This window comes from Carassius auratus, unplaced genomic scaffold, assembly GCF_003368295.1.
Source record: "Carassius auratus strain Wakin unplaced genomic scaffold, ASM336829v1 scaf_tig00009552, whole genome shotgun sequence".
NCBI classification, from domain to species: Eukaryota; Metazoa; Chordata; class Actinopteri; order Cypriniformes; family Cyprinidae; genus Carassius; species Carassius auratus.
The window spans coordinates 16,189-88,277 of record NW_020524041.1 but is presented as its reverse complement, the minus strand read 5'-3'; the positions used below and the strand labels follow the sequence as shown (position 1 = coordinate 88,277).

At 36.3% G+C, this 72,089-nt stretch overlaps 3 protein-coding genes and 1 non-coding gene across 7 annotated transcripts in view; all 4 read right to left on the bottom strand.

Moving 5' to 3' along the window:
• Positions 1 to 12,210, bottom strand: part of LOC113072581 (ras-associating and dilute domain-containing protein) — a 21,229-nt gene extending 9,019 nt beyond the window's left edge. Inside the window, exons 1-8 of one of the 2 annotated variants that reach the window (XM_026245573.1) lie at positions 12,086 to 12,210; positions 11,680 to 12,009; positions 9,091 to 9,656; positions 5,111 to 5,230; positions 3,602 to 3,879; positions 2,531 to 3,208; positions 688 to 725; positions 373 to 530 (exon numbers count right to left, since the gene is read on the bottom strand). In XM_026245573.1, the coding sequence (XP_026101358.1) occupies positions 373 to 530; positions 688 to 725; positions 2,531 to 3,208; positions 3,602 to 3,879; positions 5,111 to 5,230; positions 9,091 to 9,625 (1,807 nt within the window). In that variant the 5' untranslated portion in view covers positions 9,626 to 9,656; positions 11,680 to 12,009; positions 12,086 to 12,210. The remainder of the gene's footprint in view (positions 1 to 372; positions 531 to 687; positions 726 to 2,530; positions 3,209 to 3,601; positions 3,880 to 5,110; positions 5,231 to 9,090; positions 9,657 to 11,679; positions 12,010 to 12,085) is intronic. The other variant, XM_026245574.1, reaches the window with a different exon arrangement.
• Positions 12,211 to 15,962: 3,752 nt separating this feature from the next.
• On the bottom strand, positions 15,963 to 33,887 carry LOC113072580 (monocyte to macrophage differentiation factor 2-like). Of its 3 annotated transcripts, XM_026245572.1 has the most exons (11): positions 33,760 to 33,887; positions 33,375 to 33,513; positions 32,697 to 32,847; positions 31,852 to 32,510; positions 22,335 to 22,416; positions 20,432 to 20,592; positions 20,143 to 20,217; positions 19,428 to 19,529; positions 18,721 to 18,790; positions 18,446 to 18,635; positions 15,963 to 18,292 (listed from the first exon to the last, which is right to left on the bottom strand). In XM_026245572.1, exons 4-11 carry the CDS (start codon positions 31,863 to 31,865, stop codon positions 18,285 to 18,287), a joined length of 702 nt encoding a protein of 233 aa, XP_026101357.1. In that variant the 5' UTR covers positions 31,866 to 32,510; positions 32,697 to 32,847; positions 33,375 to 33,513; positions 33,760 to 33,887; the 3' UTR covers positions 15,963 to 18,284. The 3 variants fall into 3 exon arrangements, with proteins under 3 accessions (XP_026101357.1, XP_026101356.1, XP_026101354.1); XM_026245571.1 differs by lacking the exon at positions 32,697 to 32,847 and adding an exon at positions 32,894 to 32,982 and having other exon boundaries at positions 15,963 to 18,635; XM_026245569.1 differs by having other exon boundaries at positions 15,963 to 18,635.
• Positions 33,204 to 33,288, bottom strand: LOC113072584 (small nucleolar RNA SNORD60). Its single transcript, XR_003280314.1, has one exon. It is a non-coding gene; the product is annotated as a small nucleolar RNA SNORD60 (small nucleolar RNA).
• Positions 33,888 to 40,064: 6,177 nt separating the features above from the next.
• On the bottom strand, positions 40,065 to 64,842 carry LOC113072583 (caskin-1-like; the record flags this gene model as incomplete). Its single annotated transcript, XM_026245582.1, has 21 exons — positions 40,065 to 43,201; positions 43,316 to 44,135; positions 44,453 to 45,083; positions 45,362 to 46,284; positions 47,173 to 47,311; positions 48,510 to 48,611; positions 48,918 to 49,028; positions 49,758 to 49,867; positions 50,246 to 50,327; positions 50,464 to 50,663; positions 52,925 to 53,026; positions 54,133 to 54,372; positions 57,461 to 57,575; positions 58,094 to 58,188; positions 58,280 to 58,388; positions 59,028 to 59,136; positions 60,757 to 60,878; positions 62,105 to 62,200; positions 62,287 to 62,432; positions 62,756 to 62,853; positions 64,791 to 64,842. Coding segments are annotated over 21 exons (4,499 nt in total), but the record flags the coding sequence as incomplete, so codon positions are not given.
• Positions 64,843 to 72,089: the final 7,247 nt, after the last annotated feature.

Sequence of the window (72,089 nt, the reverse complement as noted above, 5' to 3'; positions counted from 1 at the left end):
TTGAATGATTTCTGAAGGATCATGAGACAGGATTAATGTTTCTAAAAACTCAGCTTTGAAATCACAGGAATAAATTACATTTTAAAATATATTCAAATTGAAAATTATATTGAATAGTAAAAATATTTCACAATAATACTGATTTTGCTGTATTTTGGATCAAATAAATGCAGGTTTGGTGAGCAGAAGAGTATTCTTCAAAAAACATAAAAAACGTATTGTTCAAAAACTGGTGTATATATATCTCGAAGTAGTGGTGAGCCACATAGACCAAAAAATGCCAGGCCGATTTATTGTCCCAGTCCAGTCCTGTCCGGCCCCATAGACCCAGTTTTCAATCTGTTCTTTACAAGTGCAGAGTGTGTTTCATACCTTTATCATCCATGAGCTCAATAGTCTGCATGTACGCAGGAGACTTCTGCTGAATGAAATACAGTATTTCGATGGCATTGGACATCCAGAAGAAAATGAACTGGAGATCAGGTACTAGGTCTGAGATGTTGAGCAGAGAGAGCGAGGCAGGATCTTGACTGTAAAACCACACAAAAACACACATTCACTGGTTTGATTCAGTGGCAATGGCTTCAGAATTAGTGACCGCCTGACCTTCAGCACCACATGACCTTAAAGTGTCCCATGTTCAAAGTGCACACATGTGAGTATTATAAGATGGAACATGATACTCACTGCTGAGCTTGCTTCTGTGCCAACTCCTTTGTCTTCTCCTGTGAGACACAGACATGGACGGCAATTAATGTCATATGATTTTTAATAGCTTCATGTGAGAGGTATAATACCTTGGTATCGTTTCTAAGTTTTCAGACTTTTCCTTCTTGCTCTTTTCTTTGAATGGTTAATAATATTGTGGCTGACAGTTGACCTTCTAAAACTGGATTTTAATAATTCATGAGTTTAAAGACAGTCATTGAATGCTTCAGGATGGTTTCATTGGGACTAGATTAAAGGGACATTCACAGATTACATGATTCAGATAATTATGTGGCGTTTAAATCAACAAAGGAAAATGCATTTGTCAACAAAGACAAAAGAATAAATGAGGTGACTGACAGTACTGACAATGTTCCCTCTAAGCTGTGCGCACGCTGCCACACAAAAGAAATAATGTGCCACGCACACGCAAAAATGAGTTGGGAAAGCCATTTGATTACATTTGATTCAAGGCTGTATTTATTTGATCAAAAAATATAGAAAGAAAAAAAAATTAATATTGCGTACTATTAGGCTATTGCAATTTCTAACATTGGTTTCTTATTTTAATATAGCTTCTTTAAAATACAATGTATTCCTGGTGAAGCAAAGCAGAATTTTCAGCATCAATACTCCTGTCTTCAGTGTCACATGATCCTTTAGAAATCATTCTAATATTCTGATTTATTATCAGTGTTGAAACTGTTGTGCTGGTTAATATATATATATATATATATATATATTATTGTGCTGCTTTGATTTTTAATAAAAAGTTAAAAAGAACAGCATTTATTAAAAATAAAAATCTTTTCTAACAAAATAAGTCTTTACTATCACAAAAAAAGTGCTGACCCCAAAACTTTTGAGTAAAAAAAAAAAATAATAATAATATATATATATATATATATATATATATATATCGGGAAAACCTGTACATCATTTAGTTACATCAATGGTCTAATCAGATATAAATAACACATTACAGTTAAATTTATATATTTTTGTGTTTCTCTTTTCAGGTGTGGTATAAAGATTGTTTATGCTCAGGCGACCGAAATGTCCACCCAATACAAAGTTTTGCTCAACAAGAAAAAAAATATCGGGAACATTGAGTACTCAGAGCAGAAAATCAATCAGTGGGTCATCTGGGATTTATCAGGTAAAATTTAAATGGATACTAATGTTAAAATTAAATTAATAATAACAGTATTATTTAATTTAATAATTTAATTACTAGAGTTTTTAAAGATTCATTTTAAGTGGGATGATGAATAGAAAAAAAATGGTGCACAATAAAGATGCACAATATATTGCTACAATTTTGGATAATTAAATTATTGTTATCGATTGGTATTAGATATTTATAGTTCTATATTGCATTCCCTCCTTTTAGTAAATTGTGGCTATGTACAATTGTGGCTATATTGAATTAAATGAAACCAATCAATACAACATTTACTAATTAGTAACATGATTTGCTACAACAAAGAAGAAAAAAAAATGAATAAGTCATGAGAAATAATTCTTAATTCTTGGCCACAATTAAATTAAAACACAGGAACCAGATTTTTTAAATCGTGGCCACAATAAATATATTTTTGTCTGCATGTCAAATGTAATGCTTCATGTCAGAATGATAAATATCCGATACCAACCGATAATATCCAATATGGTACCAAAATATTGTGCATCCCTTCTTTTCAGTGAAGTATTCCTAAAATTAACTTGTTTTTATTTGTCTCTGCACATTAAATTGGAACAGAAGTATTTAAATGTGGAAAAAAAATAACACAAACACATTTAAGTTGATCTGAGTACTAACCCATGCTATTGTCTGAATCCTCTTGGCAATTTTCAGCAATAGTTTACCAAAGCTGCCAGGTGGAAATGTATGAGCTGAGTGTTTGATGCATAGACAAAGCAAATACGCTGGTGTCAGCTTGTGGTCATCTCCACTCGGCTCAATAAGTGTCAGCACCCGGTTCACCAGTGCATCCTCGTGAGCCCACTCAAATTCCAGCAGGAGCTTTCGTTTCTGTGCACCTCGCACTGGTGCCTTAGAGCTGCGCCGAGATGCCACTGGTTCATGTAAAGCGGCGCCACACATACGACATGCCTCTCCTTTCTCAGGCACACCAGCTGACTCACTATCGCATATTCGTGCCAGCGCTCGGAGTCGAGTGAGAGTTTGGGCAGGAAGTGGTTTCGCACTTAGTGGATCTTTGTATAGGAAGATGTAATGAGCACCAAAGGACAGCAAATCCCCATGACGTAGTGGAGTGGGCCGCTCAATACGCGTGAAGTTAACCAGTACACTGCCATGGGCGACAGGCTCCAAAAGTAACCGCTGGTCTGAGGAAGAGCGCCGTTGCGATGCACGACGTATTCGGCAGTGAAGTGGAAGCACATCCGGAGACGACAGGCAGATATTTGGCCGAGCTGATGCTGTTTCCTGACCAACTGTGTGTTGCTCTCGATTCAAAAGGTAAACAAGACAATCCTGTCAAATAAAAGCAAAGCAAATACACTAACTGAAAAACACACACACACTAGAAATACAATATATGAGAAATCTTAAAATAATCAGACTAAAAACAACTTAAAAACAAATTCCTACATGACACATCAAATCGAAATTTACCAATGTATTTATTATTATATGATGTTTTATATATTATTATTATATTATTATATATTGACATAGTATATATGCACTCAAAAGTTTGTAATGGGGCCTTTTTCTTTTTTACTCTTTATGCTCACTGAGGCTGCATTTCTTTGATCAAAAATACAGTAAAAGCTGTAATATTGTAAAAACAGTATTACAATATAAAATACCTGTTTTCTATTTTATTATATTTTAAAATGTATATTTTATGATTTTTGCCTGTACCTGTTGGTTGTACCCTTGAAGGAGCAGCAAGTGTGGTGATTGGTAGAGTGAATGTTTAACTCCTCCCCCATCACGTTCTTTACGGGTCTCTGCATCTCGTGCGGAGCGTGCTCTGATTGGCCCTGGGAGGGTGGAGTAATACCGTTTAGGTTCCTCACCAGGCAGATCCAAGTTAAGGCTGGTTTCACTGAGGCTGCGGCAAAATGAGGAGCCGTGCTGGAGTGTCATTGTACCTTTAGCACGGTTTCTTTGCAACTTCCTCGCTTGAGCATTGATATCTGTTGGGGAGAGAAATCCACTTAGGTAATTGTGACTTATTGTCATCTGCCACATTCTAACCTTAAAGTGTTTAATTGAACAGACAATTTTAGCAAAAGAAAAATGACTTAGAATTGATTGTTATATACATACATGTATATACAGTATATATAAAAACAGAACTGGAAATATCATAAAATACATTTAACCTTCATTTGTGCTGTCTCTTAATAAGGTTCCAGTGATCTTAAATCATGACAATACAGCAAAAAATAAAACATGCAAGTATAGTTGAAGCATTGGAGGACAACAATGCACAAAAAAAGGGTACATGGAGGTGAAATGCAAATCATAATAAAGATTTACATTTCAGTAACCTCAAGCAACCTCATTTTGAACAAAGCTATTGTATGACATGGAATATTGTGCATAAGTCATATTGAATTTTTTTCGGATAGTTATGGTGCTTTTTAGTAATATCTGAGTTTGCCATTCAATGTTAAATTAAATAAAATGTATTTATGCTTTTAGCAGATGCTATTATCCAAAGCTACTTACAGTGCATTCAGGCTAACATTTTTTACCAAACATGTTGAAAAAAAAAAAGAAAAAATATATATTTTTGGATGAACTAGATCTTTCATATGGCCTTGACAATAAAAAAAAAAAAAAAAAAAAAAAAAATTTGTCCCCGACTAAATTCTGTGTATTTACATATATATTTATTTCATTTATGCATTTAGAAAATGTTCAAGTGAACTGAAGCCTGAACTAATAGCTGGGGAAAAAATCAGCTTTTCCATCACAGGAATAAATTACATTTTAAAAATATATTCCAATAGCAAACAGTTCTTTTAAATTGTAATAACTTTTTACAACATTATTGTTTTTTTCTGCATTATTGAGCAAATAAATTCAGCCTCTGTGAATATAAGAGACTTCTTTAAAAAAAATACACATCTGCATTTAAGGGGAATTCAAGGAGGAGTGGAAAGCAGCAATGCAATCAAATACATACATTAGAGGCGTGATAAAGTCAGGCTAATACTCTTACCTTATAGGGACATGCAATGATGGATAATGACTAATAATTGTAAAAGGGGAAGTAAATGGTGGTATAATGCTGGGTATAGGAAGTCAACACTTGACTGGTGCATGGAGCAATACAGTAAATAATGGGTTTGCAAAGTAATGGTATTGTATATGGGGGTGAGGCTGGTGGTTGACACCATATCTGAGGACAGTCCCCACCTTTTACAATAGTTGTACAGGGCTGTATCAAACGCCAGCCCCGGGGGGAGCTCCGATGGCATCTACCATGCCCGCTTCTACTCAAGGTTGAAGATAGCACAGGGGAGTTTGTGTGGGTCCCTGGGCATGGGCAAACACCACAGCAAATATAATTAAGAAACAAAACCATGAATATACACACATAATTCTATTCATTCACTCAAGTAAGCAAATTATGCCATCACGTCTATATTTTCTTGTGATGCATAGCCACATAGATGTTGATTCTGTGCTCATATTTAACACCATCTATACTCTTAAAATTAAAGGTTCTTTGTTGGCATTTATAATACCGAGAAGAACCTTTAAACAACCATGGAATACTACCAGTGCACAAAAGCTTCTTCATTGTGGAAAAAGTTTCTTTAAATAAATGTTCTTCAAAATGTTTTTCACACTAGAATAAAAAAGGTTCTTTTATGGGTCTTCATGCAGACATAACTGCTAATCCAAGCCTGTTATAAAATGTGCATGTGTTGGTAAATACCTCAACACTATCCATGAAGCCCCCAGTAGCATCTGTTACTGAGTAATGTGTGTGTGTGTGTGTGTGTGTGCAGATGGTGGTGGTGACTTGCAAATGTAATCCCCCAACCCTTCTTCATCTTTACGCATCTGTGACCTTCATAAACCCTTGATCTAAATTCTTCCACCTTCTTAGCCATTACTGCCCTTTTGATTGACTGTGAAAATCACTAGACACAATCATTTATGCGAATAGTCCCAGTGTGAAGACCAATAGTGTCTCTTCCCAGGAAGAAACAGCAGGACACTAAGCCAAGTTTAAGAAGACCGCTTTAAACAAGCTTAAGGACTAAGATCCCCCAATAAGCCTGTGACATTTTCATTAATTAAAATGCAGACAACAACTACAACAAATGTGCATATCCAACATGCACCCCTTGAGAGATTATGCACTTAATAAAACAGTAGCAATCTTACGATAATTGAATAAGATTCCCAAGATTCTATGATGCATTAATTGAGCAGATGATTTTTCCAACAAGATTAACTTGAGCTTCTTGTTACACAAACTTGAATTAGACCTAACCAGGTATAGAGTTTAGCCACGAAGATACACATATACATAGGCCTTAAAGGGCTAATTCATTTTTGAAGAGAGGGGTTTTTAATAAAAGTTCAGTGTCTATGCAGTAAATAGGCACTTTTTAAAACTAATCCTATATCACCAGTAAAAACAGAGAAACAGGCTGTGGTGAATGAAGATAGTTAAACTTCAACTCCCATAATGCACTTAATAATAATAAGAATATTAAATTCCAATTGAGGACATATCCAAAGTAAGGTTTTGTCAAATTTAGAACACTTCTGGGGACAAATTTGTGCTGAAGTCCAACTACAAGAAACCAACACACACACATGCATTCTCTCCATCCAACCAGGAAGAAAAGCAGTTCAACCTGAGGATAAATTATTCTGAGTAATGTGCCTGCTAATATTGATTTAACTGTGTTTTGGCTCAATGGCCACCCTGTTGAATTTGTAATTTAGTACAACAGCATCCAGGCACAAACAGAAAGATAGAAAGAAATAGAGGGGGGGGGGGGGGTTGCAGTGTTATGACTAGTCTGCAATAAAAGAGAACAAGTAATACAGTGAAACTGAGACCTCAATCCAATCATGCATTTGTCTCTGGCACCTGCTCTGACATCTGTGTGTCAGCATTAGTGAACCTGAGGTGCCCTGAATGTCAAAAAACTATTAAGATGTAGTGGCAGTTATCATAGCATCTATGCTGCGGTGTTGATAGTAGTGATACTTTCAACACAACTTTTAATGACGTGAAAGCAGATTTTAAGCTTCTGTTTTGCTAATGTGATTAACCGAATGTTATAAAACCTTATTCTAATTCAAAACATGCAGTATTACTTCATTTTTATTTAAATCTTAATAATGTGATCTGTCTGGGAGCTAAAAAAATATCTTAATACTGATCACAACAGTTATGGTTATACTGCATCATTCCAACAACTTTGGAACCTAATACTTGAAAATAATTATTAGAATGACACTCAGGTGTCAAATCCAACAAACCCCAATCTAAGCAAGAGGCGTCTACTGACGTAATTTAAAAATATGATGGTGACTAAAGAGCATCTTAAAACATTAGCGTAATTTATAGAGATGCCTTTCTTTCTTTCTTTTTCTTTTGGATTTGTGTAGGCAGTTTTTACTACAAATGCAGGCATTTTAATGTTAATTTATGATCATAATTGGCACAAAAACGCTAAATATGCTTGGAACCATCTTGTACTGTACATGTAATCATGGTGTGTGTAATTAACTGGAAAATATTATGGGGTGCAGCAAAATATCCAATAATATTGAACTATTGGAGCTGGCAAAGTTGGGCGCTAGACATAGACGGTAATGTTTTCTCTTGGTTCTAAATAAATGCGACTTATAGTCAAGTGCGACTTATATATGTTTTTTTCCTCGTCATGACGTATTTTTGGACAGATGCGACTTACACTCAGGTGTGACTTATAGTCCGAAAAAATACGGTAATCCATCTGCAGTGCATATGCAGTTTGAGTGCGTTACGTATGTTGTGCAGAAGCAGCACAGAATCATTGTGCTTTCACACAGGACATGTTTGCAGTCCGCTACTGATCCGCGGCTGTTTAAGCCACAAAACACAACATTTGTCCATTACTTTGATATCAAATCATGTAAAAAAAAAAAAAAAAAAAACTATTCAAAAAGCTTTTTCAGCATTGTGATACTGTTTCATCACAGTACAGTTACAATCTTTCATATAAATATTTAAATTCAAATATAAACAATGTATTGCTCATGTATTTGACTGCTAGGTTTTTATGATAAGTTGCTGAAACAAGCTGCAACACTTTTTAACACAAAATTAGCCTATTTTTCTTGTTAGGATATCACAGACATTTAAAATTAAAACTCACCCCTGACAGGAACAGTCGACTCTCGTGCCTTTTGCATTTAAATCTTTATTACATGCAATCCAACGGGTCTTAAATAACTTTGTTATAATGTTGCCTTGTTTCTCTAAAGTTGTTATTTTTCTTGTTTTAAATCTAGCCAAAACCCATGTGTTGCGTGTGAAACACAGTAGGCTTTAATTAGTATACATTTATTGTGAAATGACTGCATTTCCGTGTCAATCCTTGTTCATTTTTACCGCGAACAATGCACTTTAATTCACTTTAATTCAGCGCGTGCAGCACAGCAAAAATGGACTCGGTACATAAACGATTGCTGCACTGCTGCAGACTCACTGCTCCTGGAACGCATTGAAGGATCGCAATCGCATGCAGTGTGAACGCTGGAATCCGTTAACATGGGTGCGTAAAAAAATACGCAACGTATACGCACTGCAGACGGAGTATGTGTGAAACGGGCGTTAATGCTGACACCTGTCGTATGAGAAGACGCAGCGCTCGCAGCAACTCAGAGGAGAGCTGTGTTCATCAGAGAAAGTTAACATTATTTTACTAGTCATAGAATGGGAAACGTTATATATTAACCTGAAATCACCGGTTTTCTGTGTTCATATATTTAAGTAAAGGGTGATTGTTTTAATAAGTACCGCATTTTCTTTACTCGTCTTATTTTTGTATTTGCAATTAGTACGGCATGTGCGTAGTAACACTATTTCTTTGTTTAAATCTACATTTATATACATTAAACAAATTAAAAAATAATTTGACAATTTGTCTTGTTCCAGTTATTGTAATATACTGTAATGTTTTTCATTCAGATGTCTCTAGAAAGTTTAATACTAAAAGAAAATTACAGGGGGAAAAAATTACATAATGGACAATGTGTTTTAACTCCTTTTTTCCCTTGCTATATTGGATTTTCCTGTTTCACTTAATTTGGAAATACAATCACACATCAAGAACGTCCTCTGCTGAGCATGTTTCTCAATGAATGTATTTGTGCATTACCTGCAGTGACTGTGTCCTTCTCTTTTGCTGCCAGTTCCTCAACCTCGGCTCTTCTTCTGAGCTCAAAACGGCGTGAATAACCCTCCTTTGGCTTCCAGAGGTCCTGCAAGAGGAGGGGTTTCTCGTTGTTCCCTAGTGCCCGAAGGCACTCAGTCCGCCACCGTCGATCTGGGCCCTCAAACCGTCCAATCACGTCACATAACACATAGCTACAGGCTGAGACCTTGTTTAGAGAATAGCGATCCAGCGCCTCTTTGATCAGCTCTTGGGCACTGGAACGAGGTGTGGCAAGAACGCTTTTGTAGTTAGCGCCAGCACTGATTTCATCACCAAATATCTTCAGCACACCTGGTGCAGATGATTGGGTGGAAAGCTCAGCTGGATCATCCCGTACCTGCTCAGGTAGGTCGGTAACAGAACGACGATCCCGATAACTCAGTGTCCGATAGAGAACCTGTGTAAAAGTGCGACTTTGACGCTTCAGACGGTTCTTGGATGGCAGAGACATGCTGGCAGATGAGGAACCGTAGAACATGGTGCCGGAACTTGCATTGGTTAAAAAACTCCTAGAACAGAGAAAACAACAAATTGTAACAACTGGACACAAAGAACTGAGTTCTAAACCTAATTTAAAAATGTATATAAGAAATATTTATTTTAATATATAAATACACATAAATTATGTATTTAATATTATTTATTAAATATTAATATATTTCAAATATAAAATAATATATAAAATAGCCTATTTTAATATATGAAGAAAACTGCAATAAAGTACAGTATCATGTAATTTCAACACTATAACCTTGCAGTGAGGGGAACCTGGCAGTACTGTACAACCAGAGATAAAGATGAATTTAAAGGGGGGGTGAAATGCTCGTTTTCACTCAATATCCTGTTAATCTTGAGTACCTATAGAGTAGTACTGCATCCTTCATAACTCCAAAAAGTATTTAGTTTTATTATATTCATAAGAGAAAGATAGTCTGTACCGATTTTTCCCGGAAAAACACGAGCGCCTGGAGGCGTGACGTGTGGGCGGAGCTAAAGAATCACGAGCGCCAGTTGCGTTGAGAGCGTTTGGAAGCTGTGGATTGGGATTGCATCATCCTTAAGAAATAAACGCTACGCAAATCCGTCGTCAAACTGGGCTTTGTTTGTAAAACAAACATTTTAGAAATGCAGGGAACAAACACGAACACTTGCACAACTCTGTTGATGCTCTGTAAAAATAAACTCCATCCACTGGTCCCTTAATGCTGTTTCTTCTTTGGTAATCTGTGCAGGGTTGTTTTGCCCTGGCAACCAAAAACACACTCCTTTTGTGACATTTCGCGACGCTCTCGCTCTGATCAGTGATCGTCTGTGCACAGCCTCTCTCTGCTCTGCTATATGGGAGCGCGCTCTCTTCCGGCAAACGTGCCCATAGGACCCATATAAGGAAATTCCGCTCCATCTAACGTCACACAGAGCCATACTCGAAAAAAACTTTCCGAAACTTGTGACAAACCGGAAGGAGTATTTTTGGAACAGAAATACTCCTTCAAATGTACAACTTAATTTTTGAAACTTTGTCCATGTTTAGCATGGGAATCCAACTCTTTAACAGTGTAAAAAACTCAGTATGCATGAAATAGCATTTCACCCACCCTTTAATATACACACAGCAAGAGTCAGAAAGACAGACAGAAATATACAGGATGGGCAAGGCTGAATTTTTGTGTAAAGCAAACAGGGATGTTGCCAAGCATAATGATGGAAAATACAGCTTGATGGAAACTATGAGGAATAGTTCTGGCCAGCTATAATACAATCATTCACAATATTCAATAATCCACTAAAGAACAATAGCATTTACATTACATTAGAAAAAGTAAAACAGCTCATTGCATGATTATTAGAGACAGACGGATGGATGGATGGATGGATGGATGGATAGATAGATAGATAGATAGATAGATAGATAGATAGATAGATAGATAGATAGATAGATAGATAGATAGATAGATAGATAGATAGATAGATAGACTGCAGATATGAGTGTCTCCAATGCTGCAGACATGAGAAACACCTTCTAACACACACACACACACACACACACACTGACAGAGAGAGAGAGAGAGAGAGAGAGAGAGAGACTGCATCAGCTAAAATCTTCACTTCTCGACAGTCTGAGCGAAGACCATCTGCTCGTGCGTGAAAACACTTTACCTAACGCTGGGGAAGCCAATTCACAAACTGCACGTTGACATGCTGCCTCTTATTTAAATAATCCTCTGTCCACAGGTACTGCACAGGCTACATCTGAAGAATTAATGTGTTCCCTTTTTGCATTCTCCTGTTATGCACACAATGATTTAAACAAACCGTTTTATGATTCTTAAAGGTACAGGACATTAAATGTGAATGGATAATTTAACATTCATCCACATTGTGTACTATAGCCTACTGTAGCTAATGTAACTGCGCGTGCATAAGATCGGTTAGTTTTTAAAAGACGTACGTTAGACTACGAAAAAAAGTTTCATTTTTTGTTCTTGAAAATATAGAAAAACATCAAACTCAAGGTTGCAGACTATTTCTTACCTGTCAAGCTCGTTCTATTCGCCGTTTGCGGAAGAAACTCTCATTGGAAGGCATTAAATTTTGAAGTAGCGCGTCAGGCTACTGCGGGTCTCCACTAGCAACGGCGCGAGCCAACAAAGGCACCTGCTCGCGAGTCCTAATCCGCTTGTGCGTCTTAACGGGGCTCCGCCAGCCAGTCTCAGAGCTCTGATCCTTCACAAGCCGCTCGCTTGACTCCTATTATTGACATTTGCCAGCATTTCGTATTGTTCGTGTTAAATTAGCTCTCCGGGCCGGTGGGATACAGTTTAGGTCCGCCCAGTCACTGTCATGGAATGCGACAATGTCTACCTGTACAGTAATACTGAGGTGTCAAACATGTATCCGTAAAGAGAAATATGTTTTTAGTATGTTCGGAATGATTTACCTGCTGGTTTTGTGTTTCGCCGCTATTCTTGGGCAGTCGTTGGAGCTGTTTATCCCTTTCCCCCTTCTACACTATAGTCTGCATGCTTCGGCGTCTGCATTCACTGAGCCGACTGCAGACGGAAAAAGCCGAACCGAGAACTTCAAGCTCTCGGGTATTGTGACACTTGCAATCAATGCAATGTAATAGATTTTTAGGTATAAACCATACCGGTATGGGACAAACATGCAGTTTGTTGAACCGGCCGTAATGTTTGTCAACTTTGATGTCGATCAAGAAAAATCTGGAAAACGTGTCGTGAATTTAGATACGACAGTAGGTAAGCTACAACACACTACACGAAAGTACTGCGCATCTTTCCGTCAAAGCCTCGTTTTCATTCGCGAGAATAACACTTTTGTGACTACCGGCCAACTATAACTATTTTAAAATAAACGTGTTTTAAATATAAGCCTACTACTGGCCAAAATTAATTCAGTGTTGATGTGACCAACATGCTCTTGAGGGGCCCTTGTGAAAAAGAAGTGCGCTTAATTGTATATAATGTAGGCCTAGGCTACACTTGTAGTGCACTACGAATCTTAAAAGTAGGCAATATATTTAAAAATCTACTTGCATACAATATTACTGAAACAAAAAAGGCCACATAATTGAAGAGAGTGCACAAACTTAAGTACTCTTTAAAAAGTGCAGTTTATTATAATGTTATATTTTTTGTGTTACCTTTTAAATCATTGCTTTAATGATATTTATTTTGTGTGTGTGTTTTAAAGAAGTACACTTATTCTGATGTGTTCACTAACATACTAAAGCTAGTTTTATTTAATATTATAATATTATTTAATACTAATAAAACTGCAACTTCATCTACAAATCTATAATTACAAATATATTTAAATACATAACATACAAGTTTCATTAATGATGGTATATATTTCCGTATATACATTTGGAAGTACATTTTACCATACTTAAAAAAATAAAATAATTGTGAGATAACAGAATTCTGAAATTACATGTAAAGATGTAAATGGGTCAAAACAGCACTCTTAAGTGCAATTAATTGCATAGGCTAATATGAATGCAAACTACAATTTATTTAGTTTTTTTTTTAAGCATATTATTATAAAATTTACTTCTTTACACAAAGGGGCTATTTCACTAAAGAGGGTCAACCACTAAAAATACTAAACCAGATGATGAAAAGTCATTCCAAAATTTGGGAGCACTGTACCATTTGGTGTCACTGTGTGCAAATGCGTAGCATGTTTGGTTCTAGTGAGCTATATTCAGATTGTTATGATTCATAGTTACCTATTTGCTGTTTCTGAAAAGAATAAATAAACATATATATATATTGTTTGTTTAATATAAACTGCAGTTAAAATAATAAAATACTTGTTTGTTTAATATAAACTGCAGTTAAAATAATGTAGGCTAAGTAAGAAGTCAAAACGGTTTTACACTGACAAATACAATGGTTAAAGAATGGATGTTATGCAAATGTTCTTAAGGGATAGCCATTTAAAGTAATTTGGGCACTTTGCTGAAAATGTCTGTTAAGAACAAGGCAGATCTCTATTAATAATTCAGTCCAGTGGAATAACTAATAGATATGTAGTTTCCTGAGGGTGTAAAGTGGGTCCCTCTACTGGGACATTCAGCAGATCAGAATGAAGCACTCCTTCAAATCCCAGCACATTTTAGCTCACTGAAGACATTGCATGAAACATTAGTGTTTTAATCTGTAGGCTGTGGGTAGAATGGATTGAATAATCATTTAGAGCAAATGCTGCATTTTGTCAAAACGTTGCCATTCTTTCAAAGCCAGTACTAAAAATACAGAAAATGATCACAAGGCTGTAACAAAGAAATAAAACCAGACTACAATTGCGACATCTGGTGACTGGGTGGTGGAACTGCTGGATGAGAAATTGTATACAATGATATAATACAGATGTTTGATAATGTTGTACATTTAATTTGTACTGAACTTTGAAATGATCGAACAACATTATTTAGTTGAAGGCATATGAAATGATATTTACATCAAATGTTAACGTCATTGCATCAAATGATTACGTCATTAACTGAATTTTACTGTACATTTCTGCCTTATAAGTACATCAATTTGACAGTCACCACTGACAAACTACTAAGAAATATAAACTTAATTTTCTGTAAAGCTGCTTTGCACTGATTTGTATCATGAAAAGCACTATACAAATAAACTTGAATTGAATTGTTAAGAAATGTTGTCTGTTTCAGACAGCAAACATGGACTTACAGTATAGAATTTGGCTAAAATGTGAAAATTGTCTTGCTAACATGACTGTACACAACATTAACTGTGACTTATAGTAAAAAGTATTACAAGTAGGCTTAAACGTTGTAATAAATAATCGGATCAAAAGCTTGTATAAAATTACAATGGTATGAAAGGTTTTTTTTCTCATTCTTAGCATTTATTGATCAACCCACAGACATACAAAATACACAAAATGCAGGACTGAAATAATGATTCAGAGAGAAGGACTTTTCCTTGATAAAAAGCATTGGTATGAAATAACATGGCCTTAATACAAATACAAAAACTGGGGCAATATACAAACATTGCCACAAAATCACAATCACAAATACCTTCATGTGAAAGTTTCACTTTTTAATGCAGAGTAAATCAGCTGAATGGCTAACAACACAAAGCCTTGAACTGTTCTGAAACATACCCAAACTAGAAAAGGCACAAATGATATTTACAGTGAGATCAGGGCCAGGTTTCAAGTGGATTCGGTTTCAATAGAAGATTCAGTCATTTTACTGAATTATTATTTTTCAAAACTCAAGGACAGGTAGGCAGCCTGATGTATGAAAGTTTGGTACATCAAGTATCATGAACAGACTTTGCCAAATTCTACATTATACATCATTTAAGTAAGATTTTTCAGGAAAGACCAGCATTAAATTGTACAATAATTTGGTTGCAGTGCATTTTATTTTGGCTTTGAGTCAGAAGTAAACCATATGCTTTTAAACATTTTAACATGTTAAAACCACCAGTCATCCAGCATATTCTATAGTGACTCAAAAGTATGCAGAAGGACTTTTATACATTCAGCATGCATCATATGAGTTTCCATATTATTATTATTTTTTTTACTAAACTATAGGTCAAAGGAAATCTAAATGTATTCATCTCAGGCTGACTGGCAGTGAAAGCTGTATACTGGATGTAAACTTCATAAACCTCCAAGCAAACACTTTGTCATAAAGCATAATACACCAAACAAAGATACTTAAACAGATTAAAAAAAAATAGTCAACAATGGTAAAATCTGAACAATTAATACAACAGAATAACAAAAGTCTTAAATAATTTAGAAACAAACATAAACTCATTGGGTTCAAAAATGTATAGATTTAGATATTATACCTAGACAAGATAGAGAGCACAAGCAATTTCAAGTTCAAACTGAAACCTTATTCACTTAAAGGTGCTGTAGGGAACTTTTGTAAAAAAAAATATTTTTTACATATTTATTAAACCTATCATTATGTCCTGACAGTAGAATATGAGACAGATAATCTGTGAAAAAAATCAAGCTCCTCTGGCTCCTCCCAGTGGTCCTATCGCCATTTGCCGTTACAGACCGCTCCCGGTAAGAAATAAACCAATCAGAGCCGCGGTCCTTAACTTTGTTTGTGTTAAAAATGTAGAAAAATGTATATAATAAGCGAGTACACCATGAATCCATTTTCCAAACCGTGTTTTTGGCTTGTCCTGAATCACTAGGGTGCACCTATAATAAGTGTTTATATTCGGACTATTTTAGATTGCTTCGGGGGTACCGCGGCGGAGTAACCCAGTACCTTTGTGATTCTTCATAGACATAAACAGAGAGAAGTAGTTCCGTCTATGATGTTCTTCCGCAAGACACAAGCAGTTCTGTTTATTAACCGCTAGAGCGTCAAAAGTTCCCTACCGCAGCTTTAAGTCACAAACAGCCCTTACTATCATCTAAATCCTTAATGGAGCAAAAACGTACCTGACAGAGTGTTGCAACACTAAAAGCGTAAACAGATGCTCACTTACTAAGGCGAGGTGTTTCAATAGCATACACATTTCTGTTGAAATTCACTCATCATCAAATATAGCATCTCTATCGAAAAGAGATGCATGCGAAATGCTTAATCTTAGCACAGCGAACATAAATATCAACACTATAATGAATTTGTAGCTTGTCTACACATAGATTACAACTACAGACCAAACACTTACATTCACAATACATTAAATACTATTATTTTAAGATGTAAAACAATAAATACAGGTTCTGTTCAAAAATTATGTTACAACTGGTAATTATTAAGAGTTTTATATGATTGTAAAGGCCATACAAATTGAAATACCTGTTTAGTTTAGACTTCAGTTTAGTAGTCTGAGAGGTAAAAATGGCAGACTTGTTGTTTCTGCGTTAAACTTTACTTGACAATCTGTAGCTGTAACAACCTACATGCCCCTGATCACTTATTAGCCCTGATTAAAAATACTATCTATAATGTTCAAGTTTATTTTCAGTGTTAAACAGTTATTAAAATATGTATGGCCTAAGGGAGTGCAGTGCACCAACAATGGAATGCTTAAGAAATAGTGATGGTACCAACCACTGAGATGGCAACCCTGAGAGCAAATGCTTTGGCTGATCAGTCAAATAAACAGATGACTAAACTAATTTACAAACCTTGACCAGTAAACACTAAAGGGAAGATGGTAAGTGTGCTAACTGTGTATTATAGTTTTAACAAAAGTGAAAATACCGCCATCATCCACATTCTCATGTTGCTCCAAACTCAGACCTGTGAGATATATACTTGGAATTGCAAAACAAAAAGTGGCAATTCTAAGTATATATCTCACAATTCTGAGTATTTTATTTTTATTTCTATTACAAGAGAAGAAGTCAAAATTGTGAGACAAAAAGTAGCAATTTCCCTTTTTATGGAAACATGCCTACATAAAAAAAAGAAATCATTTCATTTTAAAGAAGAAAAAAATGCAGGTATGGAAGTCTTTAGTGACTCTCAAACTAATTTGAGGTGAATCTGACAAAATGTAGTATTTACTCCTGTTTGTGAAAACTTTAAATGACACTTTCATTCTCTAAGTGTTTATGTTTTCTACCCTATTAAGCGCTCATATAAAATGACCATTAATACAACATCAACAGCAGCTGTAATTTGAAATTAATAAATAACATCTAAGATAAAAACACTTTTAGATTGTCACTGAAATGGAATGCAGTAAAAATGGGCAAAAGCCAAAAAATTGGCCCCGTGCAACTCTCAATATACTGTTAAAACTGTAAAAAGTGAGCTATTTCTGTATGACCTAACCTTCAAAAGTATTTTGTTGGTGTACACCTATAACGTAGACAAGTTGATTCAGTCATTTAGTATTATTATTAAACAATATTTTGACTTGATTAAAACCAATTAATAGACATAACCATGAAGCACACTTTAAAGTTACCAGACAATTAAAAAAAAAAAAAAAACAGTGCACAATCATAATATATTCCATTAAACCATGAAATCAGATGACCTGTCCAGGCAAATCTTTTCCTGGACATTGTCTTCAAGCACTTGTGGCATTTTCCAAAGACATTACACCCCCCAAAATGCAACATACTAGCACTAGACTAGACGCATGGAGAATTGATACTGTGTACAGTAATATGAAATGTTCTCATATTTCTGACATAAATAAGAACATCTCCACACTGGCAGTGGCAGATCTAGCAGAATAAATCCCAAATCGGTTTAAAAACATTGCAGAAATACCTTTAAACTGTAGTCAAGTAAATTACTAACCGAGGGTGCGTTTCCCAAAAGCAATTATGGTTGCAAGTTCCGTTATTTCCAATTAAATTCAATGCAACTTGTGAACATAGATAGCTAGTGATGCTTTTGGGAAACGCAACTCAGGTTGAGTGTTTTTAAAAATATCTGGCAGTGATTTTACCTTTGCAGAACCTTTAAAAAAATTGTAAACCTTCGTGTAATACGTCCATAGTTTTTCTAGAAACGTTCTTGTTCTGGATCCTTTATCAGTCACAGGATTGCACACGGTCTCAGGTCCAAAATGACCCCTGCTGCCTGTAGTCTCACAAAGGCTAGATGTAATCTCTGTTGTATGTGCTAGTTAAAGACCTATTAATAAGTGACAAGAATTACATCAGTCAAACCATCCGCTAGCAAAAACACAACAGAAAAAATAAGTAGAACTTTAGCACTTCACTGGCAAATATATATTCAAATGATTTTGTGGTTAGGTGTATGCATATGTGTGTCACCGGGCCGTACTGGTTGGTTGATTGACAGGTGTGTACAGGTACTTCCAGATGGCATAATAATGGATGCCTGCTCCCATTGCAACAAAGAGGTGCCATATAGCATGGGCAAAGGGCACTATTCCATCACTTTTAAAGAACGCCATGCCCAACACATAACACCCACCACCAACCAACAGCTCACACAGACCGGACCTGTCTGCCTAAAAAGAAAACAGACACACATTTAATTTATTCCTAATTAGTCTGTTGTGACATTTTTTAATTCATAAGCGTTCATTTTCTTACCATAGAGAGGATGACAAGAGCGGGGAAAACACCCATTGCTATGTAACAGATCAGCTCTACAACTTTAAACCTGTAACACAGAGGATGCAAGAAACATATTCACCTGTAGCACAGAGTTTCGTATGTATCTGAAATTATACGTAAAAAAAAAAAAAAAAAAAAAAAAACTCTAAATTTTTCAAATTATATGTATGTTTAAAGGGATAGTTCACCCAAAACATCACAACATCAGAACATATTTGGAGAAATTTAGCATTATCACCCATTATGGAATTTATGGACTTATTTTAGGCCAGAAGTGATGGTTTAACGTTAAAAAAAAAATATCTGCACCCTTTTACTTCATTTGACAGACTAGAGTTGTGTAGTGGTTTATTTTTCTCAGCTATTTGAACTCTCATTCTGACGGCACCCATTCACTGCAGTGGATGTAATACAATTCCTTCAAACCTGTTCTGATGAAGAAACACACTCATTTACATCTTGGATGGATTGAGGATGAGTACATTAAGCTTTTTTTTTTTCATTTTTGTATGAAATAATCCTTTAATTAATAAGTATTTGATTTCATTCAGCAAATATGATGCAGGGTGATGTAATCAACAAATTAAACAAACTGTTATTTCTTACAAAACAAAAATCTAAAATTTTGTAAATCTAAAATTTAGAAATGAACACTCTTAACCGTTATCCAAAAACAAGCTCACCTTTCATGAAAGAAGAAGACGTAGGCAGTTCCTCCAGAGGCCATCACCCAGACCACCCAGCGCATGTGGGCAGCCCATGGACCCAGATCCCTCAGTGTCAGCCTGCCATAAATTCATTAGATCTTTAACTAATGGGACTTTCAACATAAAAACTATCTGAGAAAGTCTCACAGTTTGATTTCCAGGGTACTGTCAATTTAGATAAAGAAGTCTGCCAAATAAATCAATTTAAAAGTGTAATTGGAATTCATAACTCAAAGCTATGCAACTTAAACCCAAAGTGATATTTATTGAGCTAAATTTGGGAATTTTTTTGAATTGTATCAGTTTAATATAATTCAGAATTTACATTTCGCAGAATATTGGTTTTACATGAAATCTTAAACACAGTCAATTCAACTGAATAACAAAATGTACTAAATTTAGGCATCAATCTTTTTTTTTTTTACAAGATTATTGGTGGTATCTGTAGTAACCGAATCTTTGGCACCATCAGTATTTTTGCTGAAAAACTTCCCATTAACACATCTTAAAGGAAACAAACAAGAATATTGGCACATATGAACCATTGATCTTTACACTGTTATCCATCTCCCCACCTGAAACTGTGTCAATTTATGACAGCCCAACACAAATCCATTAATCCCGAACGCAGACTAAAAATCAATTTCTCAAATTGCTGCATGAACAACATTCACTCTCTACATGAGCTCACCATGGTGTGTAGGATGCTGCAATAAAGAAATAGATCACCATCCTGTCGCACTTGTGGAAACAGTGCTCAACTGATCTAAAAAGTAAAGCAGCACTTATTAGATTTCACTTCTTAAGTACATGCGTAGATAATAATGTGTAAAAAGCTGGATTATCAGTTAGGCCTGAAAATGATGTGAACACAATTGCTTCCACAAACTCAAATACATGACAAGAAACAAAACACAAATCACTAGAAAAATATTCATGTTCAAGTGTCTGGATTGACATTACACAGACTAAAACCTTACCGGAGATGAGACTTTTTCCAGGAGACAGTGTGGAAAACTGTGGATATGATGAAAAGGCTTGATAGTCCTGCTCCATACAGCCATGCTGAAATTTCCTCCCAGTGGTCATCAGATAAGAGGTACAGCAAGATCCCACCCACAATGCTGGGAATGATCCAGAGCTGAGCATAAAATAGTCACAAAACATTTAAATACAACATGTTCATGAATGTCATGAACTGTAAACTACAGGAAATTAGAGATGCACCGATTGCAATTTTCTTGGGCAATTCTGATTTCCGATTTTTTTGTAATTTGTAATTATTAAACATTACAATTCCCCCAATCTGTACTAAGTTACAGATGTTCTCTCACTTAAATAATAAAGTGCTCTGTGACTAGAAAGAGGTAGATGTAATTTCTCATTATGCTTATACATGTTTTTTTTTCCACTAACCTTGTGGAATTTGATGTGTCATTTTTCACATCGAATTTTTACATTGTTTCAATGAATTCAGTTAATATAATAAGAAACTGTAGAGTTGTTACCATTTAAATTAAATCAGTATCTCAGAATCAGTATCTGCTTTCACTGCAGGAAACACAGAAGCTGCATCTGAAGTGGCATTAGATGTGTTTACACAGACTGTTTGATGAAGCTGAGGTGCCATACATGCATTTACATCACAAATGCATTTCATATGCATAAATAATTGTATAAGATTAATGTTTAACATTTTTTTAAACATAAATATAAATGTTGCGAAAACATAAAATTATAAAATTACTTTTAAATTATGACCAAACTACCAGTAGGTGGCAGCAAATTATGCTTTTAATGAGTGAGTCATTTAGTCATTCATTCGTTCAAGGCTGATTTTTCAGAAACAAGGCAAGGCAAGTGACTGTCAGAAACACACAACAGTTCTGCTCAGTTCAGCTTCAGTTGTGCTGTTGCGCTCATTTTTCACTCTGTGTGAGCCTCATCTGGTACGACATAGATACATTATCAGTCACCGTTTACACTGAATGCAATTCAAATCATGTTGCGAAATGACTTGTTTATATGCGGATGGGAACATGAGTGTGACGTTAAAACGGCCAATCATGAGGAAATTCGGCTAACTCCGGCCCCTGGCCAGTTGATCGGTGCATCTCTACAGGAAATCATTTCAAATCAAAGGTATGGCATTTATTTATTATATATAGCCTACATACTTATGATTAAAGGAATAGTTTATCCAAAATGAAAATTCGCTTAAAAATTTACTCCTCCTCAGGCCAGCCAAAATGTTTCTTCAGATTTGTAGAAATTTAGCATTATACCACTTGCTTACCAATGGATCCTCTACAGCGAATGGGTTCTATCAGAGTCCAAACAGCTGACAAAAGCATCACAATAAATCACATTCTTCAGGTAATAATGGCTTTTGAAGAGAAATTATGTGTGCTTATAATAAACAAATAAATCTTTAAATCATCTTAAACTTTAATCATCGCTTTTGACCAAAATACCAGTCTATAAACACATTACCTTCTGTGAGTTTTTCCCTGGGGTCATCTCACATCAAAATCCACCGACATATTTGTTCAGAACTGTTTAATCTGAGCATATTTCTTTCCTGGTTCAAACAACTTTTTAGCCAGAAGAAATGGTTTGTTGTAAGAAACAACTTCATGTATTTGTTTATTACAAACACACAGCTTTTCATTTCACAAGACATTAATTGATTGACTGAGGTTGTGTGGATATCTTGTGGATTATTGTGATTTTTTTTAGCAGCTGTCTGGACTTTCATTCTGACGGCACCCATTCACTGCAGAGGATCAGTTGATGAGCTAGTCATTAAAACAATTCACCTACATCTTGAATGGCCTGAAGGTGAGTCAACTATTCCTTTAATAGTGAAAACAGTCAACTCACCGCATGTGTTGCACAGTTAGCAGCGTGCTCATATTCTGTTGGCTGATATCTCTTATTTGATGGTGCACGATTGTTCATAAATCTAAAATAAATAAATAAATAAATAAACTGTTAGAAAATACAGGATGAAGTGAAGCTAAACAATGCATTACTGTACCAACCTAAAGCATACTTAAATGTATATAGTGTTGTAACACTCCTGAAGTGTTTGAATATTGTTTAAAAAGTCAGTTATTTTAAACTGGTCTCTTCTATAAAGTCGTTTTTAATAAATAAACACTTTTGTAACTCAACATTACTGTTACTCATGTCACCATACATTACACTCCTACAGGATACAGTAGTCAACATTTGAAGTGGAGCCAAAAAGTTAATCATTTTGATTTTAGGAGAGTTGTGATCCACTTCAAATGTTGACTACTGTATCCAGGTGCAACTGATGCAGGAACATGAAAATCTCCTTTTTCCAATAAAATTATAGAAATTTGATTTGAAAAAAATTGATTTTGTGTGTTTCTTATTAAATATATGCATTATTGCATATTAAATGTATGTATTTTGCAGATGCTTTTATCCAAAGCGACATACAGTGCTAACAGTTTTTACCTACACTGTTAGAAATGTCTGTAAATTTAACAGTATTTAACTGTAAAATGAACTGTATTTTACTGTAGGACAGTTATACAGCATATTACTGTATTTTAAAGTAACATTTTGGGGAATACCCTCTTGGCGACACTAAATTACAGTATTTTTAATTTACTGTAAATTTAAATACAGTAAAGAAAAAATGAGCGCGAAACCTGACCAATCACAGATCAAGTTTTATATCCCACTTGGAGAAAGCAGTGTTGCCAACTTAGCGGATTTGTCGCTAGATTTAGCGACTTTTCAAACCCCCATAGCGACTTTTTTCCAAAAAAGCGACTAGCGCCAAATCTAGCGACTTTTTTTTGACAGACCTTATTTATTCTCTGAGACTCTCCAGTACTGCCGATTGCCGAACGAGCACAAGCGCTCGCGCTCTCTCTCTCTCTCTCTCTCTCTCCCCCCCCCCCACAGGCAGCGCGCGCACACGCATCTCTATCTAGAGGTGTGCGATACCGCTAGATTTGGTATCGATCCGATACCAAGTAAATACAGGGCCAGTATCGCCGATACCGATACCAATACCAATACTTTTTTAATAATTAAGGTGGATGTGTCTTCAACCTAAATCTAAATGAATTTTCATGACTTTTAATTTGTGATTTGCATTTTGGGTTATTAATCAGTACTACAAAAGCTTTTGTTCAGAAACAACTTTTGGTTACTTCTGTTTTATTTAAATAAACAAAGTTACAAAATGATTACTTCACAAATATAAAAAATGTAAAAACAAATTCTCTTTTCAAGTAGCATGTTAATAAAAAAAATTATCCTCTTTAGTGCACTTCTTTTCAGGATTTTTTTCTTAAGTCACAAAGTTTTACTTCACAATGTAAAATAAATTCTCCTTATACAAAATTCCTGAAGCCGACATCTTCCACTATGGAAAGAGGCTGCAGCAGGGGCGGAGCCAGAAGATGTAAACATTCGGGGCTTAGCCCAAACCTAGGGGGCTGCAGGGGTGTACTCCGCAGGGGAGATTTTTTTCCCCCCATTTATGTCAGCTAAATGCACTATTTTTCAGGCTGTTTGAGATATCAGAATGCCTAAAAATCTATACACTATCTGGGAAAATGATGGTTACTCAGAAAAAAAAAATATTCACCCAGTAGAGCCTACAAACTATTTTGTATTTAATTGTTCTCCAGCTATATTTCTCAATTAATCTATCTTCTTATCCCACTAATGTGCCGAGAACAGTTGTAAAACATGCCCTGAAATAACTTAGCATTTGATACATTGGGATATATTGCTTTTGAATCTCTCTCTGGCCGGTGAGGTTTGCTGTTACGAGTTCCTTTTAAAAAAATTATGTCATGTCCATAATGTTAATTTCAGGCGGTTAGTCAGTGAGCTCGCTACGACGGCGGTGAAATAAAAAGCCCACCAGCCCCTAATGACAACGACGAAGAAGATGATTTATATTCTTCTTCGTTAGTTTTTATCAGCAGTTGCCAAACAAGCGAAGTGATGCGTGATGCTTTACAGTCCGCCACAACGCACAGTAATAGAGCTTTTGTTTCTTTTTTTTTGCCGCTCCAGTCTGAGAGACTGAGAGGAAATGAAACAAAGTTGAAATTATTTTAAAAAAGCTAAAAGATTCGGGGCTTTTGACAAAACATTCGGGGCTTAAGCCCCATTAGCCACCCCCCCGCTCCGCCCCTGGGCTGCAGGTCCTTCACAATAATTTCTGGTAGGCGCCTTGTAATATCCACTGCTCTTGGAGAATCAGCTATTGATAAAATAATAAAAATAATTAATTCTGGTGCACATCTAGATGAAGTTTAAATATAGAAACTAGTATCCCTTTCACAGCTAACACAAAAAGGGTAGATCGGCCTGAAAATACAGCCATACAACGCTCCTCTTTCTCTCCGCCTCTGACTGACTGCTGTTAGAAATGCGCGGCTGAGCGGTGCGCGCGCCTGACTGCTGGTGGTAGCGCTAGTGGTGAGTCACGTGACGGTACAACACAGGAGAGGGGGCGGAGAGCAGTGTCGAGCACGAGCAGCACTCTTGAGAGCTTGCTCTGCTCTGTGACAGCAGCAGCATTTTGACAAACACGGCCAGGTCGCAAAACGAGAGAAACTGAAACTTAAGTATCGATATTTTCCCGTTGGTATCGATCAATACCGATACCAACGTTGGTATCGATATTATCGATATTAGTATCGATCTGCCCACCTCTATCTCTATCTGCCCTGTTCAGCGAGCAGAGAGGAGCAGCACTTTCAGTTAAAAAAAGATATTCTGTTGCTTCAAACTCTATTTTACATACAAGTACAGTCGAAATCACAGTTCAACCATTGTCTTAATCTTATGTGTATGTTATTTCATAGTCGTGAATAGGATTTTAGTGCACAGATTAACATCTTTGAGAGCTGGTATGTAGTCTTAATGGACCGCGTTTCAGTCATTATAATATTAATTCCGTTGTCTGACAACAGAAACATTAAAATATAATAATAAAAAACGTTTTATTGAGAATTTTTGCAGCATTAAAATGCAGTACATGAGCACAGAAAGGGCGAGATAATATGACGCACCTACGTCATGAATATGGTAATTACCATGTGACGTCATCTAGCGACATTTAGCGACTTTTCAGGCAGGGTTTAGCTACTTTCCATAGAGCTCGGGCGTAGACGTCATGGAATGGTGCATTGTGGGTAACGGCGGCCATTTTAGAGGTATCGCAAAGCAGGTTTGTAATAAGATAATAGCCAGTATCCAGAAAAAGTTATAGAACGAGTCAAAAAAAGTTGCCTATACCTATACGGACAAACTTAATAATGAAGCCAAACAACGCTACTTAAAAAAAAAAAGAGGTTGTAGGCGGAATCGATCCCTATGAACACATGAAAGTTTACCAAGCCTCAGTTTCCCTGATAATTTATCCTACCGGGTCTGTGGAGTGAGCGCTTACACCTCCGATCAATTTAAAAATGTCACTTTCACTTTTCAAAAAGTCACTGGAGGCTCACCTGCAGATCATAAATGGATCTGCAAATTAAACGTGGAGAAAACAATCTTTTTCACTAAGGAAATGTTAACATTAACCAAGCATCAGTGGTGACACACACACACACACTTATCAGATTCTGCGAGCTATGAAGCTTGTCTATGCGGGTTTGTTACACTTCAGGAGTAATTACTCACCTATCATACTTGCAAAAATCCACTGTTTTCCTCCGGTAGTTCTGTAATCCGGTATAATATTGACGAACATTCACCTCAGACACAACCCACCATTCACCAAAACAAGACGCTTACTTCCTATTTTGAAGTTCGTTCCAGTTTTTTATTTTTTTTAAACAAGTTGTTCAAATTTGTTAAATACAGTCAGCACAAAAATATCAAAAAGCAAATTAAGTTCAGGATTGGGTCAAAAGAAAATGTTTAAACAAAAAATACAGACACTAAACTGACTCCCTTACTGGCCAAAAACTAGAGAAAACGTAATGTGTTTGTGTCTGAGTTTGTGTGTGTGTATGTGCGAGAGAGAGAGAGACCATACACAACATGTCTCACCATAACTATGTATTATAATATTATCGAAGGTGATGGTTTCCCTCCGTACAGTGGTGACCCAAGCCATCTGACGCATCTTGGTGATTTCAGACACCTTGTGTTTTTTTTCCAAGTAGGAAAATGTTGAAAACTAATATGATTCACGAGGCGTTTGCCCTGTCGATCATGAAACCGATTACAGCAGGTCACAATACAGCAATACTGAACCATTTTCCAAAAAATAATCAAAATTAATGACCAAATGACCAACGTTACCTAATGCCTACTATACAGTACATCTACTTCTGTACCGCGATTCCCACAATGCATTGCGACGTGACGCAACGATCCCGACCTCTATTGAAAGAAGTTGGCAACACTGGGAGAAAGAAGAAAACAAGACACACAGATGCGAAAAGAACCAGTCAGATGCAAAGGTGGGTACAAATATTACTTCTTTTACTTTAAATATATTATATCTTTGGTTTAACTAAAACAAAAATATAAATAAAAAAACGCTGCCACTGTATGGCGCGCAGTCACCTCACATTTATGCTGTGAAGAGAGCTAGAGAGAGTTGTGGTGACACTGTGCAAACATTCATATTTCTTTCCTTTCTTTCCCTTTTCTGAACGTTTCACCGTCAAAATATGGACATTAACGGGTCTCTGCCTTGGGTTTGACCACTCCAGAAGCTGGTGAGTGTTCATGTGAACTGTTAGCCGAACAACAAAGCTTTCGTGGATTTAGCTTAAAGTCTGTCGGATTTTTTCCCGCTATTATCGCTTGCTCTTAACTGATTACCCCATATAAATGCACGTCATGCTTGTAGTGCTAGAGTAAATCCCGCAATGTTCGTGTCGTGTGCAAACACTGGCGTCTCTGTGGAGACATTATACGCCTTTATTAATCATGCCAAAGGGCATAAAAACACGGCCAACTTAAGGTTTTCGTGTGCAGTTCCTGAATGCTCATACACTTTCCAAAGCCTCTCCGCCCCTCAGTCTCACATTTAACGTTACCGCAAACACATAAAGTTAAGGAAACTAAACAACCAAGAGAAAAATATGTCTACTTCAAATGTAACATTTGTTCTGTACATCAGCATCGGGAGAATAACATAATCTCGTTCGCGAAAATGCGCCGCAAATGGCACAGAACACAATGGAAATGTTTTCAGGGGACCCCAGTAAGTGACGAACCCGACTGTATACATCCAATGCGCGATCAACGGCTGTCCGAATTCATTCACAGCTTCAAGTGAACCGTATTAGTGGACTAATGTAGAAATGAGTGAATGAGTGTTAAGGGGGCGATTTCGGATTTAGCCAACGTAATTTCCTCATTATTTTAACCTGGGATGTTCTCGTGACAAAACAGCATGGTGTCTATCAGCTTAATAGCTGTACTTAGGACATAAAGTCTTATTATTGCTGTTAACATAACTGTTGCAAATAAATACATTTTATACAAAAAAAGTTTTCGTAATATGCTTTATTTATCTGTGTGTGTCTCAACTTTAAAATTAGCTGTTTCATCTTTGGACCCTACATTACCTTACATTTCTTACCTATGAAACTTATTTAAACATAACATTATTTTTTTTTTTTACAATGTTACTAATGTATAGATTAATATCTCACCCTCATGTTCTTTTTACATTTTTTATATTGTATATAAAGTTGTATGTCATAAATATGTAATCTCTGTATTTTTTGCAAGAAAACAAAAGTAGACATTGAGTACTAAACATGCTCCATCCGGGTTCGTCACATATTGGGTCCCCTGGAAATATTTCCTTTGTATGCTGTGCCATTTGCAGTGCATTTCTGTATTTGGTTGTGTTGTGAGTATTTGGTTGTTTTGTTAGACATTTTTCACATCAAATGATCTAACTTTTTTTTCTGTTATGTAAAGGTTAAATGATAACCCTGACAACAGCAAGTGCTCCTCAAAGTTCCACGTCATCAAAAGAAGTGGGAAGATGGTGCAAAGGAAGAACTCTGGTCTGAACCCTCATGTATCCTCCTTCATTAAAGGGATAGTTCACCCAAAAAATTAATTCACCCATTAATAACTCACCCTCATGTCGTTCCAAACCCGTGAGACCTCCATTTATCTCCTCTGTCCCTCCATTGAAGCTGTGTGTTCGGTCTGCTGTCCATGTCCAGAAAGGTAAGAAAAACATCAACAAAGTAGTCCATGTGACATCAGAGGGTCAGTTAGAATTTTTTGAAGCATCGAAAATACGCTTTGGTCCAAAAATAGCAAAAACTATGACTTTATTCAGCATTGTCTTCTCTTCCGTGTCTGTTGTGAGAGAGAGTTCAAAACAAAGTGGTTTGTGATATCCGGTTTGCGAACGAATCACTCCATGTAATTGGATCCTTTTGAACCAGTTCACCAAATCGAACTGAATCATTTTAAACGGTTCGCATCTCCAATACGCATTAATCCACAAATTACTTAAACTGTTAACTTTTTTTAATGTGGCTGACACTTCTGAGTTCAAACAAACCAGTATCCCGGTGAACTGCTGTGAGGAGAGAACTGAAGATGAACACCGAGCTGAGCCAGATAACGAACAAAATACTGACTAGTTCACGAGTCAGCCACATTAAAAAAGTTAACAGCTTAAGTAATTTGTGAATTAATGCGTATTGGAGACGCGAACAGTATAAAACGATTCAGTTTGATTTGGTGAACTGGTTCAAAAAGATCCGGTTACATCGAATGATTCATGAACTGCATATCACAAACTGCTTTGTTTTGAACTGTCTCACAACAGACCCGGAAGAGAAGACAATGCTGAATAAAGTCGTAGTTTTTGCTATTTTTGGACCAAAATGTATTTTCGACGCTTCAAAAAATTCTAACCGACCCTGTGATGTCACATGGACTACTTTGATGATGTTTTTCTTACCTTTCTGGACATGGGCAGTATACCACACACACAGCTTCAATGGAGGGATTGAGAGCTCTCGGACTAAATCTAAAATATCTGTGTTCTGAAGATAAACGGAAGTCTCACGGGTTTGGAACGACATGAAGGTAAGTTATTAATGACCTAATTCAGATTTTTGGGTGAACTATCCCTTTAAGGAGTTTGTGGATTTCAGCTGGCAAAACTATTAAGCTACTAAGAGCAAATACATTCTACACAGGAGTTTTCTGAATTAGTAAATTTTTAAGATTGTTCTTATGACTGAATCTGTTCATGTCTGTTGTTTTAAAATGCTCTTAATATGAAACTTTTATGTATAAATGAAATGTATTCAAGTTTTTGGAAAACTGAAAGTACAATCTGCAAGAATATTAAAATGTTATTTCAAGTATTACAATGTAACTATTAAACCAATAAAAGAAGTTAAACAGTCTTTTGTTTCTTTTTATAGTTTTTACTACTGAGACATGAGACCTGTTGAAATACAATAATTTGTAAAGTTTTACAATACATAATAAAAGTGAACCAATTACAGTAAATTTCACAGTGTAAAGTAATATTTTATTGTATTAAAATATATAAAAGGAGAAAAAAAACATAATTGTGTTTTACAGTAAAAAAATATATTACTGCAAATACATTTACAGCAAGTTAAAAAGTACTGTAAATATGAATACAGTATTTTTACTGTAAGTTTAATTTACAGTAAGTTACTGGCAAACTGCTGCCAGTAAGTTACTGTAATTTCTACAGGAAATTTTTTACAGTGTAACATGTGTTCCCTGGGAATCAAACCCACAACCTTGCACTGCTAACACAATGCTCTGCAACTTGCGCCACAGGAGCACATATCACATAATATACACATATTAATAATATGTATGGTTTTATTGTAACTGATAATTAGTTAGTCACCATGTAGGTCAAATGATCATGTGACTGATAATAACTTTTGCAGTTGGCTGGCAGTGGCTGGTAACCATGGACAACCTCAGCAGAAGAGTCTTTCATCCTTACACACATCCCTGCAAAGTGCTGATGTCACGGTTGTCATGGAAACATGAGACTGTGACGGAAAAGGAACGAGGCTCTCTTTTCTTCTTTTGTACCAAAAAAATAGCACTTTGAATTAAAAACTAATAGTTTACGTCATAGTCTTTCTGCCAAGAAACTCCAGAAGAATAAACAAATGTTCTTAGAAATGTAATGTAGAGATGGACATGATGTGCCCATTCAGTAGTAGTAGTAGTAATGTAGTAAAAATAACTTCACTTTTGACTATGATTAATATTACATGTTTCTAAATGTCAGTCACTCATGTTCCTGATTAGAGGAGTTTAATACTAAAGAGATTTATGGAGAGGCTATTTGCCAGAAAAATAAAAAAGAACAACAGCAGTTGTGTGGCCAACAACAGCATTACAATGTTTAACAGGCTCAAATCTGCAATTTGGTCAAACAAAATTGATTTGACTGGCTGGTTATGATTCTTAATGGTCACATTTAGTTCAACACACGTCTGTCCTCATTTCTATTGTTAGTAACCCAAATATCACCACCTAAATTCGATCTTATATACATATAACGTTACTGGTCACTGATTCAACATTCACTGAAATATTCAAAAAACAATCCCGTTAATAAACGTTAGTGATGTTGGCATAATATTTTGTTTTAAACACAGATGTATACACACACACACACACACAGTTTCAACTACCTTGACTTTTGTTTTTTTTTCTTATTCCTTCTTGTAGTATTTACCTGGACAGTCATTGTTCGTATTAATTGAATATTACATACATATAAATCCTTAAACTGACCCTAAACCATTTTAATTTGAAACCGTAAGAGCCAGAGCATCACTAAAAATGTCTCTCCGTTAGCCCTTGCCATCAAGCAAATCCTCACGAAGCCAGGGATAATGAACCAAACTGATCCAGATGTTAACTGCTCGTACATGGTACTGAATCTCTGGGTTATTGGTCTTATGTGCTTCCGCTGAACGGTTTTTGAAATTTCATCAATAATCTCAGCTGTTCGCTATATAATTAGCATCAAAACCATGATTTTCTACCACTCCCTCAAACATCAGTCATTCAGCACGCGAACCGCTTCAGGGAACATCGCGTTTTTAATGGTCAACAACACTCGTTTATAGGAAATTACCATCATATAAACATAACGTGACTTTCAATAATCGACACCTAACGTTACAAGTTTAACGATAGATTTTTTTTTCCGTGCACGGTACGTTTAGCTTCTCTGTGGCGCGTGGGTGTCGCGTTACAAAAGACAGCTCTAGACAAAAACACGACACCTGACAATAAGCTTTATCGCTACATGCAGAACTATCGCTAATTGAATAACGTTACATAGAGATTTCATGTCACCGACGGCGGCATGTTTACTTACCTTACAAGTTTCATTTAAACGCGTAACGTTAAATCCAACAGTTGCGCGAGTCTAGGTGAAAACGTCGTACATTTGATTCGGAGCTAATACGAAGAGCTCGTCTTTCAGACACACTCGAATCTATGAAAACTCGCTCTGAAAAATCATTCGGGGGATGAACTGAACTATACAACGAAGCGAGCATCAGCAATAGACCGGAAGTTGGGAGCATGTAACCGTTTCGGAAACCCGGTCTTCCTGCAGAAACGAGTGGATCATCCGTGTAGGATGGAGGGTATTGCAAAGCATTGTCTATTAGCTCAACGGCCCACTCTCTACATGTTGGACGCATGCCATTTTCTATTAAATTAAGATCTTAAGACTCGTATTGGCATATATAAACACTTCTTGATGTGCACGTCAACTGATCAGTTGAAGGACTACAACGAAGTGAGGCACCACGCTAGTGTCTCAAAAGAATATTCAGCTACACATCACAAGTTAAGGTTTATTCACACTTTTATTGATAGACATTACAAACATCCAAATAGAAATCTCAAACTCTGCACCATTTAAACTTCCAAAGTTACTTTTGCATATTAGTTGACATCCATGCAAAAGCAAGAGATCATATTCCAAAAAAAGTACACCACCAGAAGGACTTCTTGGTCTTCTTACATCTGCAAATAAGACAAAGATGTAAAAGGTGCACCATATAAATGCATACTTTGCATTGGCTGTGCAGTCTTAACCAGTTCAAAGACACTTTAGTATAGAGTTTAGTACAGCTCAGGGAGAGAGTTTACAATCAGACCATTAAGCATGGATCAGCTTAGCAAACGGTTTCTCATCACTGCAGTACAAACCTCTACTACTAGAAGAGTCATTCATGAAACTTCCAAGACCGTCACTCATTTTATGGGATTATCAGATTGAAGTAAACCATTAATTAAAATGGGGTAGAAAATGAGAAGGGTCTTGCCTCTTATGACCCTTTTGCAGTTGGGAACTTGCCATCTGTAAAAGTTGACAAAAAGAGAAACATTAGTAACAAGAATCATACCTTAAAATGCCTCAAGTCAGTTCACCAGGCTTTGACAAAAGAGTTTCCATTTCTGTTGTAGTCATGTGCTCATCTAAATGGGCTTTAAACTGAAAAAAAAAAAGTTTTAATTCCCAAATTACATAGCCACATTATAATTAAAGTACGTTTTTTTGATACAAACAAGAAGTCTGCAAGATGCAACAATGCTCTGAACAGACTAAACTTCCAAGAGCTTCCTGATACTGGGAGAGGAGAGAAAACTGGCACAAAAGCTTTTCATAAGTATGGAAATCCTTAAATAAGCAAAACCCGGTAGCATTAAACAAAAGAGCCTCAGACTAGATTTTATAATCAGCTGCTAGAAACAGCGTTCATACGAGGTGTCAGAAAAGTGTTAGGAGTCATCAGCGGCTCAATGTCATTTTCAAAAGCGCACACAAAAATGCACACACAACTTAATGATGAAGCAGAGTCTACCGTCCAAGCGCAGTTCACTTACCTCCAATTTAACTCGTAATCGAGTTCAATGCGATTTATAGCCGACGCATTAAACTAAGATGTCCACGTACAACGCCAATGGCGCGAATCATCCGAAGCCACGTGTCTCAACACTACCATCATGAGGTGGACTGGAATCTCTACAAACAAAATATAAAAGACATGTTAACATGCTTAAAACCAACTCAAGCCCCCCAACGAAAACATGACGGGATATTTAGGAGTTTTAAGTAAGTCACACGGAATAAAGACTTCTTAGACGTCCAGTAACTTATTAACGTTAAATATTTACAGTGCTAGTCTCAAATCAAAATCATATTCGTATTTTCAAGCGAGCGTTAAAGTTATATAGAACTACACTGAAAATAAAAAAAAACAGTTCTTACATGCAAGCAATCACAAAGCGACTTTCTGAGAAGGACATGATGTTACACATCATCTCACAGAGGTTCGCTGACTAAAGAGAAAGAAGAAACGTTGAGCCACGGTATTTATAAGAGGTCTTCTTTGTGACATCCACCAGCGTATAAAATACGCGTTCAAAGCTCGTGGTTGCCCTCTGGTGGTTGGCTTGAGTCTTTGCATAAAATACAGAAATTGGGCCAACATAATAAATATCCTAGGAGGCTACTATAAGTCATTACTACCATTTATGTATATTAAGATTTTATTCAGATACACAGTTTCTATGTCAGGAATATCACCATACAGAAAGTTTGAATTCGGAATAGCATGTCTTCTCTTGGCAATTTTTCCATAACTTTATATGTGTTTTTATTGTATATAATTTTCTGTTACATAACTATAATGTTAGGAGTTTAACCTTTTTCATGGAAATTAGTTTGTATTTACCAGATGCTTTTGAAATATGAAACAACATGCTGGGAAGTTATAGCGAGTTTTGATCACCTAAGGTTGCGTTTACACTTAGCATTAACATGCAATCACTGTGATCTGATCAAGTAGATTGTATAATCGTATTTTATAATTGATCAAAAAAGGTTTTCATTTATAAACCTATAAAAACCTTACTGACTGATGTTTTAGTGTACTTCCTGTAAATATGGAAAAATGCCAAGTGTAAACGCAGCCTATGAAAACCAAACAATGCTAAAATAAACAGAGTGTTGAGCATGCGGCCAGTAGCTATAGGCCAGTAGTCTGTGCGGAATTAATACATTTTGTGAGAATATCTAGCATTAATGGTTGTCTGGTGTCTGGGTGGGTTGGCTGGGATCGTTGAATTGCTTTGATCAGGAGGGAGGTTTTGTTGGGCTGCTCCCTAAACATGACTCGCGAAATGAAGTGTAGGCAATCTACGTCACCGTGGTTTTGCCAAGTGAAACATGATCCTGGATCAACATCTGTTGATGATCCTGGATCAACATTACTATTATAGACTTGACCCAATCCCTACCCCTAAACCTAATCCTACCCATAATTTATTCCTAAAATCAATGTTAAAAGATATCTGATTAACAAGGGTGTAGAAGAATCTATCTCTGGTTGTAAGCCTAAAACATATATTTCTTTAAAAGTTATATCTCAATTCTGATTGGTTGATTGGAATGTTGTGCAGGATCAACAAGGATGTTGATCCAGGAACATGTTATGCTTGGTGAAATCAGCCGGTAACATTTATTTGAAACCCGTGGTGGATAGTAATGAAGTAGCTTTACTTCATTATTGTACTTAAGTAATTTTTTCAAGTATCTGTACTTTACTGGAGTAGTTTTATTTTTAGTCAAATTTACTTTTACTTCACTACATTCCAAATCATAATATCATACTTTTTACTTCTCTAGATTTCATAAAACATATTGTTAGGCTACTCCTTATAATATATGACATGCTATGACACGCAGAAGCGGTGTCTGATTCAAGAACAAACTCATTCTTTTCAATGAACCTTTTAAATCGGTTCACAAATCACACCAAACGATTCATTCAGGAATTAGAATGATCCGATTGCAGATGACAACTCACTGATTCAAATTAACCTTTAAGTGCGAGATCTTGTTTGAGCGCACGCGAATGATGCTGCTAAAAGTAAGTTACTAATTTTGAATTTTAGGATTAATTATTGTAACTGAAAATCATATTTACGTCAAAACTGTCATTTGTTTGTGAACTACATCTGCTGTAAAGGGTGATCTATTTAAGCCCACTGAAATGCTTAAAAAGAAAAATTGGCATCAGTGCTAAAAATATATATATCTTATTAACACAAATTCTATAAAATAACTAATGCACTTTCAAATTCCCACTGCCGTAACATTAACAGTTTTTTTTTTTTAATTCTACACATTAAGCCCTATGTGACATCTGTTTTTATGTTGTTTATCAACAGTATAAATGTTTATATTGCTTAAATTAACTAGCCAAGTAGACAGATATGAATGTTTATTATATAACCATAGTGAAAATAAGTACATATTGGTAGCTGATGCTAACAGTCTAGCTAAAAAGCTTGCTGGTGCTAAGTTGAGGTAATTTCTTGGGGGGTATGTGGGTGGGCATGTGATGTTCAGAAAATGGTAACTACAGTAATTATCAAAGTGGAAAGTGATGCTCTCTGGGGGCATTTGGCCAGGGGTGTTTTTAGACCACAGACAAGGTTTCAGAAGAAAAAAAACTTCTTAACTGTCATATACAGTTGCATCTCAATAAATTAGAATGTCATGAAAAATTTTAATTTATTTCAGTAATCAACTCAAATTGGGAAACTTGTATATTAAATCAATTCAGTACACACAGACTGAAGTATTCTTTGGTTCTTTTAACTGTGATGACTGTGAAGACTTAAACTACTTCAGTCTGTGTGCATTTAATTTATTAAATACAAAAGTTTAAAAATTTGAGTTGAATTACTGAAATAAATGAGCTTGAGGAGAGCTTGAGCCGGAGATATAGTTCTCTATGCATTTTACATATTATAGCTTCCCGATAGCTACGTCATCCCGCCCGTGACGTTATGCCCTTCCATTGGACAGATTGGAATCGATATTCAGAATCAGTCTCGCAAAAGGCATTCCCCAAAGCATTCGACGCATCGTCTGGTTCCCTCAAGGAATTAGGGTTACATTCGTAACATTGGGACTATTTTCATGATTAGCACTACAGCAAACACATTTTAACCATGTGTAAACAAAAACATAACCTAATAAGTTGCAATTAATGTTAAAATGTGTTTCAAATATAAAGTAGGTATTATTAACCATTGTACTCTTAGTAATTTTATAAATTTTGTATCGTTTCATACATATCGGTATCGATATTGACGATCCTGGCCATTAAAAGTATCGGTATCATATTAAAAACAAAAAAAGTGATATTGCCCATCCCTACTATGAGGACCACATCGCCTTGATGACCATCAGACGTCAGTCTGACGTTGGATTCTGAGGTCAACAAGATTTTCATTTTCATTAGCTGACTTCCTGTTGGGCAGAGCCCACGACATGCAATACGAAAGTTGTTCGGCACAATGAGATCTGTAAGTGTTCTGAGTTATATATGAATACGTGCAAGTTTCTGACTGTGTTCCAGGGGTCGCCGTAGAGCCCCTGTGCCATGCCCAGGTCCCAGCCTCTGCGTTCTCCTAATGGCCACAGATTCTAAGGTGTGTGCGAATTTTTGAATTTAAAAAAAAAGTATATTTCTTCCTCAAATATTATATTTATTTCTTAATATTCCCATACTATTGCCCAAGTCCTTTAAACACCTAGATTGAATTATTCTTCCCTTTCTATGGAATTATAAGAGTCACAGTATCAAAAAAGTTTTTCTTAATCTTTGATAATCTTTGTAGACCCAAACATGGGGGGTTTGGCCCTTCCAGGATTTTCACCTTTATTACTGGTCTGCTGTTGCCCCAGATTCATGCCTTCTTATGATCTTGGAGCAGTGCTACTCTCCCCAGTGATATTAGACCAAGCAGCAGTTAGTAGTGTTCTCATAAAGAGTTAGTTACGCGTTTGGAGATAGTAAAGAGAATACCTTAAGATAAAATCAATCTCTCTCTTAATTCCAATTGGATTTAACCCATCATTCCCCCCTTCAAGGTTGTATACAACCTTTACTCTGGAAGGTATTGGGTATATGTACAGTCAAGGACCTTTATCTTGATGGGGCTTTAGCTTCCTTTATGCAATTAGAACAGAAATATAACCTCCCCAAAAAACAAAAATTCAGATTTTTACAAATAAGGAATTACTTTCTCTGGACAAGGTCCCTTCCTCAGTCATTGATGATTGTCTAATACAGTTCAGGGGAAACAAATGTCAGCCATCTTTAATTTATGGAAGGTTACTAGCAGCTACTTCCCCTTCTACAGAGATGATCAGAGAGGAATGGGAGCGAGAGATTGGAGATGGAATCTCTGAGGAGGTTTGGCAGAGCGGCTTGGAGGATACTGATAAACAATCGATCAAGACTATGCCTCATTCAATTTAGGTTCTACATAGATTACACTTCTCTAAAAAGAAATTACATAGGATTTTCCTCAATGTCTCTCCTATTTGTGATAAATGTAAATCAGAGGGTGCTGACTTGGCTCATAGTTTTGTTTTCTTTCATAAAATACAGGGATTCTGGTGTGAGGTATTTAAAGTGCTTTCAGATATGCTTAATGTAAACTTGGCTCCAGACCGTGTTTATTATATTAGGACATTCTAATTATAGATGTTCATTGAACAGTGCTCAACAGAAACGTCTTACGTATTGTTTGATAACGGCCAAGAAACTGTTATTACTGTTTTGGAAAAAGGTTAATCCTCCAGCTGTTAAATTATGGCTTGAGAAACTGATATTGAACAGTGCTCAACAGAAACGTCTTACGTATTGTTTGATAACGGCCAAGAAACTGTTATTATGTTCTGGAAAAAGGTTAATCCTCCAGCTGTTAAATTATGGCTTGAGAAATTGATATCTACTCTGCACTTGGAACGGACCAAATATCTTTTAAAAGGTATTGGACAATATCACAAGATTTGGGACCCTTTCTTCTGTTACCTCAAAATTAATTGTATTCCTTAATTCAGTGTATTGTAACTTAAAAATTATTTTGAATGTTACTGTATTGTATATTAACAGGCTGGGGAAGGGGTGTTACATTTAAGTCTTTTTTTGATTGATCCTGTATCATGTGATCATTCTCAGATTATTCGATAACTGAATAATAATAATAATAATAAAGAATGATTGGGAAAGTAACATGTAAACAGCCTTCTTTCTGTACTGACTTCATTCACATGCTTGTTTTCATCACTATTGCTTTAATTCTCTGCACTGACTCGTTTTCTAAACTAGGGTGACCAAACGTGCCATTTTCCCAGGACACGTCATGGCAAGGATTTCTATATTGCCTAAAATATCCACGTTTTGGCTTTGTTTGCACTGCGCAGACCAATTGTTGTATGACAAAGTAGCCTGTCTTGAGAGCTCCAGACAGCAGACGGCTTCTTGTGCTTTTGAATCACTCTCACATTACTTTGATGTCATACACCGATCGGTATGCTCAGTGCTGCTTCAAGTCGAACACTACATGTGCTGGTCATATAATTAGAATATCATCAAAAAGTTGATTTATTTCACTAACTACATTCAAAAAGTGAAACTTGTATATTATATTCATTCATTACACACAGACTGATATATTTCAAATGTTTATTTATTTTAATTTTGAGGATTATAACTAACAACTAAGGAAATCCCAAATTCACTAACTCAGAAAATTAGTATATTGTGAAGCGGTTATTGAAGACACCTGGTGCCACACTCTAATCAGCTAATTAACTCAAAACACATGCAATGTCCTTTAAATGGTCTCTCAGTCCAATTCTGTAGGCTACACAATCATGTGTAAGACTGCTGACTTCATAGTTGTCCAAAAGACGACCACTGACACCTTGCACAAGGAGGGCAAGACACAAAAGGTCATTGCAAAAGAGGCTGGCTGTTCGCAGAGCTCTGTGTCCAAGCACATTAATAGAGAGGTAAAGGGAAGGAAAAGATGTGGTAGAAAAAAAGTGTACAAGCAATAGTGATAACCGCACCCTAGAGAGCATTGCGAAACAAAACCCATTCAAAAATGTGGGAGAGATTCCCAAAGAGTGGACTGAAGCTGGAGTCAGTGCTTCAAGGACCACTACACACAGACGTATGCAAGACATGGGTTTCAGCTGTCGCATTCCTTGTGTCAATCCACTCTTGAACAACAGACAGCGTCAGACGTGTCTCGCTTCAAAAAGGACTGGTCTGCTGCTGAGTGGTCCAAAGTTATGTTCTCTGATGAAAGTAAATTTTGCATTTCCTTTGGAAATCAGGGTCCCAGAGTCTGGAGGAAGAGAGGAGAGGCACACAATCCACGTTGCTTGAGGTCCAGTGTAAAGTTTCCACAGTCAGTGATGGTTTGGAGTGCTATGTCATCTGCTGGTGTTGGTCCACTGTGTTTTCTGAGGTCCAAGGTCAACACTGCCATATACCAGGAAGTTTTAGAGCACTTCATGCTTCCTGCTGCTGACCAACTTTATTGAGATGCAGAAATTATTTTCCGACAGGACTTGGCACCTGCACACAGTGCCAAAGCTACCAGTACCTGGTTTAAGGACCATGGTATCCCTGTTCTTAATTGGCCAGCAAACCCGCCTGACCTTAACCCCATAGAAAATGTGTGTATTTATGTCCTATTTAAAAGGCACCAAAGGACATTTGTTGAAAGCTATAGAAATGTGGGTTTATCTTTTAAATAACCTGCCTGGAACAAATAAGCATTAACATAAAAAAAATATTAGCAACTCGTCTTAATAATTAATACCTTGTGAAAAAATTCTTCTCTCTTAAGACTCCAAATCTATTCAGATAATTAAGGAATATTAAAATATTGTACAAGCAATCTGTATAGTATTGTAATGTCTGCCACTGATCTGAAGAATCACACTCAGTCTTGGGGTTTTGTTTCCAGAGGAGACACTTTATTTCAAAGAGAATAAAGCCGAGAGTTCTCTGCAGAGAAGATCTCTCGATTGTTATTCGGCTTCTACTTTTATATAGTTTTTCTGTTTATACAGGGTAAGGCTTGTTCTATACAGTTCTTAAAGTTTTCCTTATGCATACAATTAGATTCCTCCTTAGAGAGAAGGGGCCCCCAAGTCTTTTTATCGTAAAGAACAAGGCCCACTTGTATGTTTCTGAGGGTCTGTACATTTTCTGCTATGCAGGCTTTTTACACCCACAGGCCTATATTATTATAATGGAATAATAACTGGGTATATAAATGGCTAGATTACCCTTTATTATACTTGATTAATTCATATTTTGATCAATAAAAGTCTTCGACAGTATCAACAAACGTGACGTGACTGGAGTACTGAATTGCAGATATGAGCTAACATGGAGTCCATTCAATATGGAGCAGATTCACGAGTCATGTGGATTGGTGTCAAAAGCACTGCAGCCAGAAAAGTTTGATCAAGTACAGGCAGCCCAGAGCTATTGGTGGGACCCTCCCTGAGGCCTCTGCCATTTTAATCAAATACATGATAAAATATCTAGGTTATTATACTGTAAAGAAAAGTTCGCATTATTTTGTGCAAAAAAACCTACAAAAAAACCTGACGAGCAACATTGGCATGAGTTTGGGGTAGGGCTTTCTTTTTGGCCAGCCAATGGAAAATGGGGGATTGTTTGGAAAACAGGAAAATTCCATTTAGCAGTGGTGCAGAAATTGCACATTGCAGACACTTTTTCTGGTACTGGGAGAGGACAAAGTCTAAAGGTGAATTTTTTGTTTGTTTGTTTTTGTTTTGTTTTTTGTTTTGTTTTTTGAGAAAATTTGTATATCATTTGCATAAGACAAATTAATTTTGCTTTGCTTATGTATATTATGAACTACTGCAAATAGAAGCATAAAAAGTTTAATAACATTCCTTAAAATGCTTGACCAAACTCTCAGATGCCACTGTGCTTATAATCATAACAATTTATTTATATGATTTCCACATATTTTCAATGCATTTTACATGGAAGAGGTCTTTTGATGATTTTTTCTCCAGGGTCAGAAAAACACATTAGCCATCTGAAGGTTTACACAAAATAACAACTGATTATTACACAGTTTTACACTGCAAAAGATTTCATCCTCCAACATCTATTCCACTGACTTTGCAGGGTGATAATCAAGGATGACATTGTCATGATTGTCGGATGTTGTATCCTAGATGGCTGGTTTTTAAGTGTCACTTATAAAGCTAAATTAATTACATGGTGCATGGATAAAAATATTGCTCTGTATTCTTATATATCTTGTGATGACATAGTCGTATATTATCTAATTTTAGCCACTTGTATAGAATATGCATCTTCTCTTGTCAGCAAGTCTTTTTTAGTTTGCATGACAAAACAGGAATAATTGCACTGTTCAAGAGATCAACACACACACTCAGCCCTTACAAAAAACTACTGTGGTTGTACTATGGTATCAAATGGTAATACAACAATACTTGGTTCTATACCATGCTATTTTATGATTTCCATAATCCTGTACTATAGAAATTGCATGGTCATCCAAGATACTTCAAAAATCCCATGGCACCATGTTCAAAAACATGGTAAAAAAAATTCAAGTGAAGACAAACATACTCTCTTTCCCGAAACTATAAACACACACTTCCTAATAGCCTCACTCTCAAACAGATCTTCCCTCCTAACACACAAACAATCACACACATAAACACATATTAGAGCACATTAGGAATGAGCAGGTGGCTGTAGCATTCCATATTGACACATTCCATACTCTAGACTATCAATGATAACTATAATCTATATGTCATATATACACTATTCTTTCCAGCATCTTATTATGTATTCTGTCTATTTGGGCAGGGTGGGATTTGTCAATGCAAGAACTACATTGCACAGTCAAACATTCACACACATTGACAACAATAACAACAGCAGCAGCAACAACAATAATAACATACATAAAGATTACAATATACCACTTTTAAGTCTTTAAGGTACAATATAACTTTTTTAAAGCATTTCTTCATTATACTTCAAAGACCAAAGACAAAAAAAAAAAAAATCAGTTTCAAGGTCATAAATGGGACTGTGCTCTTCATATTTATTTAGTCCAAACCAAGTGTTTTTCAGTAACTTGTACAGCTGAAGACCACAAAGTGAAATTTAAAGTTCCCCTTTACATGTGGACAAGCTCATAGCAGAGATCAATACAGAACAGAACAATACAGCTTCCTAACATCATAAAAGAGAATATGATGTACCTTTACTGCTCTTGGCACTGCCATCAAAATAAATATTCATTGATATTCAACCCTCAACCCACATAGTACACACATATATACACATACTCATAAACATTAGCATTTCTCTGCTTAAATTATATTTAGAAATCCTGTCACATAGTCTTTCTTAAAATTGTGCTTATCTCTGGAAGCAGCATGACAGCAGGTCACATTTGCAGGCCAGAATATGTACTTGCAGTATCTACTCTGGCCACTAGAGGAAAGGCTGGTGAAGAATGAAAGGGGCTTGATGTTTGTCAATAGTTATATCTTAGGCTTTTTCTCAGAGATGCTCAATTGTAGTATGACTTTTAAACATGTTGGAATGGAGTTTCACCCTATTTTGCCTTATTGACTTAAAAAAGCTCATGTTTCACACTCCTAATGGATACCTCATTGGTCATCTCATATACCTCTTTGTTTTTAATCTAGCATGGCCTCCAACTGGTCCGCAAGATCATCAAACATGCTGCCAATATCATCAAGAATGTTGACTGTGCTCTTGTTGTCCACAATGGTGCTGAGAAGGAAAAAAAAAGAGAAATCAGAATAGACAGAATGGAAGAGATTTCAACAAATAACATCATTTGCAAAAGAAAGTTTGTTTAAGTATCAGAAATATCTACTTATGTACCTGTCATCTTTCTTAATCTTCTCCTCCACCACTTCTAGAGCAGCAGCCAGGGATGCACTGGTCTCCTCCAGTCTGAGTTGTACCATGTCCCCTGAAGCAGATCCCTCAGTTTCAGCAACCTTCAATAACCCTTGGCTTTCCACCTCTGTCTGTCTTCTATCTCCATCTTGTGGTTCACCCTCTACTTGTGTCTGTCTGGCTACACCTACCTTCCTCCCGCTCATTACCACTGGTCCTGCTCCCTCCCCTATCTCTGAAATCAGGCCTTGTTCATCTTGAAATGTTGAATCCACCTGGATCAGACCTGTCCTTTCCATTCTAGCAATTCCAACTTCCTCTACTCTTTCTTGCTTTCTAACATCATCTTCCTCTCTCTGTTTTTCTACTTCTCTCAGCTTCTTTTGTACATCCACTCCAGACAGTTCCACTTCCAGAGGGCTTGGGATGTCAACTGAGAGACCAGCCATGGAAGACCTTGGGGGCTTCACTGGAGCTGAGCCTGAACCTGGTGTAGATGGTGTTTGTGGAGTTTGGGGAGTCTGAGGTGTCTGTGGGCTCTGAGCTGGAGATGTTGCTGCATGTGGGGAAAGCATGGTCCCATCCAGTGGTTTTGGGGTGAGTGGACTCAAAATCTGTGATGTATGCTCCAGTTGCTCAGTTGGAATGGGGATGAAGGAGGCACTGGATGGGCTGAGAACATCTGTCTGAGGAGAGCCGGGAGTTCCGATGGTATGGATTGGCTTGATTTTCACTGGTTTGGGCAGTATAGGAGGCGGACTTGGCTTGGGAGATACTGGAGGAGGGACTTTCTTAACCTCCACTATAAAGAAACAAAGAAACCATAATATACAACTTGTCCAAATCATTTCAGAAAAGTTATTTTACCACATTAACCAAAAACCAGGAAATCCCCTGTTGCTATCTAGCCATATAAATACAAGATACAAACTAAGCAGAGACCTGGTTTAATTGAGAAACTGTCTAAAAATACTAATGAATTTCATCCATGTATGAATGTCTATGTTGGTTTGCTAGGCTGGTTTATGCTTGCTTGCTAGTTTGCTACAGATAGACCGGTTTGCAGGACAGAGTGAGATAATATGATAAATGTAATAACCCAATAGATGACATTGTTACCTGGGCTATGTTGACCTTCTGGTCCAGGTAAGGGAACCCTCCTTGTAGGAGTTGGGGGATCAGGTTTTCCAAGGGCCATTGCTGGTTTTGGTGAAACTGGGGGTTTCATTTGTCTGGGAAGAGAACCAAGGCCATCATGTTGCAATTCTTCCTCCCTACCACCATCTCCAACACAAGCCTCAGACACAGGCCTTCTCCGAAAGTTCTCTGGCCCATCTCCATCAATGCCATTGCTCTGTGGTGGAGCCAATACTTTGGGTCTTCGCTTTATAGTACTTGTTTCTGTCAGATTAAAATGTTCAACATCTGAGTAATGTGGTGGTCGTGGTCTTCTCAAAGTTGCTGTGGCATCCATCCGTGACCACTCCTCTTGTGGCAGAGAGGAAACTCTACCTTCCAGATGAGTGATCATGGAACGCGGACGTGGTTCAGGGGTCTGTTTAACTGGTTGGGTTTCACAAGGTGCTGGTCTAAGATGTGTGTGATCCTGCATGGATTGGCGCATCTCTGCCTCTTGTAGATCATCATCAGGCTGCTTATGAGATTCATAAAATTCACTGATTGTGCGGCGGCGACTATCTGCGTCGGAATCCAGAACTTCACGGTTCTGCCGCAGGAGGTTATGGCTTGCCTGGAAACAGGTAAAACATCAAAACCCAGCTGTGCATCAGTACTCACTATTCAAAAATGTTAATGCAGTGCATAGTTCACAGTTACTTTGTCTACCCAGTTACATGGTGTATGCATCAGAAAAAATATGGAAGCTCAAGTATTAATCTAAACAGAACATTTTCATTTGTAATTTTTTTGCAGTGCATTGTAAGATCAATTGTATATGCTTAAACAAGCATTGGGCCATTCAGCATAAGTCATGGTAGCTTATAACAATGACTAAAACTGTTTAATTACCTGCAGATAACCACTTCCTTTACCACTGCTTCTGAGATTGGACATTTCAAGCATGGCTGCAATGTCTCTTACACTGCCCCCAGATGAAGTTTTTTCTGAGGCAATGCCACAGTCGCTACGTCTGCGCTCCCTATATGTCACATTGAGTAACAAATTGTTAGCCCTATTTTCGCTAAACCTTGCATCATCAGTCACAGTCTCGTCAGTCAGGTTACCAGTGGAAATGGAAGAGCATGAACGTTTTGGAGGAGTTGGAGGACGAATCCGTCTGCGCGGCCGAGCTGTACCGAATGACTGACTGCGATTGACGCTGTTGATGTCAAGGGTTTCACTAGAGGCTCTTGAAGAGCTGCTGGAAGTAACCCTATGTCCACCTAGTGTGGCGTATTTCACAGAGGAGTCTGGCATGGGTAAGTCACGGCCAGCATCAGTAGCAGTAGACTGTCCAGGTCTTGGCTGGGGCTGAGTTTGACCATTGCCCACTTTGGTTTCTCCTTCAGATGGTAGGCAAAGTAATGGGACTGTACGAGCATGAGCATGTGAACGGGGAGAGTCACAAGGCCCTCTGGTCCTGCTGTGTGTTTTTAGCAGGGAGGAAGGAATGTGTGAAGGAGAATTTGAAGCAGAAGATGAAGTTCTGCCCTTAGTAGGGGTTTGTGGAGGTGTTGGGATGGGACTCTCAATTGAACTGGGTTTCTTCAGAGGAGGGGGCGCATTAGCTCTTTGTATGCCCCGCCCTTGGGTGCTGTGCCTGGGAGAGCTACGCCCCTCCGTTCTTTTACGTATATGAACAGAGGAGACATCTGGTTCTGTGCTGGTTTCTATTGACGGTTTTGAATCTGTGCTTCCTTCTAACTGGCTCTCCTTGGTGGGAATGTATGCTTCTGGAGATTTGATGGCTAACATCAACTTCTTCTGGTGTCCTTGGTGGAAAAGAAAAAGCAGAGGTGGACAGTTATTATTTTTGTTTGTTAGGTTTAACCTGTAAGTGTCTCCCTGCTGAAAGGACCAGCATGAATTATTGAAACAGCATCCATTGCACCTGGTTCATTGGTGACATTGACAAGTTTCAGGCCTGATTGGGGTTTAAAGGGCTCATATGAACCGATTTCATGTTTTCCTTTGTCTTTGGAGTGTTCCACATATCTACGTCACTGTGTGGGAAGATCTGCATAACACTGTCCAAATGAATGCCGTCGCCCCCATGTCGTGGAGACACTGTGTGTTTCATTATGAAATCTAAAATACTTTGCTTAGCCTTTCAAAAGAGTTTTATTTACAACACATTTCAGTAACATACTTGAGGTATTCGGCCAATCAGATAGCTGACCAATCAGAGCACACCACGCTTTTCAGAACAATGAGTTTTGTAAAATCAACGCATTTCAGAGAGGCAGGGCATAGAAGTGCAACAACAATGTACAGTATGTGGGAAACAATGTTTTTAACCCTAAACCACGTGAATACATTGCATTACACCAAATACACCAAATATTTTCATTTTTAGCACTGTAATATGACTTCTTTAAGTCAAGTGCTGACGGAAAAGGTATCCACCATCTTCTTGAAAGTTATCGTACCTCCACAGAGGAACATAGAGAACTAAAGAAGAAACTTATTTACATATGATATATATATGATATCCAACTTATTACATTTCTATGCTTCAGATTGTGCAAATGTCCTTCTATTCCTCATGACATTTAGTACTAATGAACAACTATGCAAACATGAACAACTGTCTTTTCAGCAGGAGTATTAAGAAATATGTTTATTATAAATATAAACATAAGTATATGTAGTATACATGCCTAGTTTAGTGATGCCGATCTCCTTTAGGTCCTCCAGGGTAATATCACTAATGAAGACCATATTGTCGTAGCCGTTCTGAACCAGAGTCTGGTAGTATTGACTGAGACCAACTGCAGACAGCCATTCAGCCAGATTTGACTACAAGGTTAGACAAAATCTTAGTAACTGATATGAACAGCAAGTTAAGTTGTACCTGTACAGTACATGTGTGTGTATACATACATTAAAAATCTTAAACCTAGTGAAAACAGGCTAACAGAACTTCTCTGATTATATAGAAATTCAGCAAACATAGTTATACACAGTCATGGCCATAACAAGGTCAGAAGGGAATAAGGGTCAACAATGTAAATATTTTGACAATAAAAGCAATAAAAGCCTTTAAAACCTATAATTCATTACATTTATATAGCGCTATTGTAGGCACTCAAAGAGCTTTACATTGTCAGGGGGTAACTCCTCATCCACCACCAGTGTGCAGCATCCACCTGGATGATGCGACGGCAGCCAAAGTGCGCCAGAATGCCCACCACACACCACACACCAGCTTACTGGTGGGGAGGTGATGAAGCCAATCAGCACATATGGGGATTGTTAGGAGGCCAATGGGCGAATTTAGCCATTATGCCGAGGTCAGACCTCTACTCTTTTCGAAAGACATCCTGAGATTTTTAATGACCACAGAGAGTCAGGACCTCTGTTTAATATCTCATCCGAAGGACGATGCTTGTTGACAGTACAGTGTCCCCATCACTACACTGGGGCACTAGGACCCACACAGACCACAGGGTGAGCACCCCCTGCTGGCCTCACTAGCACCTCTTCCAGCAGCAACCTAGTTTTCCCAGGAGGTCTCCCATCCAGGTACTGACCAGGCTCAGCCCTGCTTAGCTTCAGTGGGCAACCGGTCTTGGGCTCCAGAGTGATATGGCTGCCGGCATATGCTTATCATTGTTTTTCAGTATACCATAAAAACATGTGGAAAAATAATCTACAAATACTGAAGCAGCAAACTTTGCAAAACACAGAATTTATGTCACTGCCAAAACTTTTGGCCACGACTGTATATAAAAGAAATTAACACGAATTTCAGAATTTCTTAATATTTGTTTTGGCTTTCCTTTGGTTCAATGACTCCATAAGTTTGTTTAAGACCAGCTTATATTGTTCTACAATATAACATCATACTGTACATCTACTTATAGGAATAGTACAGGATTATTATTATTATTATTGCAATTATAAAAACTAAACTCAAACTTTCTGTATATTTTCTTTTTTATGTCCTTTATATTTTAAATTCCAGACTTCTGGGACAACACTTTAATTATCTTACAGTTCTTTCTTGAGGTATCCAATCTGGGATGTTTAATTTGCTGATTTCTGAAAGCATTTTCTTCCTGTGGCCTGGTTTTGTCACCCCAATAGCAGTGAGGTCCTGTGGGGTGCACACACACACACACACACACACACACACACACACAAACACACACACACACACACACACACACACACACACACACACACACACAAAAAGCTTAAGAAATCCCAAAACTGATATAAGTAACTGTTAGAACTAATGTAAATATACATAACAACTGAAGAATAATATATATACATTTTGTGTCCAAGGTGTCGAAATACTTTTTGGGACCACTATGCATAAATTAGGACATTAAAAAATATTAATCACTTTAATTCAATTGAATTCATTCATTCATAAAGTTTTGGGTGTTTGTATTACCTCTGGTGTCATTCTGCTTATGGTCTGCAGGTCATAACCAGCAGTGAGAAAGTTTGTTGTGTAGAACTGCAGCTGTGCACTAGTGAGCCATTCAACAACAGCCTCTGAGCTCTACAACACACACACACATGGCAGGGAAAGACAGAAACACATCAATAATTCAGACATTCCTTTGACAGATTCATGATTCCAAATCCTGATATGCGAAATCAAAGTGTGTCAGGCAGTACACAACCTAACCATACTCTAACATACTTGATTCAGAATCATACTTCACTAACCAAAAGGTATCAAGGTAATACTGTGGTTTTTGGATATATTCTTGATTACATTGTAAATATACCTATACCTACCTACAGTACCTTGAAATAAACCCTAACATTAAAGCATAAAATTCAGTGCTATGATATATCAAAGTACCATGGTATTATAATCTGATACCATGATGGCATCATAGTACTTACTAACAAAGCAACAACTTTGACTCACAAAATTAATATTTTTGAACTTTGATATGTATATAATAGTATAATATATACGTTTATGATCAAGCTAAATTTAAATTCAATCTAATCTCATTAAAACTAATCTCATTTAGACACATTATGATTAGGGAAGTCATGGCCTAATGGTTAGAGAGTGTGACCCTAAGGGTGGGGGTTTGAGTCTTGGGTCTGCAATACTATGACTGAGGTGCCCTTGAGCAAGGTACAGAGACCCCCAACTGCTCCCTGGGCACTGCAGCATACATGGCTGCCCACTGCTCTGGGTGTGTTTTCACTGCTGTGTGTGTGTGCACTTTTGGATGGGTTAAATGCAGAGCACGAATTATGAACTTGCCTTGTTCTCAGCTGAAGTTTCATCTTTCCTTTGAAGCAATGGATCCACAAAGGGTTTCTTCTTTTGCTGACGTGGAACAGCAGATGCACTCTGTGTGCACTGAGAAGGTGCTTTGGGGAAAAAAATGAAATAAGTTCCATATATATATATATATTTACTTACCATGAATATAAGTATTGGCTTATTAAAAAATCTGGAAACAAAGCACAATGGACATATGAGATGTGTACAAATCAGACAACTGAGACAAACCTGCATTCTATCATCAGTCTATTATTTCAGCATTATTTGGGCTTTAACTGATAGATAGATAGATAGATAGATAGATAGATAGATAGATAGATAGATAGATAGATAGATAGATAGATAGATAGATAGATAGATAGATAGATAGATAGATAGATAGATAGTTCCTGAGATATCGGTATATATATATCTATATATATATAGATATATATATATATAGATATATATACACATCGCAGTACCTGAATTAGGATCTAAAGACTGAGATTGGTCCATAAGATGTTCTTTTGCTTTTGCTGACTGGGACAGCACCGTGGCCAACAGCTAAAATACACACACACACACACAAATGCACACATACATGATCAATAATTTGAAAAAGACCTAGAGAGAAAGACAGACAAAGAGAGACTTTACACATCTGTCCTTTGTGCATTTATGAGCGTTGTGTGTGTCACACCTTCACACCCTCGGCCTGAGCGTGCAGTCCTGGGACATTAATGCCATGCGTGTTTACTCCGGGTGAGTGTGTGGGGGTGGTTGGAACTGGCACAGGTGAGTTGGTGAGGTGAGCATTGGCATTACTGCTTTGTCCGCCAGTAGATGTACGTCCACTGGTGAGACTGCCTGTGCTGCCCATACTCCCAACACTGCCCCCTGCTGGCAGATTCAAGTATATCATGCAAGAAAGCAGAAATAAAGAACTGTGGAGTATGTCATTTTTGTGTATGTTTGCTTTATTTGCCTTAAAAAGAAACATGTGAGATTCCAGAATGCATATTCAGTAGTTTAATGTGTATTTAGGTTGCTGACAATTAACATTAACTTCTTATAAGGTAAAGTATTTTGATCATCCTCTATTATAACAATCAAATCTCTTCTGAGGTTGCATTCATTTCAAAAGATTTAACCATTTTGCTGTCACATTGGGTCACGAGATGCCTCGAGAACCATAACTGAATGCGCAAATGAGATTTAATTATATTTTCAGGACATAACAACTTAAATGTTTCATATGATTTTCATATGGTAAGGTATGGTATCAGACTTGTAATATTATTCTACTTTTTATCTGCATATTTACTTTAATATCATCAAAAAGGTCAGAAATTCTAAAAGTTTCTCGATGGAAAAAAAAATAGTATAGGTACTAAATAGTCCTGTTTGTTTATACACTAACATTCTAACATTTTTTTTCTTGTAAGAAATTAATACTTTTATTCAAGACAAACACATTCAAATGATCAAAAGTGACAATAAAGACTTACATTGAAACTATATATATATATATATATATATATATATATATATATATATATATATATATATATATATATTAGGGGTGTAACGATACGCGTATTCGTATTGAACCGTTCGGTACGACGCTTTCGGTTCGGTACGCGGTACGCATTATGTATACCAAACGGTTCGTTGGAGTAATTAATTATATTTGAAAAAAAAAAAAAAAAAGAGAGAGATAGAAATATAATGATATGTGTTCAACAAGGTAGCCCAATAACCCAAACAACGTAACAGGCAACGCCCCTGACACTCCCGAAGAAGAAAAAAACACCATCTTATATGTTTATGTTAGGCTACTCAGCAGGCGCTCGCTCACTCAGTACGCGCTGAAGGCTCGTTGCAAAATAGCCAATGCGTTTAACAGACTAGAAATATCTGGGATATATGCGTCAGTACTATCTGGGAAAAGACGAAAAAAAGGAGAAACATGCACGCAGCAAACTATCCCTGCAGCATTTAGACACTATAGCTTACAGGGAATCCAACCCAAACACCAGACCTGTTGGTTATTTTAGGATCTTATATTTCTGGTCTGTTAAATGCATTAGACATTTTGCAACGAGCCTTCAGCGCGTGCTGAGTGAGCGAGCGCCTTAGGGGCCGTTCACATATCGCTCCTAAAAACGCGTGGAAAACGCTAAGCACGTCTTTCTCCTCCTTTCCAAAGCGCTCGGGCAGAAGCGCTCATGAGGCGTCTGTCTTTGCTAAGCAACAATGACGTGCTCTCTCCATGAGACGCGGAAATTTCAGCGAAGGATAAATGGATTTGCAGCTCTAAAAATCGCTTGCAGTAGCTCTGCTACTAAATTTATTTCAAAATTGCAATCCATATACAACTATGATCAGCTGTTCCTTCATCTTGGCTGAGCTCTCAACCTTGTTACGGGAAAGGATGAAGCTGATTGGTTGGTTCTTGTCACATGACCCGCGGTGCGCTTGCGGCATTCTGAAAAGTTGAGATGTTTTTACATTTTGCTGTATCTAAAACGTATCGAACCGAACCGAACCGAACCGTGACATCAGTGTATCGTATCGAACCGAACCGTGAATTTTGTGAACCGTTACACCCCTAATATATATATATATATATATATTTAAAATAAATACTGATCTTTGGATATTTCTATTGATCAAAAAATCCTAAAAAAAAATGTATCACTGTTTCCACACAATTTTAAGCAGCACCACTGATTTCAACATTGAAAGTTGCTTGAGCAGCAAATCAGCATATTACAATGATTTCTGAAGAATCATGTGACACATAAGACTAGAGCTATGATGCTGAAAATTCAGCTTTGCATCACAGGTAAAATGATCAAATCTTATCAAAACAGAAAAATTATTTTCAATTATAAGAATATTTCATAGTAGTACTGTTTTACTTGATCAAATAAATGCAGCCTTGTGGTGTGCATACTATCAAAAACACTAAAAAGCTTACTGATCTCAAAACTTTTGTAAGGTAGAGTATATTTTTTAAAACATTCAAAAAAACTGTATGTGGTCTTTCAGTTTATATGAGACCATAATAAAAGCTGCAAACATAATAAATATAAATAATAAAAGTAGTTTTAGATAAAGTACAATGTCACCTCAACTGTCCATTAAAAACTATTTACCAGCTAAAGGTTTTCTCAGTACCCAAATCTCCTCATTAGCACCGCTCTGCTGGCCACTGAAGGTTGGAGAACCATGAGGGCTGGAAACAGATCCCCTTGAGCCTGAAAGACCACACACACAAACACAGTGATGTAAGAATGAAAAGCATTGCTTTGCAAACTCCTAACTGGCAACCACAGATACACACAGAGGGAGCAGATAGCAAAGGGATCATGTGGGGCAGTTCAAGTGGACTGTAGCTTGTCCGTCAGTAATCGGAGAGCCTTGCCGATGAAAATATTTTATGTTTGCTAATACAGTTTCATGCTAGAAAATATTCAGAACTCTTTCTGAATTACAAAAATTCAGTTCGCTCCAAAATGTAAAAAAAAAAATGATGAAAAAGTATTATATTAACAATTTCAAATACTAATATTTTAATTTCAATTTACAAGTTGCGTTTTCAGCATTACTCCAGTGTCACGTGATCCTTCAGAAATCATTCTAATAAACTGATTTGCTGCTCAATAAACATTTCTTATTATTATAAATTTTGAAAATAGTTTTGCTGCTTAATATTTTTGAAGAAAACTATGATATGTTGTTTTAGGTTTCATTGGTGAATAGAAAGTTCAAATGAACAGCATTTAAAGTATAATGTTTCTAACATTATAAATGCGTTTTACTCTCATCCATTTTTCATCGTTGTTATTAATTTTTTGTTTTATATATATATATATATATATATATATATATATATATATATATATATATATATATATATATATATATATATATATATATATATATATATATATTTAGTGTATATGATATATAACCATGAAATCCTAAATAGTGTATACTTTTTCCTGTTATGACCATTTTTGCACTATATGGTAAAGAGAACAAGATAGAAATGTGCTATATTGACAAAATAATAATGTCATAATGGTTAAAAAAAATATACATATATATTTTCTTCATGCTAAATATGATGTATACCCTTGGGGTGAAATATGACCTGCACATTTGCTTGATTTGATTATTCAGATTGACCCACATATAACTGACTGCATTTTTTCCACATCCAACTTTTACAATGTCATTCACAGATTCACATCTGTTTCCTGCATTTTAGAATGGAGTTATAAAAACAGGTTTATGATATGATATGATCATGATGGTTGAATGTGTGTAATTTTCTGACTGTGAATGTGAGTGTTTATACCTGTCTCTTTTTGTGGCTCCTCTGAGCAGGAGGAGGCTGGTTCATACCCAAATGTGCTGCAGGTAGGCATATTATAGCCAAATGAGGTGAAGAGGGGCTGATGGGTAAGGGGCTGTGTAGAAGGGGGTTGGGGAGTGAGGTGCAGAGAAAAAATGTGGGAGGAGTCACCGTTCACCAAGACAACTGACCCAATTGCTGGCGGACGGATCTGTATCTTAAGATACTGTTGGGTCGAGGGACCTAGGTACAACAGAACGGCAACACCAAAAAAACACAAACAACAAGAACAACAACAAAAAAACAGGAAAGGAAACACAAAACAAAACATGTTCAAGCAAAAATGTCTAACTCTATCGTTGAGCTTATCTGTAAGTTAACATGCAGGGTGAAAATGAACTTATTTACATTCAATTTTAGGAAAGTAAATTAAAAGAACAAAAGACTGTACTCATGCATACAATTTCCACATAACATGTACTCCCCCCCCCCCCCCCATGAAATAAAAAACATATTTACTTATCTATGCGCTACGTATGCGGACTACATGCATGCAGAATACATGCCTTCATGCAACAAAAAAGGAGATAATAGGGATTTGAAACGTGTTGGAGTGTCATCTATATACAGTAAATAAATCAATATACTGTATAATACAATTAAATATTGGTGCATTTCAATATTAAAGTAAAAGTGTGAAAAAAAAGTATTCAGTAAAACCCAGCAATGGATTTAGTAATCACACAGCCCATAGAGCTCCACTGGGATTCTATGGCATATACCTGTACCAATGATTTTAATGGTGCAAATTTCAATGTTTATCCAACAAGAAGCTCTAAACATACAATATTGGGTCTCAGAATTCAATGGAAGTTTATGAGTTTGTGAGTGCTGTTTGCTTTGGAAAAAACAATGAGCTATCATTTAGGACCGTTATTTTTTATTTTTTTTTTATTAATTTTTTTTTTTGAACCTGGAGGTTTAAAAAAAAAAAAAAAAAAAAAAACTCCAGGTTAAAAAAAAAAAAAAAAAAAACGGTCCTAAATGATAGCTCATTGTTTTTTCCAGTGTTTATGATTATTATTATTTAGAAATATTATTATAAATAATAATAATTAGTAGTAGTACTAATAGTAGTAGTAATAGTCTAATTATTATTATTATTATTATTAATAATAGTAAAATATTACAGTAAGATTTACTATTAATATTTCACTGTAAAAAGTATTTAAGAAAAAATTATGTGAAATTGGTCTATTGGTTGAATTTTTTCTATGGTAAACTGCGGGAGTTTATATTTTGTTAACATCAGTTGGTTTAAAAGCACTTATATTTACAAGTTTGGAAAGATAGTTAGCTCATGTTGCCCAAATGCACAGTATGCCACCCAAACTCATAGCAGATGTAGGGATGAGGTCATGTGGAGTAGCATTAAATGCAAACTGATCCACTAAAAGTGGATTTTTTTTCCTAAAAGTCCAGCTTCTCTAAAATAATCCTGAAAAAAATGTACATCTAAATACACATTCTGACACTGATGTTGTTTCTTAACATTTTCGAGAAGAGGCAGCCACCACTGATCTGTGTGTATAAATGTCTGAAAGATTGTTTGCATGTGTGTGAACATGCAGAAGTGAGAATCCACTGATGTGGGTTGGAGGAAAATAAAGTGGGGGCATAGAAACTATGGTACAGGTGGAAGGAGAGATGACTGAACAGTTACAGATAGATGCGACACTCTCATCTGCCCTGTTTTTCACTCTCTCTTTCTTCTTTTCAAGCTGATGCCTCTAATTAGAATCACTTGACTGATGATAAAGGGCAGGACAGTTGGATATGGAGCGAATGAACGACTACCACACATCCACTAAGTCTACACATTTTGAAATACAGACAGCTATGATCAATTATGACAATACAATAATTGTGTTATTTCATTGTTTACAACTTCAGTATATATATATATATATATATATATATATATATATATATATATACTGAAATACCTCCACCACTATATATATATATATATATATATATATATATATATATATATATATATATATATATATATATATATATATATTAGTGGTGGGCCGTTATCGGCGTTAACGTGCTGCGTTAATGCACTTATCGGGCGATAAACACATATCGCCGTTAATCTATTCTTAAAGTTGGGTTGGGAGCTGGGTCTATACTAAGCAAGCTATGATGACTTTCACCTTGATATTTTATATAACCGATTGGCTGAGGCCAGCCTAAAAAGATGCTCAGCACAGTTGACGGAAAGTTTATCTTTTTCACATGTTTTTATGCCTTACCACTTGTCGATTTAAACATTAAAGCATCCAAACACAAGACGCGGAAAAGCTGAACGGAGTAGCTGGTTACTCACGCACTGTGTTCGGTGCGCACGAGAGAGAAACAGAGAGAGAGAGAGGGAGAGAGAGAGAGCAGCGTATCACGGACAGCTACACTGAACCGAGCTCTCTTCTGCGAAGAGAAAGGCGTCTCAAAACACTTGAACATCGAATTTGCTTATTTTTGAGAAATGTTGAAGGTGTCTGAATAAATGTAGGTTTGATGTATATTTCATTTTTACATTGAACACTATCCAGTGCTATTTTACATTTAATTATTTGGTTCCTGTACCTTGAAACCTACAAACTTGAAAAAAACTTAAAACATTGGTGTGAAACAGATGTAAGGTTGTTTGCACCTTGTGCAACGTGGAATTAGTTTACAGCTTTTTCAAGCACTTTGTGATATTTTGGAAACAGGATATGAGCCCCTTTTCTAATGCACCACCTAGCTTGATAAACCCCTTCTCAAAGACTTACTGTTTGTCAATTTTATTTGGGTAACACACATATTCTGAACGCCTTCGGCAGAATTCGAATGAGCCATTTTAATCTAGATTAATTTCAAGATCACAGTGAGATTAAATAAATATATATATATATATATATATATATATATATATATATATATATATGATTTACTATTTCATTTATATCAGTAGCACAAATCGTAGTTATTAAGCTTAATACTTCAAATAAGAGGTTTGTTCCAATAGTAACAGTGATATCTACTCACCTAGTACTTCAGTAGTTGATTTATCTATTGAGTACTCAAAAGGACAAAATGACCATTCCTAACACACACACATGAAAATAAATGCACACTCATATGCATGTAGAAATGCACACACACACACAATTTGAAATTTATTTGCCAGGTACCAGGTACAGTAGATGAGGTTCAGATTGACCTTAATGTAAAATGTGCATATGGCAACCTAAAAGACTCATGTGATGATGTGATGACACACCTGCCCTTTTGATGACTTCCACCATGTTGGACGGAAAGTAACCCACGCGGTCATTTCCTGTACGGTTGTCATGGATACAGCCCTTCCATAGTCCATCAGAATGCTGCTCCAAAACCTGAGGGGGAAATAGGTCAGAATAGGCCTGCAGGAGAAAGCTACTAAGGCATGGATGCATTGCATGCGACAAAACTAAAATAATGTAATTTTAAAAATGTTCCTTTTGCTCATTATTTTGGTCTTTTGATTGTTTGTTTATTTAATTGTATTATCTAATAAAATTAAATTTATTTACATTAATGAACTATGAACAACAACTTTCATAGCATTCAAAAGTTCAGAAAAACAGCATTAATTTGAAATGGCAAAATCTTGTAACATTATTATTGTCTTTTCTGTTACTTTTGATCAATTTAAGGCATACTTGCAGAGTAAAAGTATTAATTTCTTGAAAAAACAAATCTTACTGATCTGAACTTTTTAATACATAAAGAGCCACTATATTGTTAAAAAGTGTTTCCACCCCCTAAAAAAAATGTTTAACATGCATGCCATCTCTGGGTGTGAGGGTTAGCTAAGCTTCAGAAAATACACCCCTTGCTACATTTTGTTACGGTTCAAGAATTGCTTTTTTACCGTGATGGTGTCGCCTGCTTTAATATTGAGGCTTGTCAGGTCATAGTTGTTGCAGTAATCCTTCAGAGCCCTCACTTGCATGGCAGCTGATGCATCTGTAGGAACACACACACAGATACCAGCCAATTTAGAAAGCCTTGGACATTTCTATGTGAATTTGTGTTTTTAGAAACTCTTCAATTGTACCTCTCAGCATCTGTTTGATTTCCTTGCTGGCTTGGGTAGTGGTGAACTGGTTAACAATATCCAGCGCTGTCTGACAATAAGTATTCCTCACTCCAGCACTGATACCACTCTGGAGACACAGATAACACATCCACATGGTACATAATGGTTACACTGTCGATACTCATTCATATATACAAACATAAACAAATTCCCAAACACAACCAGGGACCAAACTTTACACTCATCAAGCACTATATGAATATAAAAGTTGGCTTAGGTGAGAGTTGGCTGTTCATGTTTCAAATCAAACACACGCAACCTAGAAGACATCTGTTATGACTCTTCTATTGTTGTTAGTTTTAAAAACCTATCTTAGTGAAGTATTAAATTTAAAGGTTCATATTAGATGCCTAAAGTTTGCATAATTCCATTGTCGCAGTGACAGAGTAAATTTTTTTAATGAAATAAATTAATATTTTTGTTCAGGAAGGATGCATTAAACTGACGAAAACAGCAAAGACACTTAAAATAATAAAATTTCACAATATAACAGTTTTTACTGTATGTTTTTATCAAAATAATGTAGTCTTGGTAACATAAGACACTGTTTTTATTGTGACTCCAAATGTTTGAATGGCAACCTTTTTTTCTTTTTTTCTTTTCTTTTTTATGAATGCATACTATACCATTGGCAAATGGGGCAAAAACTTCATTTTGGACATCACACAGCTTTATTGGTGTTCAGTGTGCAGACTGAATTACTCACATCCAGCAGCAGTCGTACAGCCTCGGTTTTCCCACAGAGAGCAGCCTCATGCAACGCTGTCCCTGATTTCGTCTGACGGTTTATATCTATACCAGCCTGGATCAGTAACCTGAACACAAACACACAAGAAAACTTCCTGAAAGCATTTTATTTTTATTTCAGCACCATCTTTGATAACACTATTCTAAACCAGTACAAAGTTTATAAAAAAAAAAACATTACAAAAATCTTTCCGGTCTTGGTTCTATTACTAATTTACTAATACTAATAAACACTTCTTTCCAGGAAAAGGTTATTAAAATAAAAACTTGAAGGGTTGTAACATATGAAATGTAAGTAATAATCAATTTGCAGCACTTTATATTAAGTCTAAAGTGTGTCCTTCACACCTGTCCAAACAAACACATGTTCATACTGATCCACAAATATTCTAAAATGTGCACTGAGTGATGAAATTACTAATTAACGTTGTGCGTCACTAGGCAGTGATGGCAATGTCATCAAAGAGAAAAACGAGGACACACGATTTGAATATGTGTGCAAATCCACTGAATGCAGACACAGTGCACTGATCGGACAGCCCACAGTGCCTTTCATTTCTCCCATCATCCCCGATCCCTTTGCTCCTGACCCGTCTTAGCACATCACTCATGCACCTGAGACAGTTTTGTGTCAGTGAGCTAAACGCTGTGTCAGGATTTCGCACCATCAATGTCTGTCCCTTTGTATGGAATTTATTTCTACTAAATGAAAACAATAGTAAAACTAGTGTAATATATATATATTTTTTTAATTCTCATCTAACCTCTTTGGTTTGCTTGAGGTTTGCAGAATTTACATACACTACCGTTCAAAAGTTTGGGGTCTGTAATATTTTTTTGCACTTATGCTTACAGAAGCATACATATATATATAATATGATTTACTATTTCAAATAACTGCTTTCTATTTAAATAGAAAATGGCTTAATATGCTTTTGGAAATCATGATACATATTATTTTCAGGATTTTTTGATGAATAGAAAGTTTAACAGAACAGCATTTTTGTAACAACGTAAAAGTCTTTACTGTCACTTTTGATCAAATTAATGCATCTGTGCTGAACCTGAATTTAATCTTTAAATCTTTAAATAATTAAATCTCATTGTATTAATAAATACAAAAAAATTTCCAACCCCAGATTTTTTTCTTTTACCATAATGTATATTCTACATAGAATTACGTTCATATACAGAAGTCACGTGAGTCCAAAATCCAAATATCTGTGTAGAAATGTAGTTAGGTTGTGAAAATTATATATAATACAATAATGTTTATTAAAGTCAACATGAAAGCAGTACAGTAAGTACTGCTATGATATACAAATATTTTTTTACATTAATAAAAACTAGAGGAGGGAAAGGTGTTTGATTATAATGAAAGTAATGCCACAATGCAAAAAGTGTTTATGGTCCTCAAAAGTATATATATATAATTGTTCATCAAAAATAAAATTCATAGTAAGAGAGGAATTCATGATATTCAAAATATAGATGATAAATCTGTTCTAATCCCCTCAGTGGATAGTTTAAGATTTAAGTTCTAATACATGACAAATTACATGTGCAACATATGAGCACTTTTATAATAATGTGCTCATGTGATCTGCACCAGCCTGTGTATGTGACCTTTTATGTATTTAAGATGTAACATAAATGATGACTCAGCCACAAGTCCAGTGAACACCTACTTGATGATCTCAATATGTCCATTCTTGGCAGCCAAATGGAGCGGACTGATGCCATTGGGGTCAGAGGGCTTCGGTTCTAACATAGCGGCACACATGTTACTGTTCAGGAGCAACTGCACCACCTGTACAACATACAGAAATGAAAATTAAAATAAATAAATATTCTCTCATTATTTGCTCACCCTCGAGCTGTTTCAAACCTGTATGAGTTTCTCTTCAGCTGAACATAATCAAAGTTGATAATCCCCATTGACAGATTTAAGCTTTGTCAAGCACAAAAAGTAATTTGATCGCAATTGTTTATCCAGTCAGAAGACTTTGAGGTGCTCACCGCCTGTCAGTCACTTCAGGTAGGCTGACACACTGACTTGTTTTTGGAGAAAAATATTTTGGAGATAAGGAGTGATCGAATTCAGTATCTGAGCCTGGCAAAAACAGAACATTGTAGAGCAACTTAAGCATAAAAAAATCTATCTTTTAAGTGAAATAAATGCTTTAATATGACAAATAAAACAATATATCAATAAAACAAAAGCAGAGAGCACTAGATTCCTTGGTGATGATGTACCCTCCAAATCCACAGATTTATTTCTTTTAAAACATTCAGACATCTGCCCTACAGTAGCTCTCCTTAGAGTGTGCATAAGAGAAGCAGTGATTCATTCACAAATGAATCATTCTTTTGAGTGGAATATTCTCAGCTTCAATTCCTGCATTCACAAATCGGACTGATTGTGGAAGTTCCTTGATTAATCTCAGTGAATTCAATGATCAATGTGAAGAACATTTTAATAATATAAAGAACCTTTTCCCACTATGCTAAACCTTTTTTGCAGAGAAAAAGTTTCAATGGATTCCAAAAAAGAACCCTCATATTGAGTGAATGATAAAATTTCGCTGTTTTTCACACAAAACTATCACATGGCTTCAGAAGATTCAGAATATAGTGCATATGGATTTATAACACAATTATGCCTCTTTTAATATTTAACATACTAGCATCTAGTACAATTAAAAAAAATTATCCTTTTATGTCCCCTGGAAGAGAGAAGGTCTTTCAGGCTTGAATAACTTACGGGTGAGTAACTGGTGAGATAATATTACTATCTGTGGGAGCTGTCCCTTTCAAAACCTAAGTTAGAATAAACTGTTATGGAAGAATTGCTTGTGCTCATTTGGAAGCAGTGAAAACCAGTTGGGAGTACATGAGGGTTTCTTGCATTTGGCTGAGAACGTGAGAAGAGTTGTGGTTCCCACAATCCCACAGGGGAGCACCGCCTCACATCTATCTATCACAAACCTCCACATACATGCAGACAGACAGAGACACAAACACAGCATAACTGACCGTGAATCGCCCAAATTCGCAGGCCAAGTCTAGAGGGGTTTTCCCAGCGTGGTCTCTGAGGCAGGGGTTCGACTGATGTTGGAGCAGCATCTCACTCTGCAGACACAAACACACACACAGTACAGTACAGTGAGTGTGTGTGTGTACAGCATGAGTCTGAATGTTTATGTGTGTGTACTCACTCCTTCATAATGGCCGTGCTGTGATGAGAGGTGTAAAGGCATCTGTCCCTCATCTGATTGGCTGTTGACTGATGAGCCCGCCTTAAGCAGCATTTTCATGGGCTCACACTTGCCCTGCCAAGCAGCGTAATGCAAGGGCCGCATCCCTTCAGATAAAGTGAAGAGTTTGAATGAGAAACATATGCCCTTTTTAGAGAAATTGATATTTTTATTCTTTGAGACTTCTATACTTTCACACATTAAATTGATCAAAAGTGACAGTTAAGACATTTGTAACATTACAAAAATTACATGCTGTTATTTTGAACTTTTTATTCAGCAAAGAATCGTATAAAATTTATTTTCAGTGTTGAAGTATTCTGATGATTCATCTGCATATTAAGTAAACACATACTGTACGTATGAGACAGTTATTACTAAAAAGACTCAATAGACTTGCATGTGTATGCGGTGCTGTGTTTGTCTGCACCTTTCTGGTCTTTGATGTCGACGACAGCTTGCGACTCGAGCAACAGTGAAATCAGGTCCACGTTACCATTAAGAGCAGCATGATGCAGGGCAGATAACCTATAAAACAAAAGCACACAAAAACATAATGCATTAACCATTTCTAGTGACATACTGAATATGTTTAGGTTTCTGGAGGGAAACCCTTGGAATAGATGTAAATGATATAAAATATCCTGTGGTAAAATGTTCCTGTGGCAAATTGGTAGAGCACTTTGTTATCAACACAAAAGGTTGTAGGTTTGACTCCCAGGGAACACACATAATGGTAAAATGTATAGCCTGAATGCACTGTAAGTTGCTTTGGATAAAAGCGTCTGCTAAATGCATAAATGTAAATATAAAAGTTGGAGAAATTGTTTGCCAAAAGAAACTGTATGTGTCATTGGCTCAAATTAAAATGAGAAAGACCAGATCAAAATATTAAATTTAATACAAGAAGTCATTGTTACAAAAATAATTAATGAGTGCAATTGTGAGAAATTAAATCAAACGATTGTATCTCAAATAAGCATGGAAGCCCATTCCTGCCATATAAGAAGAAAATATGATATAAAATAATGAAAGAAACAGTCACAATTATTTGTTTATATATAAGTTATAGTTTAAACTATAGTCTAAATTAAAAACATAAATATTTTCTTTTAATTTCACATTTGTCACAATTTCTATGAAGTCATATTTTACAAAAACAAACTTTTTTTATTTTTATTTTTTTTATTTGTGTCAAAATTTTGACTTTTCCTCAAAATGTCAGAGGCGTGAATGGAAAAATGCATATAAAGGGGCAGTGATATTATAATATAACCTGACACTTAACACAGGAAGCATCGACATACAACATTATTTGTTTTGATACTTATTTCCATGATTTATATTTGCTGAGAAACAATTGTATTTTTCTTTCTTTCAACATAATATCTTTTTCAGTTCATATTTCCAGCCAAAGTGCTTTCAGTCTCCTCTGTAACTTTTTAGATAGTCCCTAATCGGTCTTCATTGCAGCTCAGCTTTGTCATTTTACTCTGATCCCTCACTGCCTAACTGAGCAGGAGGCTATGACCTACTTCCATGAGTAAGACATTTTTCTCGGCCAGAGCCCCAAGCCACATGTGTACACACACACACACACACACTTACTCTAATACACTCCAGCATTCTAATAACAACACACCTGTATTCTACATTGGAATCTTAGGATAGCATACAAAAGTTCATACTTTTCAGAATCCAAACAATTGCTAATGAACAAAATGAATAAAAATGCCATTTCACTTGGAAAAGTGTCACAATAAGTTGCAAACTACGCTGAATGGCAAGTTCACACTACACGACTTTAAACATTGGCAGATCATTGTGCTGTTCAGACTACATGACGTGCTGTCTGTCTTTGTGTTGTTGTGATGTTCACACTATGTGACACTATGTAAATGACCCGCAACAAGGGGTTACACACAACACGATTGACAACAACTCTGTCACCCAATAACTCTAGTTCTGAAAACACACACGAGAAGTTGAACGGTAATGACATGCAGCAACAAGTGAAACAGGAGTTGTTTATTTTTTGAAAATAGACGTTAGGATGAAATTAGTGCTGCAAGCTGTTTGCATGGTGATCTCTTCTGAAAAGTTTTGCTCCATTTCTTGTGTCCAAACTTTTCCTTAAGCCATGTTGCCTTGCTTGCAAGCTCGTTGCAACACCTGACACCATGTGATGTTGGGTGGGGTGACAGGTCCATATATTTAGCATTCTAGATATTTGTTTGGCCTCTTTGATGTGTTGTTGTAAAATATCTAAAAAAAAAAGTTTCCTGTGAGGGTTAGGGTTAGGTGTAGGGTTGGTGTAGGGTTAATAGAATATACAGTTTGTACAATATAAAAACCATTACGCCTATGGGATGTCCCCACTTTTCGCAAAAACAAACGTGTGTGTGTGTGTGTGTGTGTTTGTGTGTGTTTGTGCACAGTTTTGTTGTAGTACAACTGAAACTCACCCGTCTGTGTCCTGGAAATTCACATTCACTTTTTTAGCAGCACCCAGGAGCTCTGCAGGAAAAAAAAGAAAACATTTTTGAACAAACAAAAATAACTAGAATTAAAAGTTAGTGAACTAACTTTGATGTTGGCTTGGCCATCTTGGCCATGGGGCAAAAGAGCCACAGAACTTGTGTGCCCTACATTCTTTAGTTGCCCCGCTGCAAAAAATAAAAAATAATAATACCATAAAAAATACACCTGCAACAGTCTTTTTCCATGGTCCCTTGCTGTTTTCTTTTTTAATAAAAAGCCTAGGCTATGATAACAGCTACGACAGGGTTGTCTAGCTGAATGCGAAATAAGTCATGCAAAAACCATAATCAATTTTAATAGTACTGACAACATATTTTAAGTTATCACACTACTGAAAAATTAAAGAAGGGACACTATATATAGTATACTTCGGTGAGTCAAGAGCTAAACAAAAAGTCCTGTTTCATTACAAAATACTGTAACTTTTATAAACGTTATACTATCACCACAAAATTTTTATTAATATTTATTAAAAAATAAATATTTCATAAAACTGAAACTTAAATATATTATTTCAAATAGGCTATACAAAACAGTTACGAAAAAAGACTAAATAATAAGGCTGAATAAGCTGATCTATAGCATGTTAAATGGTGGTTGCCTGTCCATGAATGGTACACCCCAACCACTAAGCTCACAGAAGTGGTTTGACCCAAGTCCTCAGCAGCCAATGACATTGACCTTTTCAAACTGATTTTTAAGGTGTACTTCAGTGTATTTCACGTGAAATACATGTTAAATACCTGCTGATTTTTCACTTGTAAACAACACTATTTAACACGTTAAATAATATTGGATATAACATTGGAGTAATATAGTATTTTAAGAAGCTCTTAAAAAAAATTATAAATGACTTTACCATGTTGTGCAGCGCCGATAAATAAATAATATTAAATACGTGTTGTCTACGCATGAAATTCACGTATTTAACGTGTTGTTGACGCGTTAAAATTCATGTGTATTTGACCCTCTTGGCCTTCCATACACATTAGATATAATGAAAGGAGACGTGAAAAAAGGACATCGCTTTGTTTTGATATGGATTACTTTATAACAGAATATTTGTTCGGGAGCACTTGTTTAGTTTAAAAGTAGACATGTCAAGCTTTCTATAGATATATCTCTCATGTCTCTTCGTTGAGTATTCATGGAGTTACAGTTCATTTTAATGATGTGTTTGTAAATGAAGATCAGCGCAGACCAAGGCTGCAGACAGCACACCTTGTTTGTTATCTTTATTTTATAAGTGCCCAAAGTTTTGTTGTTATTATGTTTGTATCCAAAAAAAGTAGACCCTTCACTGAGACACGTTAAAATTCACGTGTATTTGACCCTCTTGGCCTTCCACACATTAGACGTGAAAAAAGGACATTGCGTTGTTTTGATATGGATTACTTTATCACAGAATATTTGTTCGGCAGCACTTGTTTGGTTTACAAGTAGACATGTCAAGCTTTCTATAGATATATCTCTGTCTCTTCGTTGAGTATTCATGGAGTTACAGTTACTTTTTTCCCCTCGATGTCAAATGATATTTCGTTTTGCACGGCTCAACAAACACCTGGATTTTGCTCTTGTTTTGTTTTAATGAGTGGATTGTGTGCATTAATATCTTAAGAAGCTCTTAAAAATATATATAAATGACTTTATCATGTTGTGACGATGGATAGCAATTGATGTGACGTTCAGAACTTCAGCCTGACAGATAAAATCTCACAAGCACATATAAACACTCATTTTCATGTGTATAATATATTCTTCTAATTGTTTTGTGCCGTTTCGCTGCAGGGTTTTAATGTGAAAGGCTGTGAATTCTCTATTTAGACTTGTTCAGAGAAATACATCGCGAGCTCGCGGACATTTGGCTGCCGCGAATATATCATGTTATTACTTTAAACAGTTCAGAAACATCTGAATTCAGCTATTGGTGTGTTCTAACGTGTGGATTGCGTGCAGTCGCCGATATAATTTAATTATAAAAGGTCTTAAATAAGAATAAATTCGCTCGTTGTGAGCTCCGTGGAGACAGCCTGAGCTGAGCAGCCGTGATTCTTCTCTCGTCTTTCTGACTTCTCTCTGCCCAGACATCAAGTATTCATAAGCTGTATCACGCTGTCAAATTATATTTCATTTTGCCCACATAAACAGTTCAAAAACACCTGAATTCTGCTATTGTTGTGTTCTAATGGGTGGATTAGTGCATTCGCTGTGATATTATTTTTGGAAGCGCTTAAAAAATGCTGATGACGCGCTCATTTCTCTCTCGTCTTTCTCGCTGTTCTTTGGCCAGACATAATTTATAAATGAGATCTGACCCCGGTAATAATAACATATGTTGGTTTAGCTTGTCAGTGTGAATGAAATGTGTAGCCTATTTATTTGTCCGATCTCGCCCCGAAACGCGGCTGTCATGTGGACTTCAAGTGTTCAGAGAAATACATCGCGAGCTCGCGGACATTTGGCTGCCGCGAATATATCATGTTATTACTTTAAACAGTTCAGAAACATCTGAATTTAGCTCTTGGTGTGTTCTAACGTGTGGATTGCGTGCAATCGCCGTTTTAAAAGGTCTTAAATAAGAATGAATTCGCTCGTTGTGAGCTCCGTGGAGACAGCCTGAGATGAGCAGCCGTGAATCTTCTCTCGACTGCTCTCTGCCCAGAAATCAATTATTAATGAGCCCTAACCCCTGTACTAATCAGATATGTTAGTTTAGCTTGTCAGTTTGAAGGAAATTGTATTATTTACTTGTATTTTTAACGGTTTAAAAGTTAAACGAAACCCGACTCCTCCCCTAAACCTCATTGCAACTGTAGGGGCGCAATTTTTCTCAGACAATGTAAGTCTATGGGTAATGAATTTTGACATTCAAAAATTAATAAAAAAAAAACTTTAAGTCTGATCAGTCTGAAAAGATATAGCACACACCACCGCTCTATCCCGCAGGTGTCTGCCGAGTTTGGGGCTTGTGGCTTTAAAGCCCTAGGAGGAGTAGCGTTCAGAATTTCTGTCAGAAAAATAATAAGAAGAAAAAGAAGAAGTTTAAATAGCATAACAGTATGTTGGCTTGTTGCCAAGCCAACATAATTATGTCTCTGGCCAAAGAACAGAGAGAAAGACGAGAGAAAAATGAGCGCTTCATCAGCATTTTTTAAGAGCTTCCAAAAATAATATCACAGCGAATGCACTAATCCACCCATTAGAACACAACAAGAGCAGAATTCAGGTGTTTTTGAGCTGTTTATGTGTGCAAAATGAAATATAATTTGACAGTGTGATACAGCTTATGAATACTGGAAGGAAAAAAAGTCACGACAGCCTTTTAACTCTGGAGTCGATTAACGCATATACGCGTTTTGAGTCATTTTCTCCTGATAACTCCAAAAATTACTTAAATTACACTTTCAGTTTTAATCGTACAGATAAGAGCAATACATCAATCAAATCTGTAAAGGGTTTACTTTTTTTTTGATACAAACATAATAACAACAAAACTTTGTGCACTTATAAAATAAAGATAACAAACAGGGTGTGCTGTCTGCAGCCTTGTCTGCTCTGATCGTCATGTACAAACACGTCATTAAAATGAACTGTAACTCCATGAATACTCAACGAAGAGACATGAGAGATATATCTATAAAAAGCTTGACATGTCTACTTTTAAACTAAACAAGTGCTGCCGAACAAATATTCTGTGATAAAGTAATCCATATCAAAACAACGCGATGTCCTTTTTTCACATCTCCCTTCATTATATCTAATGTGTATGGAAGGCCAAGAGGGTCAAATACACATGAATTTTTACGCATCAACAACACGTTTAATACGTGTATTTCACACGTAGACAACACATATTTAACGCATTAAATACGTGTTGTTTACACGTGAAAAATCAGCGCGTATTTAACATGTATTTCACGTGTTAAATACACGTGAAATACACGTGAAGTACGCGTTAAAAATCAGTTTGAACAGGTCAATGTCATTGGCTGCTGAGGACTTGGGTCAAACCACTTCTGTGAGCTTAGAGGAGTGTACCATTCATAGACAGGCAACCACCATTTAACATGCTATAGATGAGCTTATTCAGCCTTATTATTTAGTCTTTTTTCTTTTCTGTTTTGTATAGCCTATAGAAATAATATATTTAAGTTTCGGTTTTATGAAATATTTATTTTTTAATAAATATTAAATAACATTTTGTGGTGATAGTATAAAGTTTATAAAAGTTACAGTATTTTGTAATGAAACAATTGTTTAGCTCTTGACTCGCCGAAGTATACTATATATTGTGTCCCTTCTTTAATTTTTCAGTAATGTGTGATAACTTAAAATATGTTGTCAGTACTATTAAAATAAGATCAAATTGAATGGTATTTAGGAGATTATGGTTTTTGCATGACTTATTTCCCATTCAGCTAGACAACCCTGTCGTAGCTGTTATCATAGCCTAGGCTTTTTATTAAAAAAGAAAACAGCAAGGGACCATGGAAAAAGACTGTTGCAGGTGTATTTATTTATGTATTTAAATTTTTTGCAGCGGGGCAACTCAAGAATGTTGGGCACACAATTACTGTGGCTCTTTTGCCCCATGGCCAAGATGGCCAAGTCAACATCAAAGTTAGTTCACTAACTTTTAATTCTAGTTATTATTATTATCATTATTATTATTATTACATAATAATTAGAATAAGTTATTAATTTGATTGGTGCTACTATAAATCATTTATAGTACCAGTATACACTCTAAAAAAATGCTAAGTTAAATATGGACAAACCCAACAATTAGGTTGTTTTCAACCAACAATGCTGGGTCAAAACAACCCAATTGCTGCGTTTGAGAGCAATGTCATTATCTTTGTCATGACTATTATCTTGAGGAGTAAGGTCAAAGCGAGACATGGATCAGTCACAAAGGGGATTCCTCTCAGTAAAAGCCAGCAGGTAGAGTTTCCATTCATTAAACTCAAGCAAAACTGTTTAATCACAGCTGGTTATGAGGCACACATTCACACAAGCAAATATTACAGCAAAACACTGACAATCCTAATCAAAATCAGTTATGCATTCAGTTCTGGGTGATATTTCCTTTAAATGTCTATCGCTTAATATATTAATCTCCAGATGTATGCGTGTGTGTTGTTGTGTGTGTATGTGTGCAAAACGAAAGTGGTCCAGATGTCAGCCTTCTTAAAGGGTGAGACAGATAGAGACTGTAGAGACAGTCAGAAAGTGAGAGAAATTTATGATACAGGAAAATATCACTAAATGGTGAAATAAACAAAATGTATGCGTGTGTGTACTGTATGTGTGTGCGCAGCTCATTTAACCTTAATAATAGTCGTATTCCACTAAACATGCTTAAGAAGCTATTCATTATTCATTCTCACTGATCACAGCATAATCAGTTATGCTTATGCCTTGGTGAGGATGATGAATTAATTAATTTCCCTATTTATCATTTTCTCTTGAAAAAAAGTAAATTAATAAATACGTAATAATTTCACATTTAAAATGCAACAACTAATTAAGCATCTAATTTTCTACAAACACACTCCCAGACATTCAATTTAAGTCACCTCCAGAAAGACTATGCAATGCAATGAGAAAAATGCAAATGAGCATTTCCATGACGACTCAATGTCACTGTGATGCTAATTAGAGAATGTGACAGAAATACCATGGCAACACCTCACCTGAGGTTGCTATGCAATGTCTCTTTAGTAACCATAGTGATGGTATCATGATAAATGAAGAAGTTAAGAGAAACATATATTTTGTATATATTCACAAACTGGCACCCATACAGTTGCACACCATGGGGTGTTTTGGAACTCCGTCATAATCCTTCCAAGTGATAAATTATTCATATCATTATCACTGCAACCTCATAGGTGCCTGTTGCTATGGAAACCTTGACCTTAGCCATGACAATAACAATCAGTGTTGCCAAGCCCCTGCTCACGAGTAAAGAAAATCTCCTGTGCTTCTTTAATACTCATCTTCTCCTTGGATCCTCTTTGAATAATGCATTCAGTTTATTCACAGCTTTATGTTTCAAAAGACCCAGCTGGGTTGTTTCAGAGTGTGTAAGACTCAAAAAAATCTGCAAGAGGTTAAAGGTTAAGATGATGTAACCCATCATCTGTCATGGCAAAATGCTGAAATAATTTTTTTCCTCTGAACATAATGAGACTTCTCCCCAAGCAATGCTTAAAATGAACGGAAATCCCTGACATTGTGCTGCTGTACAGTTTATGGCATTTTAAAGGATTAGTTCACCTAAAAACTCCTGACATCATTCACTGACCCATGTTGTTCACAACTGAAAAGAACACGAAGTGATAAGTTTAGCAGAATGTCCGAGCTGCTCTCTTCCTAACATTTAAAGCCGATGGTAACCAGCTCCAAGCTCCCAAAATATGCAGCAAAAAATAGTTAATATGTATTGTGCTCTATATTCCAAGTCCTCTGCATTCATAGGATAGAATTGTGTTATGAACATGCTTAAATTTTTGTTATTTCACAAAATATTGAGATGAAATCTCGCTTGACATCCATGGTCACCCTTCACATTCATTTTATGTAAAAGAGCAGCTTGGACATAATGGTGCAGTTTTGAAAGAAAGTCATACAAGTTTAGAAAGACATAAAGGAGAGTAAATGATGTCATAATCTACACATTTGGGTGAACGCTTCAGTTTATAAAGGGTTATACGACACCAAACTGTTGAATGGTAGTGTGCAGATTCAGTGTGTGTGCATAAGGCAATGTTTCTGGACATTTCCTGCTACTTAAAACCATTTATGCAGCTCTGCATGGTGCCTGTCCCTGAATGTGGTGTAACTGGCTATGTGCCCAAATGCCTATATGCTTAATCCAGCCCTGATTGTACAGAGGCTAGCTAGCAAGTCTCCTACAGCAACCAGAGTTCAAATTCTTGTTTAGACCTTATCGCAAGACTGAGCCATCATGAACCAGTTAAGTTTATTAGCTATGTAGTACACTGATAAATCAGAAAGTCACAGTTAGGAAACATTAAAAAGTGCTCCAATAGTTCCTAATAAACCTACAATCTCTCCATCAGCACTCAGGCCATCTGAGTGTTTCAGAGCTGATTATAGCTGAACTATGAACAATTGATGAACATTATAGTCATTTACCTGAACTGAACCAACACTGACTGTCCAAGATGCTCTCTATCTTAGAAGGAAAGCAGATG

What these genes read in the sequence shown, in the direction of transcription:
- LOC113072580 (XM_026245571.1), bottom strand. An exon ending in GCAGCATCCTACACACCATG is followed by an intron (nt 19,530 to 20,142) that starts GTGAGCTCATGT and finishes AATTTATGGCAG; the next exon opens with GCTGACACTGAGGGATCTGG. An exon ending in CTCTTGTCATCCTCTCTATG is followed by an intron (nt 18,636 to 18,720) that starts GTAAGAAAATGA and finishes TTTTCTTTTTAG; the next exon opens with GCAGACAGGTCCGGTCTGTG.